This window comes from Panthera tigris, chromosome C2 (genome assembly GCF_018350195.1).
Source record: "Panthera tigris isolate Pti1 chromosome C2, P.tigris_Pti1_mat1.1, whole genome shotgun sequence".
In the NCBI taxonomy this organism is placed as follows: domain Eukaryota; kingdom Metazoa; phylum Chordata; class Mammalia; order Carnivora; family Felidae; genus Panthera; species Panthera tigris.
Window position 1 is genome coordinate 20,851,779 of NC_056668.1, and position 72,089 is coordinate 20,923,867.

At 36.4% G+C, this 72,089-nt stretch overlaps 1 pseudogene; it reads right to left on the bottom strand.

The window, feature by feature from the left end:
* Nucleotides 1–29,223: 29,223 nt before the first annotated feature.
* On the bottom strand, nucleotides 29,224–29,636 carry LOC102958412 (annotated as a pseudogene).
* Between the last annotated feature and the right edge of the window lie 42,453 nt (nucleotides 29,637–72,089).

Genomic DNA, 72,089 nt, shown 5'->3' on the forward strand with positions numbered 1-72,089 from the left:
CTGATAATCATTTTGCTTTCACTAGCTTCTTTATATATTCAGGGGCATAAACTAAATAAGTTTGGGGTATAATTGGATTATCAAAATCATCCAAAATAAAAACCCTGAGGTCCAATTTGCTAAGACCAATTCATTGAAAATCTGTACAGAGTGTTATTGCTGAAAGATGCACAAATGCTGCTCAGAAACAGTGCGGCTGAATTAGTCGCTAAATATTTGCTTAAACAATGTAGTGGCCTTATTGTATACATCTGGTATGCCAGTGGTTTTATAAATTATATTACAAGTTTATCTCCTCCAGGTCATTTTGGGTTATTTTCATTATCAGAAATAATCCCTTATGGCTCAAACCCAGCCCCAAATATCCACAAATCCCATTACAAGTAAAAGGGCAGTGTCTTCCTCAGTCTGTGACAATTGGCTTTACCTAAACAGTTTCATCAGCATATTCAGTGGAAATTTTTCTATTGGAAAATTAATTTTCATTTCACCAGTTTTTGTTTCGGGGAGCCCTATTGTCAAATTCAAGAATGTGGTCTGCCTTATAAAAACAAGGAAAAAAAATCAAGAAATACTTGAGAGTACAACAAACTTTGATTATATCTTTTTTTAATTTTGTTTAAGTTTTTTTTTTTTTTTTTTTAAGAAAGAGAGCACACAAGCAAGTGGGCAAAAGGCAAAGGGAGAGAGAGAGAAAGAGGGAGGGAGAGAGAGAGAGAGAGAGAGAGAGAGACAGAGAATCCCAAGCAGGCTCCACAGTGACATAATAGAGCACAATGTGGGGTTCGGATTCACAAATCCTAAGATCATAGCCTGAGCCAAACCAAGAGTCACACACAACCAACTGAGCCATCCAGGTGCCCCTTGTTTTGATTATTTCATTTCTTTATTAATAAATCCACATGTAGAATATCAACATTTTAGATGTAGTTGTGTTGAATATATTGAGCTTGATTTATTCCCTATTTTCCAATACTATTTTCTTATGCATATTTAAAAAAATTTAATGCTTATTTATCTTTGATAGAGAGAGAGAGAGAGAGAGAGAGAGAGAGAGAGAGGAGGGGCAGAAAGAGAAGGAGACACAGAATCCAAAGTGGGCTCCAGGCTGTGAGCTGTCAGTACAGAGCCCAGTGAACCGTGAGATCATGACCTGAGCCAAAGTCAGAAGCTTAACAAACTGAGCCAACCAGGCATCCCTCTTATGCATGTTGGTAGAGTTTGGGTTTTTGTTTGGTTATTGTTTTTTTCACTTGTCATATACCTATAGTTAATTTTATTGAATGCTTGCAATTTTGAAAATAGGATCTTAAAAACTTTGCCTCTAACTAGAAAAAGAAAGAAAAGCGCTTGATATTTTAAAAAGTGGCTGTAATTTACACCATTCATAGCATAATTTATCCTATTGTTTCAGTTTAAATGTGATATAATGAGATAGAATAGTGGCAACATACATTATCTATGTGATGAATCAGATGAAATCCTCTATTCTGAAGTCACTGAGAGTACATGTATCACAGTATATACCTAATTTAGAAAAAGTGGAAATTGTGGCCATAATATAAATTCAGAACCGAAACAGGAGAAATTGTTACACTTAGCATTTACCTCCAGTTTCTAGAAAATTTTAATGTCATTTCAGTTTCCTGGTACTTCATTTTCGAATCACTCCAATTTGTTAGCACATCAGAAGTCTACAGTGATTTAATGTTTAAATCCATGTGAACGAATAGATAAATAAAGATTCCATATTCTTATTGTTAGTGTTGGATCCTCTTGTTTCTTCCAAGTGTATAAGCAGGTATGTAAAAAGAACAAGATACTGGGATGGATAAAGAAAACTTAAGTATCCTTGTAGCTTTCCATATCACCATTGATATTTCTATAATCCGATACGGTTCTTGCGGCTTCTGTTAGCTAATGATTTCTAAGAAGTTTCTTATTACATTCTGCCAGTGGTTTAATCAGACATTAGATTCGTTCTTGGATTTCTTTGCCTTGAGTTAATCATCTTAATTTTTATTTGGATCATCTTCATTAAAAGGCACATTTTGCTTTCGATCAACCCGATTTTCTTAGCTGGAACCAATAAAAGTAATTGATTTCTAAGAATTTCCTATATAAAGGATACTATATAAATGCCCACCTCCCCCCCCCCCATTTGTAGGAGTGCTGACAATAGTGACTCCATTTTTGGTTCCTCTATCTGGTTCATGCCCATGAGATGACCTCCCTCTAGGCTACATGTTCTAGACCCGTTGGAGATTAACACGTGTCCTGGCCAGACGTGGGAAGGCTCGCTCTGATGTTCCTGAAAGTGCTGCACAGGGTGCTCCACTTGAGATAACCAGTAGAGGTGACCGGTGCACAGAAGGGGCCACTTGACGTAACTGATAGAAATCCTCTGGCATACAGATAGCACCACGCTAGGGAACTAACCTCTGACCTCACCACAAGGCTCACGCTATAAAAGCTGTGGGTTAAGGTCCAGATGGGGGGCAGAGAATGGCTGCATAGCACCGGGTTGATTGCTAGTTGTTCCCATCAGTCAGTTACCCTGAATAAAAATCTGCGTAAAGGGTAAGGAGTGGCTTGTTTGTTTGTTGTTGTTGTTGTTGTTGTTTTTGGTCTTAAAGTGCCTTCTCAGTCTGGAGGGTAGTTTACTGTCCCTACTGTCCCACCTCCATCTTCTAATGCCGTAGCCATAAGGAAATGAAATAATAGATAATCTGCTTGATCAATAAAACCCCTCCAGGTATTAGTTCTGAGACTATGCATATCTAATATTCTATTTGGATAAGGATGATAACCATAATGGTTATGATAGAATGCATAGGTTTAGAGTATTCGGTAATAATTCCAGGTGCTAATTCAAAGAACAAATGTGATTCTTCCAGTGGGAACTCTGATAAACTCTCTAGCCTGTATTTCTATCAGTCCAGGAAACGGGATTCTTGAAGAAAAAATTCTATGTTTGTTTTATTACCGGAGACACCAGGAAGGGGTTTAGATCTGAAATTAGAATTTCTAAGAGAAAAACAAACACTAGTGTCTTAATTTCTTACATATCTAGAGAAATCTTTGCAGATTAAGAATATGTATAACTAAGTGGCTACTCTGGAAAATACAAAACAAAACGCAAACAAAAATAAACAAAATTATCCTTAACCATAAATCACAAAGTGAATTTATTTTACATGAACTTCATACATGTAGACTTTGGAAAGAATGCCTCCCTGTGTTTTACTCAAACCTGAGTTCTTCATATTATAATAAAGTACTTTATATTCTCAACTGCATGTTTCCAAACATTTTTTAAAGCTGACAAATTCTTTCTTTATACATTTTTTTTTTAGCATATGTCCAATGTGTCAAATAGATAAAGGACAGATACTCTTCACAAGAGGGTAGGCAGAAGGCCCAGAATATTTCATGATCACAGCCTGTTACTTTTTCCCATCAACCATTGAGGACATTGCCTGATGAAATTACTTGGTTGTCAGGAAAAAAAAACCCAGAACAATTATTTAAAAGTCAGTTATTACGATGATTAAGAAGGACACTGAGAAATAAAAGTGGTTGAAGGAGTCATTCTATTTATTGTTTCCAGCTTTCTTTAAGTGTAATTAGTACACAAAAAACGGTACATAATTAATGTATACAATTTGGTGAGTTTGGACATATGTATATATCGTGTGACCACCACCACAATCAAGGTAATAAACATCCATCATTTCCACAGGTTTCATGTGTCCTCTTATTATTGTGTTTCCTTTGTTTTTGTTGTTATTGTTAGCAAGAACACTTAACCTGAGATACACCTTCTTAATGAAATTTTACTATCTTACTGTTCACTATAGGCACTATGTTGTACAGCCGTTTCTTACTCATTTGTCTAACTATAACTTTATACCCACTAAATAACTCCTCCTCTCTCCTCATACTTTTACCCCCTGGTCACCACCATTCTATTAGCTCTTTCTGTACATATGAGTATGTTAGATGCCTCATAAAAAAAAAATCGTGGGGCGCCTGGGTGGCTCAGTGGGTTGAGCGTCCGACTTCAGCTCAGGTCATGATCTCACGGTACGTGAGTTCAAGCCCCGCGTCGGGCTCTGTGCTGACAGCTCAGAGCCTGAAGCCTGCTTCCGATTCTGTGTCTCCCTCTCTCTCTGCCCCTCCCCTGCTCATGCTCTGTCTCTCTCTGTCTCGGAAATAAATAAAAACATTAAAAAAAATCGTTCATTGTTTGTCCTTCTGTAACTATCCTATTTCACCTAGCATAATGTCTCCCAAGTCCATTCATGCCATCACAAATTGTAGGATTTCACTTTTTTTTTTGTCTGAATAATATTACCTTGTATGCATATACCACATTTTCTTCATCCATTTTTGGTCGATGGACATTTGAATTGTTTCCTTATCTTGCTTACTGTGAACAACGCCATATTAAGCATGAGAGTATAGATATCTCTTCAAGATCCTGATTTAAATTCTTTTGGGTATACACTCAGAAGTGGAATTCATGAATAATATGGTCGTTCTATCTTTTTAATTTTTTAGGAACTGCCAAACCATTTTCCACAGTCGTGGTACCATTTTACGTTCCCACCAGTGGTCCACAAGGGTTCTAATGCACAACTTTGTCAACACTATCTTTCGGTTTTGCTTTTGCTTTTGTTTTGTTTTCTTTTGATAATGGCAACCTAAGGAGCATGAGATAGTATCTCATTACAATTTTGATTTGCATGTCCTGGTGATTGGTGAAGTTGAGCCTCTTCCCATACACCTGTTGGCCATTTCTATGTCTTTGATGGAGAAATGTCTACTCAGTTCCTTAGCCCATTTTTAATGGGGTTATTTGATTTTTCTGTTAGGCTTCAGAAGTTCCTTATATATTTTTGAAATTAACCCTTAGCATACATACAATCTGCAAATATTGTCTCCTATTATATGGACCGCTTTTTTAGGATTATGTGTCCTATGGTGTGCAGAAGGATTTTAGTTTTAGTTTGATGTGGTCCCAGATTGTCTATTTTTGCCTTTGTTGTCTAGACTTTTCATGTCATATCAGAGAAAACATTAATGAGACCAGGGCCAAGAGGCTTTTCCCCTATGTTTTCTTCTAGGATTTTTTGGTTTCAGATTTTACGCTTAAGTCCTGAATCCATTTTAATGCTTGTGTACGTAAGTGTCCAGTTTCATTATTTTAATTTTTTTTTTATTTACACAGAGTTGACACACAATGGTACAGTTTCAGGTGTACAACATAGTGATTCAACAGCCTTATACTTTATGCTGTGCTCACCAAGTGTAGCTACCATCTATCACCATACAAGCTATTACAATATTATTGACCATACTCCCTATGCTATACCTTTTGTTCTCATGACTTATTCATTCCATAAATGGAAGCCTGTCTCTCTCATTCCCCTTCACCCATTTTATCGTTTTAAATGTATATTTCCAGTTTTCCCAATACCACTTACTGAAGAGACTATCCTTTAACTCAGTGTTCTTGGCATCCTTTTCGAAGATCAGATAATCATGTAAGTGTGGGTTTATTTCCGGGCTGTTTATTCTGTTCCACTGGTCTATTGTTATGCCTATTGCTATGCCAGTCTATCACGCTACACTGTTACGCCATGTTTGTTGTTATGCCAGTACCATACCGTTTTGATTACTGTAGCTTTTCAATATATTTTGAAATCAGGAAGCATGTTTCCTAAAATAATACACTCTATAACTGTGGACCCATTAGGATAAAGATATTGATAAGAAATTAAAAATTATATTTTGATGAATTTTTCTATTTACTTTAATACCTTTTATACTGATTAAATCAGTAGTTCTTTATAAATTAACAACTAATTATTTGCCAGAGATTCATTGTTCTCAATAGTGGAAGGGTGTAGCACATTTCTTTATATGTGAAATTTTGAATGCCTTGACACAGTAATTGCTGTTTGTATGTATTGACTCTTCAAAATGGTTGAATATAGAAGTCAAATAAATAGTTTATATGTTTAAAAGAAATGCAATACACACACACACACACACACACACACATATACACAGTTTATTTTTTAGATAAAGTCCCAATTTATGAGTTTTTTCTTTTGCCACTTGTCCTTTTGCTATCTTACCTAAGTAAAAATTGCCTAGTCCAAGGTCATGTAGATGTACTGCTATATTTCTTCCAAAAAATGCAGTTTTCACTCTTAGATTTAAATCTATGATCCTTTTTGAGTGGAAGTTTATATATGTTTTGAGATAGGGTACCAACTTTATTCTTTTTCACGTGATATCCAGTTTCCCCAGTATAATACTTAACAGACTATTTTTTCTCATTGAATTGTTTTGACAGCTTTGCTGAAAATCAACTGATATGTCAGTAAAATAAAAGAGGTAAGAATATGTGAATATAACCAACAATATGATAAGGTCGATCCACATCCATGGAGTTAATTAACATGAATTATTCAAAGACACTGGTCTTTTTTTTTTAATACACACAATTAGTGGTGACGTCTTGATTTCCACATAAATTTGTACTAAGCCAAATATAAGGTGGAACTATGAGTAGTTCAACACTAAAATTTTATAGGCCTTACTTTTCCACAGAAGTAATTTAACACATTTTCTCAATCTAAAATTAAAGGGCAAAGAGATATATATGATAATTATTAATTATTACTAATTATTGTTTAGAATAATTACTATAAAACATTTAAGCTGCCAAAACTCTTCATAGTTTTAAATGCTGTTTTCATTTTATTTTTTATTTTTGTTTTAATTAAAACATTTTAATGTTTATTTATTTTTGAGAGAGAGAGACAGACAGACTGTGAGTAAGGGAGGGGCAGAGAGAGAAGGAGACACAGAACCCGAAGCAGGTTCCAGGCTCTGAGCTGTCAGCACAGAGCCCGACGTGGGGCTCAAACCCACGAACTGCGAGATCATGACCTGAGGGGAAGTCAGAAGCTTAACCTCCTGAGCCACCCAGGCACCCCTATTGTTTTCATTTTTAAAAGCCTGTCCTTTTAAATTCTAAATGAAAATTCTAAATTAACTTTAAATTAATTCTAAATTAAATGGTGTTAAATATTGTCTGAAGCATATATTTTTGATAAGATTTGTTCTTATATATCACATGGAGTCTGGAGGAATTCACCCATCCACTTAAATTCTGATTGTTATTAAAAGAACAAAGAATTTATGTCAGAGTATTTTTTGGATTCACTAGCTTCCAGAGAAGAACAAACCATTATCTGTAGGCGACAATCGAAAACTATTTATCTTGTTACCTGTATCCAAACTATATTTCACAGTTCATGAGACTCAAATGGGAGACAGTTTTCAATAGAAATGGTGCTGAGATTTCCTCACAGTTAAAAAATATAGGTGCACAGTGGACAGGAGTACTATAAAAGAGAAGGTCTATAAGGGCACCTGGGTGGCTCAGTCAGTTAAGTCCGACTATGGCTCAGGTCATGATCTCACAGTTGGTGAGTTTGAGCCCTTGGTCAGATTCTGTGCTGACAGCTCAGAGCCTGGGGCCTGCTTTGGATTCTGTGTCTCCCTCTCTCTCGGCCCCTCCCCTGCTCATGCTCTGTCTCTGTCTCTCTCTTAAAAAATAAATAAACATTAAAAAATAGAGAGGGGCTACAAAATCATCAATCATATAAGTAGAGACATAAAATTAATGACTAAATGCTAGCACTGCATCCTGAAATAATAATAGAAAGTCACTATCTTACCAAATGCCAGTTATTCATAATCTAATAAAAATAGACATTAGGGAAATCGTCATACTCAGACATTTTATGGAAATTTCTTTTTGCTAAGCTCCCATTTACTAATTATGAAAATGTATGTTTAAAATCAAATGAACATGTGAACTGCTGAATATATGTGCATATCGTCATGGACATAATTGAGTCACTTCAAAATTGTATGTTGAAACCCTAAACCTGGAATGCATTTGGAGGTAGGGCTTTTAAAGAGGTAGCAACCATTAAAGGATATCCTATGGGTGGGACCCTAATCCAATATGACTGTGTCCTCATTAGAGGAGGAAGAGATACAAACGATGAGTGTTCATGGAGAACAGGCCACGTGTAAGTACACACGGGGAAGACAGCCACACGGAAGCCAAGGAGATAAGTTTCAGGACCAACAAAACCTCTGACACCTTCATCTTGGACTTCTATTCTCCATAACTGTGAGATGATATATTTCTATTGGTTAAGTCATAGAGTCTGTGGTATCTTTTCAAGGGAGGCCTAGCATACAGACACACATACAAAAAGAAAGAAAAGTAATTATATGAAAGGGAAGAGAAACTTAGGGGATGTTACTATATTAGTTTCTTAGGGCTGCCATAAAAAAAAAAAACACACCACACCATATGGCTTAAACAAGGGAAATTCATTTTCTCACCATTCTGGAGGCTGAAAGTCTAAGATCAATCTGTTGGCAGGTTTGGGATCTCCGGAAGCCTCTCTTCTTGGCTGGCAAATGGTAACCTTCTCTCTAGGTCCTCACATGGTAGTGTCTCTACCCATGAATATGGTTGGTGTCTGTTTGTGTCCTACTATCCTCTTCTTATAAGGACATCAATTATACTGGATTAGTGTTCACCCTGACACCTTATTTTAGCTTAGTTGTCATTTTAAAGACACTATCTTCAAATACAGTCACATTTCTGAGGTACAGTAGGTTAGAATTTCAACACAGAAATCTGGGGGAGATGCAGTGCAGCCCGTAACTGTTACATCCATATAACTTTTTTCCAAAGGGAGTTAAAAAATGAAGTAAAAAGAATATTTTCATTTTGAATATATAATCTAATAGGAAAATGCATTTCAGATATCAAATTGCTAAATTGGAAACATATTACTTGCTCATATTCTTTGCTTAATATTCTCTAACAAGGGTGGGGTGCCTGGCAGGTTTAGTCAAGAGAGTATGTGACTCAATCTTGAGGTCATGAGCTCAAGTCCTATGGGGGAGGGGGCGTACAGATTGCTTTAAACAAACAAACAAACAAACAAACAAACAAACAAACAATATTCTGTAACAAGGTGTTTACTACTAATAAAATAACAAAGTGGATGTGTACAATTTCATTATTTGATACCAATATTTCTGAGGCATAGAACACTAGATGTGATAATGTTTCTATACTGGATGGTTGAGCCCTCAATATCATGTTTGTTTCACATTATTGTTTGAATTAGGAAACATTATAAAATCTATGTAAAATAAATAAAGCGTATGTGAACTTGATTACCTCTTCTGGCAATTAACTTTGACTTGATTTATATTATTTCAACTATCACTATCCACTCAACATTTTGAATCAAGTTTCAAATACTTTAAGGGTTCATCCATGCATGTCTATTTAAAATAAGGACTTATAAGAAATTCTATTTTTTCTCAAAATCAAAAAATCACAGTGTTATGATAGCACTGATCCATTTAGGATAAAAATTCTATTTAAATAAATGGAATATCAAAGTAATCATATGCTTTACTTGAACTCAAATTATGAAAAATGTGTTCACATTGCCTTATTAATACCTTTGAGAAATTGTTAAATGTATCACCTATATGTAAGATGAAAATCAGAAGAAATGTATAATATCTTGGCAAAAATTCAGGTAAGCTATTTAACTCTAGAATAAAGTGTATCAAGCCAGAATTCTGTGAGGTATCCCTAAGGGTTCTACAAGGCAAAATGATTGAAAATAAGTCAATGATTTACTTCCGTATTAATGCACATGACAGTGATTGACAAATCTCATTAGCAAGTTCAGTAAAGGTTTCCCTTTATGTAATGGTTGTTGTTGAGACATAACTCACTCCACTGAGTCAGTTCTAGATCAGATAGTGGTAGCCATTGATAATTGGTGAGTGTGATATTGAAAGAAGATGACATGAGACTTTGCTTCTGGAAGAAACTTCTTTAACCTCTCCTTGTAGGCTGCTGACTAACTTACTGAACTGAAAATGGTCTTTTCTGCAAAATGGCACAAATAGTAATGACTATTTCATAGGGTGCTAAATGGTGCAATTTTCAAAAGTACTTATAATGTTGGATGCATAAGATATTAAATGAGGGTTTTAAATGAATACAAATTTTACATTAAGGGGATGGATCCAGAAGTCAGGCTGTTTGTAGTCTGTTGTCTTAAGCAATGTAGTATGTTGATTTTTAATAAAATTATAATATTTACATATAATAAATTGTATATAATTTGTCCTTGCTATTCTTATTTTTCTAGGTAACATTATATTATTCATGTATTACGTTTACTTTTTAATAGCTGTATATAATAATAACAAGATTAAGATGCTTTCTTCTGAACTAAATTATTTACGGACAGCCAAAGTGCTACATTGAAGGTTACACAATATAGAAGTTCTGAATTGCATTGAAGCTTTCATAAGCCAGTGATTATAATGACCAACTGAGACTCCACAAAACCATTCACTCACAAGAGGAAAAATGGCACTGATTGGATTAGAAGTGGAAAGACTAATACATTTTCGTCCTTAAGGATTAGAAGAAAAATAGTTCTCTCAACTCTGCAAGTGAGCACAACAAGCAATCCAAAAGCATTATTTGTGTGAGGCAGTTTGTAGAATCTGTTTCATTTGTCACTAAAAGTAGTGGTTGGGGTTCAGGAAAATTTGAGTTATGGTTCAGCCTCAGGGTCAGTGGCCACATACTCAGAACAATACCCCAGGTTTAAAGGTGATTCACATCCTCAGAAACACTCAGCATTATCATCTAGCCCAAACTGTCAATCCTTAACTTGCATCCCATTTTTAAGAGGACGTAAGGTTAGATTACCTACCAAGTTTTTAAAAGAATTATATACACAATGTGTTTTTGAATATTATAGAAATATATATGTGTGAAATAAATATACATATATATGAACATTTTTTTACTGGAGAGTTGTTACAGCTTTTTAGTGAATGGTTAAATGATAACTATCTCAGTGGGTTTTTACATTTATATAAATTTACTTGTTAACTTTGAACTTGAGACTTGACTGCATGTAAAACCTTTTCATTTCCAGGTAAATGGTATCTCCGGAGCTGTTTGACACACCTTCAGAAGGAAAAAAAAAATGTCTCACCCCTAACCATAGAATTTAGGAGGTTGATGAAGCAGGACAAAAACTAGATCACAAGGCTACAGCTTATAGAAACACAGCAAGTTTCAGGATACCTACCATAAAATTTCAAAATGATTAAAAAATTAGTAGATGACTCTTTGGTTACCTTTGTAGCACCAGCATTTAAAATCTAATCTAGAACAAGGACTGCATCAACCTCAAAGTGGATAATGTTGACCTGTATCATCGATCATTAAAATAACTTCAAATATTTTAAATCTTTTCTTTTCTTTTCATTTTTTTAATGTTTATTTATTTTTGAGAGAGAGCAAGAGCAAGCGAGAGAGAGAACACAAGCAGGGGATTTTCAGAGAGAAAGGAAGACACAGAATCCAAAGCAGGTTCCAGGCTCTGAGCAGTCCAGCACAGAGCCCGGTGCGACGCTTGAAGTCACAAACCGTGAGATCGTGACCTGGGCCAAAGTCGGACGCTTAACCCACTAAGACATCCAGGCGCCCCTAATATTTTCAAGTAAAATAGTTTTGTGTGCATAAACAGTAAGCCAAGTGAAAAAAACTCACTGTCAAGAATCAAATCTATGCCAGTCTATTTATATGTGTCAAGCATTGTTTAAGACTATATGTTATGACTAGGCCTATAGCAACTCTGCTGTACTTGTAAGAATTCTAAGATGGCCTTGCTGCCTTCCCCTTATTAGACAAGTCCTTGCAGAATTCACTTCCCTTGCGTTGTGGACGGGACCTGACAATATGACAGAGTATTTACTTCTTTGATTAGGTTATGCTATATGGCAAAGGTGGTAAGATAGTGCTTGGTTTTTCTCTACAGCAACTGATTCTCCAATCAACATATAATATCAACTGGGTATGACAGGATTCAAGTCAATTCGGGCATTAAATACATGGAATTAGCTTAATAAGGGATCCATCACACAAGATTACCCCCACTGCATAGCTAGCTGCAAATTGGGTCCCCAGGTGACCTACACTTCTGCCTAGCTGACTACAGAGTCCGGGATTCCCACAAACCCACATTAGGTTCCATAATTTGTTACAGTAACTCATGAAACTGAGAAAGGCACCATATTTATGAATACAGTTTTATTATAAAGAGTAAAATTAACAGCCAGATGAATAGGGACACAGAGTAAGGTCCAGAAGGGTCCTGAACACAGGAGCTTCTATCCCAGTGGAGCCAAGGTACTTCATCCTCCCAACAAGTAGATATGTTCACCAACCCAAAACCTTCCCCAAGTCTTGTCATTCTGATTTTTTTAAATAAAATTTCATTATGTAGCAATGATTGCTTTGATCCCTGACTCAATCTCCAATCATTCTCCCTTTCCCAGAGTTTGGGGAGTGTAACTAAAAGTTCTATCCCTCTAATCATGTAGTTAATTTTTTTGGTGATCAGACCCCATTCTGAAGTTATCTAATCTCCATCCCCACCACACACACACACACACACACACACACACACAAACATACACACACACAATTGAATCATCTCATTAATATACAAAAGATACTTCTATCATTCAGGAAATCCCAAGGATTTTAGATTTTAGGAGTTCTGTATCAGAAACCAGGGACAAAACAAATATATATATATATATATATATATATATATATATATATATATATTATGCTACAGATAGTCCTCCTCCAATAATTAACTTATATGAGACTCTCTTAGGAGACTGAAAGAAGAGATTCTCCAGCTTGCTTTGAAATGGTGTGTGAGTTCTAGGAGCTGAGAAAGGACTCAGCTGACAGCCAATAAGAAAGCAGGGACCTTAGTCCTGTACCTCCAAGAAAGTGAATTAAGGTAACACCTAATGGACTTAGAAGAGAATTCTGGGACTTCCTGAGATCATAGCCCTGGTTGAATACCCTTGATTTGAGACGAATTGAGACCCTGAGCATAAGACTTAGGTAACCCCTGTGCAGAATCCTGACCTTAGGAAACTACGAAATAATTTTGTGCTCTTTTAAGCTACTCTATATGATAATTCTTTATATAGCATGAGAAAATAAATTTACCTCTCTTGATGGAATTCATATTTTACTGGGGGAGACAGATAATAGATATCTGAGCAAAAGCTAATAATGCATTTTCAGACAAGAAGTGCTTCGAAGTGCAGTATAGGTTAGCGTAAGACAAAGGGTATGGTGTCTCGGGGATGAAAGAGGACAGCAGATCACTGCAAGGAGCCTCAAGGTCCTGGAATGGAAGGAAATTCATTGAGCTGTAGGGAAAGCCATAGGGGCACATAGCGGAACCAAATGAAGAAAATGTGCTGGGGGAGGAGTCTGGACATGGAGGAAAGGATTAGATAATAAAAACTCATGACAGTCATTTATTTTTACTTTTTTTAGAATTCTTTCAACAGTGTAAGTAATCTCTTCTAAAGAGTGTTTAACATATTGATCATTTGAGAGAATTCCGGTAGCCTGTTTAATATTTTCAAACTCTACTGACAATATTTATTTTTCTAACTATCCTTCGGTCAGTGTTGATGATGTGTTTTGTTTTTACACAGTAGTCTGTTTAATTGTTATACCCAAATTCACATAGAATTGTAAAGAAAACTCTGATCTTCTGTGTGTACCTAGGAAGTCAACGACAATGGGTGACATTTTGTTTATCTGAATGAGGTCTGGAATTAGCAATGGTTCTGTGTTTCTGATTTCTCATGCATTAGGTCATTAGGGATTTATTCTATGCTTTTGTTGCTTATTATTCATTTCGCAATTTTATGAATATGATACCTATAATTATGTAGCTGAGGTGCAGGGGTGCAAGCGCACGACCTGACTCTGGGGTCCCAGACAGACTAGTTTGGCCACTGACTGCTGACAAATCCAAAGGCAGACAGACAGGTGGTGGTGAAACAAGAAAGGGATTTATTTCAGTGAGACAAACACTGTGAAGATAGCAAACTGGTGTCTCAAGGACCTTCTCCAAAGCTAGAAATACTGCTAGGTTTATGCAAGGAAAATGTGGGACAAAGGTCAGTGGGTACATGCAGGTGAGCAGTAAAGGTCGCGTTGATTATTCTCTTGGGCTCAGTCACTGGGGTCTTGCTGGCTCAAGACAGTCCGTATTGCTTGAGGAGGCAGTTTCCCTTCCCAGTCTGGAATGCTTTGCCCCCAGGGTCTTCCCCCTGAACTAAGGGACAAGCTAGAAAGGAGAATCCAACTAAAAAGTCTGAGGTCAAAATGGAAGCAGAACCCAAGTTCTCTTTCAACTTCATTAATGGTTATCATTTGATCATAACAAAGTAATCTTTCGTGACGGCTGGTTTGCACCAGCTCATGCGAGTCCATTGTGAGCATTTTTTCCCAACCCAATGTTCAGTTAAGTCATGTTGGTAGCCTAAATTTGTCTTTGGGGAAAAGAATCATGTCATCGAATCAATAAATATACTATTTTCTTCCTCAGAGAGCCAGTTGTTAAACTTCGCCAGCATACCAGCGATCCAATATATCAGTGACATGTTGATTCATGTAAATTTTAACAAGAGATTTCTCTGTAAATGATCAGCTTATTTTCATTCTATTACTCACAAAAATAATTTTTGAGAAAAATAACTTTGTTCCAATTGTAATTTATGCATGTGAAGTTATTTATGTGTATATCTTTGTTGGTCACATTTAATGTAATAGAATTTAATTTGTATGTATAGAAGTTAATTAAACAATAGTTTATTCCGGATGTAAAATTAATATAGATTTATCGTATTCAATTATATTTACTAATTAGAAAAACCTCTTCACACCGTCTTCCTATTTCCCAAAACAATTATCATTCAGGGACACTGTATAGCTTTCTGCTTGTAGGTAATTGTTGATGGAAAATAAAAAGTCTAAAATGTCCTAAAATTTTCCTGTCATATTAACTGCAAAGGAAAATATGCCTGGTTCCACAGCTAAACACAAGAGAAACACAGAGAATAACAATTATTTCATCCCCTGCAATATTTAATTTTCAAAGGAGAAAGCTGAATATATAAATATAAATATAAATATATATATATATATTTAAAATATTGAAAACAGAAAAAGAAACCTTGCATTTGTATCTCAGTGAAATACAGTGATAAAATAAAATGGTAATATGATAGTTCTTTCTGTATTTTAAATAAACTATGTATAGAGTATCAGGCTACAAAATAAAAAATATAGGGGCGCCTGGGTGGCTCGGTCGGTTAAGCATCTGACCTCGGCTCAGGTCATGATCTCGCGGTCCGTGAATTCGAGCCCTGCGTCGGGCTCTGTGCTGACAGCTCAGAGCCTGGATCCTGTTTCAGATTCTGTGTCTCCCTCTCTCTGACCCTCCCCCATTCATGCTCTGTCTCTTTCTGTCTCAAAAATAAAAATAAAAATATACATTAAAAAAAAGAAATAAAAAATATAAAATTATGATATATGATGTGGGTATATCTAAATACTATCTTGTTTATAGCAGTTTATTTTCCTCCTCAAATAACTGTGGATTATGCCATTTATATGTTTTCACTTCAAAAATTTTATGTCCAGTTCTTTCCATAAATTTAGATTTTGGATGCTTGCACCAATTTCTGCCTAGGAAAACAATGAAAAGAATCAGACTGCAACTTTTATTTTTCAGTGGATGCTATCATCAGGGGCCCTGTGTTTTTCCCTGGATATGCCAACTTCTCTTACTTTTGATATAAAAGAAAACTATTCAGTGCATTTGGAATGAGCAGTGCAAAATGGCTGGCTAGCATTAAATGTACATAATCAATTCATAGTCATTTTATACACACTCCATTCCTTTTCTCTGACTCTTAAAACACATTTGGTTATTTACTGTCCAGAAGATAAAACATTTTGTCAACTTCTTTGATTATCATGAAAATTCCTATAATAATATCACTGATTCTTATATGTGTTCCAAATAAGGATTACTTATTAGTTGCAAATATATGAATGTTTTTCAGTCTTTTATGAGTCAAATGTTTTTTTTTTTGTATTCATTTTAAAAATAGTTAACCATTTCATTTTTCAGGTGGAAGATATTCTTAGGACAATGCTAGTTATAATTTTTCCTTCCTGTTTTATGCCTAAGGAAAAAAAAAATAAAAGCAAAATGAGTTACTTATGAGGACTATTCTAAACATGATGTTTCATATTTTGTGTTTAGGGGGAAAATAGAGTAATGTGATGAGAGAAACAATAATTTCAAGATTATATGCCTTGGAAATTCAAGTCTATTTTTACTTAGTGTTTGTTGGAACATATCAACGATAAAAGTATAAACTAAAAATAAAACACTTAGGATAGGATGATCACATTCATAGTTGAGTTTAAAAGCAATATATTTTTTCCAAGTACACCTGTTATCTTTGATATTAATTGCTGATAACTGAGTAATTGCAGGACTAAACATTAAAATAGGTACTGTTGTGGGGAATAAGCTTAAGAATTCTCTGAATTTGTACCAATGGGCTAACAAGGCATGAAGAAATAGAAAGCCCCAGGATGAACTCAGAACAAAATTAGGTAAACAGGACAAAGGCCCCCAGTATAGGACAAAGGTATAGGAATAGGAAATCTCAGGATGTAAGTATCCAAGAGTAGGTAAACCAGATTAGGTACTCAGGGCAGAAGTGCACCATTCCCCCCCCCCCCCCACCAACTAGTACAATAGCAGAAAGCTGCTTTCACATGAAGGAAGGACCAAAATAGGTTAACAGGTAAAAAAGACTTTAGACCACAGCAGAGTGAAGTTGCCCAGATTGGAGCTAATTAGCAAAAGAAAGGTGCCTTGTTGACCCTGAGGTGGTAGTTGTCCCCTAGGCAAGTTTAGGTAAACAGAGGTGGGGGCTCACATCTGCTGTAAACAGCCTCCCCCTCCCCCCCCCACCCACCCCAGGGTTTTGTTTTGTATTGACCCAAACCCTAACACTGAATTTCTTCACAACCCCCTTTCCCTCATGCCCGTGAGTTAATGTTCACGATTTCATTGTCTTTTTGTGCGCATCCGTCACCATGTTTGTAACCCTTCTGATCCTAATAAAAACCAGAACAAGGACCCTTACTTGGGGCTCTTGTCTCCTCCCAGACATTAGACTCTTGCATTTTAATCCTGAGTCTGCTCCCTTGCTGGATGAGAAACAGCTCCAGACCCAGAGTCTATGACATGATGTTATAATTTATCATTAATCCTAGAGAAAAACTGAAAATGAAAGGGGATACTAAAACAAAAAATAGGGATACATTTGCCATATTAATTAATGGAATGTGGTTTTAACTTTTTAGTTCCTAGATCATTTGGAACTTTATACCTGATCTTCATTTTGTCAAAATTGTTCCCTTATACTGTTTTCCATTATTATTTGTGTATGATTTCGATCATTTGAGAATTATTTTTGGTATTTTCTGTATTATAGTGGATTACATAAATTTTAGGTACAGTGACTAATTGCTACCAAAACACTTAGTAAAATGTACATCTTTTGCACCATATTATGAAATGTTTCTTTAAACTTCAGATACACAAATGATAAGCTCCAAAGCAACCTTGAATATGAAAACCAAAGCTGGAGACATCACAATTCCAGACTTCAAGTTACATTGCAAACCTGTAGTGATCAAGGCAATATGGTACTGGCACAAAAGTAGGCACATAGAGTAGAAAACCCAGAAATGAACCCACAACTATATGGTCAGCTAATCTTCAACAAAGTAGGGATGAATATCCAATGTGAAAAAGACAGTCTCTTCAACAAATGGTGTTAGGAAAATTGGACAGCAACATGCAAAAGAATGCAACTGGAACACTTTCTTACACCATTCAGTAAAATAAATTCAAAATGAATTAAAGACCCAATGGGAGACCTCCAACCATAAAAATACTACAGGAGAACACAGGCAGTAACCTCTTTGACATTGGTTGTAGCAACTTTTTTCTAGATATGTCTCCTGAGGCAAGGGAAGTAAAAGCAAAGATATACTATGGGCACTTCATCAAAACAAAAAGTTTCTGCACAGTGAAGGAAACAATCAACAAAACTAAAAGGCAACCTATGGAATGGAACAAGATACTTGCAAATGACATATCTGATAAAGGGTTAGTATAAAAAATAAAGGACTTACAAAACTCAACATTCAAAAAATGAATAATCCAGTTTAAAAATTGGCAGAAGACATGAATAAGTGTTTTTCCAAAGAAGACATATGGATGATATGGATATTCAGACACATAAAAAGATGCTCAACATCGCGGATCATCAGGGAAATACAAATCAAAACTACAATGAAATACCACCTCATACCTGTCAGAATAGCTAAAATAAAAAACACAAGAAACAACAGGTGCTGGCAAGAATGTGGAGAAAATGGAAGCTTCTTGCACTGTTGGTGAGAATACAAACTGGCTCAGCCACTCTGGAGAACAGTATGGAGGTCCTTCAAAAAGTTAAAAATGGAGCTACCCTATGATCCAGAAACTGTAGTGCTCGGTATTTACCAAAAGAACATAAAAATACTAATTAGAAGGGATACATGTACTCCAGTGTTTATAGCAGCATTATTTATGATAGCCCAATTATGGAAAGAACCCAAATGTCCATCAACTGATGAATGGATAAAGAAGATATATACATATAATGGAATATTACTCAGCCATCAAAAAGAATGAAATCTTGCTGATTACAATTATATGGATAGAGCTAGAAAGTATTATTATGTTCAGTGAAATCAGTCAGTCAAAGACAAATACCACAGGATTACATTTATATGTGGAATTTAAGAAACGGAACAAATGAGCCAAGGGTAAAAAAGCAGAGAGAGAGAAGCAAACCAAGAAACAATCTCTTAAGTAAAGTAATCTCTTAAGTAAAGAGGGGAGGAGGATGGGGGATGAGTAAAATATGTGATGGAAATTAAGATATGCACTTGTGATGAGCACCAGATGTTGTATGGAAATGTCGATTTACTGTACTGTGCACCAGAAATTAATATTACACTGTATGCTACCTGATGGGAATTTAAATTGAAACTTTAAAAAATAACATTAAAAAAACAAAACAAGACAAGAGGCCTCACCAAATGGAGGCAGGAATGGAGACGCCTGGGCTACCAATGGAAATATGCAGACAGCAAGGTTGACCAAGAGGGCTGAGTGATTGACTGAAACTTTCTCAAGGGACAACGATGCATTAGCTTTACATCAAGTCCGGCGAGGGGAAATAGCTTCCCCCTGGGAGAACGTCCAGGTAAAGCCTTTGTAAGTGTCTAGGGTCAGGCCTGAAAAATCACACATAAGATTTGTTCCTGGAACCAAATTTCTTTTTTTTTTTTTTTAAGTTTTTATTTATTTTGAGAGACAGAGAAAGCAGAGGAAAGGCAGGGAGAGAGAGGAAGAGAGAAAATCCAGGCTGTCAGTGCGGAGCTGGATGCGGGGCTTGAACCCACAAATCATGAGGTCATGACCTGAGCTGAAACCAAGAGTCAGGTGCTTAACCAACTGAGCCACCCAGGTGCCCTCTGGAACCAAATTTCACAATGAGGATATTTTTAAAAATGCAATTTCTTAGCTCTCAAATTCAATAACTGCAGGTACACATACACACCATATTGTGTGTCTGTATACAAACACTTTTTATATATAAAAGAGAGAAACAGATGACCATATTAGTTTAAGACTAGTTATTACTCTACTTTTGTTGAATACTAGGTAAGACTATTGAAAAATATAAGTATCACACACATAAACATAAGTGAATATCTTTCATAAGTGTAGTTATATTGCTTATTCATTTCATTAATAATGATACAACTCAAAATAGTTTGGAAGGCAAGCTATAGTGATTGCCTTCAGTATTTGTGTCTCATTTTGGGGAAAATATCCTTCCTCAGTGATAGCCAACTTACTATTTTTTTTGATATTCAGAAAAAAAATGTATTATAAGCCAATTATAATCTGGGTTACTGAATCATTATATGAGCAGTTTTCAAATTTTATCCTACCTCAGATCCTTTCTTCCAAAATGTGAAAAAAAAATGAGTGAATGTTTTAAATATTGCTTGTATGTTTTTGTTTTTTGTTTGTTTGTGTTTTTTTTTTTTTTTTTTTTTTTTGGTCAGCCATGAGGGACTACTTAAACATGCAACATTCCTTTAAAATATAAATATTGTCCGAATTTTTAAAAGCACATTTATATTTATCCAGACTGCATTCCACAATAGATCATAGCCCATTGCATAGCAGGAGAGATACAGTTGCTTCAAAAGTGTTGTTTTCGATCAACTTCAGAATCCCGTTAGATTTTGTATCAAACTAGCTCTATGGACGTAAGTCATACACCTGTCTTCTTTTTGCCATTGACCTGTGATTAAGAACAGCCAAATATAAGTTTAGATAAATAGAATTAGGGGCGTCGTTTATGATCAGGGGACTGTGTAATTAAATGGAATAATATTACTCTTTCATGGGATTTTTTAAATTGAGATGAAATGCCTATACCCTGTAATACAGAAAGTATACACATGCACAAATACATACATGTTACTTGATTCCAAAAACATGGCGTATATATCTTTTACTGGATAATTGAGATTATGTTTAAATTGTCGAAGAGTTAAAAAAGAATAAACCAGAATATGTTTCTTATTACACATATGTGTGAGATGGTCCTCACAACATTTCGTTTTTAACTTTTCTTGGGGTGAAATTCTCACAACATAAAATGATCCATTGATGATCTTATTTTATTTTGTTTTATATTTTACTGTATTTTGTCTTATTTTATTTTACTATTAAGCTTATTTTGAGAAACAGAGAGGGCAAGTGGTGTAGGAGCAGAGAGAGAGGGGAGAGAGAGAGAATCCTAAGTACGCTCTGTACTGTCAAGGCAGATCCCGCGGTGGGGCTTGAACTCGCAAACTGGGAACCGTGAGATCGTGACCTGAGCAGACACCAAGAGTCAGATGCTTAACCAACTGAGCCACTCAGGTGCTCCATCCATTAACCATTTGAAAGTATACTATGTCACGACATTTAGTACATTCGCCATATTGCACAACCATCACCTCTACCTAGTTCTAAGACATTTTCATCATCCCAAAAGGAAACAAAGCAGTCATTACTCAGTTCCCCTCCCCTCTGCTCCTGCAAACCGTTGGTCTACCTTCTGTTTCTGGGGGTTTACCTCTTCCAAAAGTTTCATGTAAATGGAATCCTACAATATGTGACATTCTGTGGCTTCTCTCGTTAGGCGTGTTTTCAAGGCTCCTTCTCGTGGTAGCCCAGCAGCATTTTATTTCTTTGATGGCTGAATAATATTTAATTGCATGGTTTTACCACCATTGTTTATCCACTCAGCAGCTGATGGACATTTGACTTGATATCACCTCTTGCTGTTGTGATTACTGCTGCTATGAACGTTTTTGTAAAACGTTTCAACACCGGTCTTCAATTATTTTAGGCATATATCTAGGAGTAGAATTACAGGGTCATGTCGTAATTCTGTGTTTAACTCTTACAGGAACTGCCGAGAGGCTTTCTATAGTGACTGCACAATTTTACATTCCAACTAGCAACGTACAGGGGTCTGGTTTTTCACAGCCATGTCGACACTAGTTATTTTCTTTTTTTTTAATGTTTATTTATTTATTTTGAGAGAGAGAGAGAGAGCAAGAAGGGAAGGTGCAGAGAGAGGGAGAGAGAGAGAGAATCCCCAGCAAACTCTAAGCTGTCAGCGTGAAGCCGGAGGGGGGCTCCAACTCACGAACAGCAAGATCACGACTTGAGCTGAAACCAAGCGTTGGAGGCTTAACTGACGGGGCCACGTAGGTGTCCCTACACTAGTTATTTTCTGACTTTTATTTGCACTTTCTGAATGACTGATGATGTTGAACATCTTTTCTTCTGCTTGTTGGCTGTTAGTAAATCTTCCTCAGAAAAGTCTACTCTAACCTTTTTTTTTTTTTTTGGATCGTTTGCTTTTTTCTTGTTGAGTTGTCAGAATTCTTTATATATTTTACATATTAAACCCTTATCAGATATAGGATTTACAAATATTTTCTCCCATTCTGTAGATTGTTTCTTTCATTTTCTTGATAGTGTCCTTTAATATAAAAAAGTTTAAAAATTTTGATGAAGTCCAATTCATCTAATATTTCCCTTTGTTGCCATGCACTTAATGTTTTTTCTAACACTAAATATGAGTAAATATATATGAACTCTCATGTCTTCCATTCCCATGACACCCCTAGTGTCATGTTCATACCGTGTGACTGACTGGTCCAATTATGTACATGTTACTCAATCTGGTTCGATGAGTGCCTTCCATGGGACTCTTGATTTGAGTTTGAGTATGTCAGAAATTCTCAGTGATAGTGCTAGAGGTATACAATATAAAATTATTATCGTGTTGGTAGCCATATATCCTGCTCCATGGAGAAAAGCTATAGCTAGCGAGAATCACACGAATATGAGAAGAGAATCAGAGACAAGTCCCTGATTATTAAGGCCTTGGGCTACAGTGGTCTCTGTCCCTCAACTTTTTTTCAATGAAATTGCTTATTACTAAGGAAAATTCCTAAAGAAATTCTTAATCCTTTATTTTTTAAGCTAAGTGAATTTCAGGTTTCTTTCCATGCATGCAAATGAGTCCAACTAATACATGGCTAATTTGAGCTACATAGAGCATTAAAATGGAAAGTGATGCTTAATCAACTAAATTACCACAGCATTGATTTTATTTATCCTGTAAGTTAAATAATTAGACTCACTTCCTTGTCTCCTCAAGGAGTGCCACTCCCTCATCACTCTGAATTTTGCTTATTCAATATCATCTTCTTTTTTTCCCTTAAATTCTACTTCTGCTTCTGAACTTGCTCTGAAGTTATATCTTAACCCTTAAGAATCACTCATCCCAAATATTCATAGGTTCTCTCTTTTCCTTAATTACTTCAACATAGCCCATATTTTCCATTATATAAATATGTACATGGTCCTCATCAGTGTTAACTTTCAGTAAATAATACCGTATTGGAATTAGGTTACGAAAGCAAGAATTTCTGTAACAAAAGAACAAGAAAATGCTATTGGCTTCCAAAGCCAAGAAATACAATCAAATAACATAAAGGCATCAGAAGGAGAGATTACGCCATCTTTTCACACACAGTCAGCATTCACTCCCATTCCCCGTCTCTCTATGCACCTTCGCTGTTGTGCTTTTCTCTGCATTAGAGTGAGACTTGCTCCCTTCCAAATTCTCTGATGGTCAAAATCTATCTCCGTTATCTGTAACAGTATAATAATACCTCAAAACTTGAGTGCTAAAAACTGTGCACTTTTATCATCTCAGTTTCCACGAGTCGTGAATCCAGACATGGCTTAACCGAGTCTTCTGTTTCAAGTCTCTCACCAGCGGATAATCAACGGATGGGGTGGAGGTGGGGATTGCATCGGAAAGCCCGAATGGGGAATAAACAACTCTTAAATTCACCCATGTGTCTGTTGGCAGGTTTTATTTCTTCAAGAAGCATTAGACTGAAGGCATCAGCTGCTTCTTGGCTGCCAGATAGCGGCCACCTTCAGTTGCTGCTCCTACGGGCATCTTGTTTCAACAGGCTACTTGCTTCAACAGAATCAATAAAAGCAGTCCGTTAACACACTCATCTTCTTTTCTAAACATGGAAGTAGTCATATTCTATTAGTTAGAAGCAAGTCATTAGATTCAGCCCATAAGGGGAGTGGTAATTATGCAAAGGCATGAACAGGAGGCAGGAATCACTGGACTATCTCAGGAGACTATCTCCACAGTATCATTACTGTTGTGTATAGTCAATGTTTGTTCATTAAATCAACTCATATTCACGGAGTCCTTACACTATCGCAAATAATGTGTTAGGGCTTAGGGGATCAAGAGTGAATTTTACATATATATTCTCTAGCTCTCATTAAAAACAAAACAAAACAAAAACTTCTGAAAGTTAAAAATAAACTCTTCCCTTTTCTTATTGTTCCTGCAGATAAATAATGATTATTCTCTGAAACCCAGATCACTGACCCTGCGCTTTCCTTCCTAGAGATGTTTCTTATTCATATTACCTGAAAACTGATATCCCAAAGTGATGGTGGTGGGCTTTCTCACAACCCACAAACCCTGGTGGCAGAATTGAGGAACAGGGAGATGGTGTTGTGAAGTATTAAAGAAACTACTTTCACTGCTTCTCCCCAAGAAGTTTGCTTCTCTGTGCTCCCTCAATGACCTCTAAGTTTATCTCTCCTTCAGGAATATTCCTCTTGGCAACTATTCACTGTAATCTTGAAGCCTAGTTTATATGTGCAATGCTACCTTTTTTTTTTTAAATAAAAAAAAAGAAATAAAATTATTTACTATAAGAAATACACGTTTAGTGCTTGCCTTCATGTGTTTCTTGTCTGGAAATAACACTTCCCAAGATAGAAATGATGAAAAAAATTCAAATAAGATAAGCATAAAACATAAGCATTAAAGAAACTCACACAGAAATATGTAGGAAAGATGGAAGTTTCTTTAGGAATGTGGATAATAATTAGAGCCCTCAAGATTCTTCGAAGACTCAAGAGAGAAACTATCAAGGGAAGGAAATGAAAAAGTGTTCTTTACAAGTTCAACAGCATGTTCAAAAGCCAGGAAGCAAGACTTAGAATGACAAGATCTGTGTGGCTGAAGCAGGGTAGCAAGACAGGAACTGAGGCTGGAGACATTGACCAGCGGGGCTTATAAGGGCCCCGTAAGCTCTCGTAAGAAGTATAGACTTTTTCTAGGTAACTTTGAGTGGTATTAAACAGAAAAGTCACACATACCATTTTTTTGTTTTAAGAAGATTAATCTTTTATAGCTTAGCTTTTATAGCACAGCATGATTTATGTCAGGCTTTCTCAAAACTATACATCATCTCGCTTGAACTCAATCTGTACACTGCTTAACCCATTATCATGTGCAGAGAGTTTTTAAAGCTATTTTCAAACACTTTCCTTCCACCACTTCCAGTGCCACCGCATTGCATTCTAATATCTACAAGTTATATTCACAGATGTATTTAAAAGTATGAAAGCCGTTAATGTACTTAACACATGCTTATGTTCATCTCTTTTACATGGAGTTTACCTTCTGCAGAAAATGCGTGATTGTGATTTGGCTTAGAGATTTTTCTGTTTCATTACTGAACCACTTCAAAAATCTGCTCTTAAAATATGACTTGCCATCACTTTATGGACTAAATGGAATGAGTTGATCTCAGTACCCCTGTTTTAAGTGCTCTCATCACAACCAAGCGATGTGATTGAGGTAATTGACTCCCTAGAGAGGAGTGTCTCGCAATGAGTTATTTAGTCTACTGTCATACTCCCACAAAACTTGGATGGTGTCTTATTAACAGAGCAAAGTGCAGAACATGTTTCACTGCAATACAGTTGTTATATCTAATCTTAAATTGTAGGAGTCACTCTATGTTTAGCTTGAAATAAAGGATGTTTTGTTGTTGATTCTACAAGCTGTGAACCTTGAAATGCTAGGATCATTCAGACTTAGACACTTATTGTTCTGAAATAAGCATACCTCAGAAAAATAAAATATATCTTTGATTAGCTTTTTGTAGTGTTTTCTGACAAGTAGCTATCATTAACCATTAGAGTGTATGACTTATGAGAATACTGCTCGTATTTTATAAGCTTTGTTTCGACCTCATTTCAATTACCAATATCCCAAAAATGGTCCTCAGAGCAACATGAATCAGCTACCTCTTAACTTTTTTAAAGAAATATAGCTGACACACATGTTACATTAGTTTTAGGCGTACCACGTAGTAATTGAGCAAGTCTATATGTTATGTTGTGCTCACCACAAGTGTAGCTACTGTCTGTTACCATATAGCTTTATTACAGTATCACTCAATATATTCCCTATGCTGTACCTTTTATCTCCGTGACTTATTTATTTCATACCTGGTCCCCTGGACCTCTCACTCTCCTTCGACTATTTCACCTAACCCTCCTTATTAATTTTTTAGTATAATTATTCTTAACAGTTTTTCGTTCTGTTAGTGGGACTGATGAAAATATTCATGACTTATAAAGTAAACAGTGGCCATGAGGAGTGAGTTTATTTATTTATTTTTGAGAGAGACAGACAGAATGCAAGTGGTTAGGGGCAGAGAGAGAGGGAGACACAGGATCTGAAGCAGGCTCCAGGCTCCGAGCCTTCAGCACAGAGTCCGACGCGGGGCTTGAACTCACGAGCTGAGATCATGACCTGAGCGGAAGTCGGGAACTCAACCGACTGAGCCACCCAGGCGCCCCAGTGAGGACTGAGTTTAAAGGACCCTGGGCTGAATTCCAGTTTCCATGCCTGTTAATTATTATTTTTAAGTCCATTTATTTATTTTGAGAGGTGGAGAGGGACAGAGAGAGGGAGAAAGAATCCCAAGCAGGCTGCAGGCTGTCAGTGGAACTCAATGCAGGGCTCGACCCCGTAAACTGTGAGATCGTGGCCAGAGCCAAAAGCAAGAGGGCTCTCAACTCACTGAGCTACCCAGGTGCCCCATGCCTATTAATTATTTTGATAAGATGTTCAATATTGCATCACTTTATATTAAATAAAACCTTTAGTCAAAGTCACAATTCAACTAGATTGTGATTAAAATTAGTCATACTATTTGAACTGCCTACCATTAAGATAAACTCCAAGGCCCTGGGATAAAAACGAAACAAAACAAAACACAGCAGCTTGTATCAGTTACCCTTTTACAAGTTTCCTTACGTTTTCTAACTCTTCTCATGAAGCCACAAATGTTTTTTCATATCATATGTGTGCAGTTAGTATTTTAAGGAAAGTGACCAAGATGAATGGGCTGATGTTACCAATAGTAATGGGTGAGCCTATGATATTAATAATAATGATACAAATAGCCATTAAAATCATCAGAGAGTTTAATGCTATGTAAACTACAGTTAATCCTGGGATTACATATAACACATCATAACCTATTTCCTTTTCATGCAGCAAATCTGTCACTCAATTTTCATTAACAGTGAAAGGGAACCCTCTTACACTGTTGGTGGGGATGCAAACGGGTACAGCAATTCTGGGGAACAGTATGGTGATTCCTCAAAAAGTTAAAAATAGAACTACCCTATGATACAGCAATTGCACTATTAGGTGTTTACCCAAATGACATAAAAATATAGATTTCAAGGGGTACATTCACCTTCCTGATGTTTACAACAGCATTATCAAGCATCGTTAACAATGGCCAAACTATGGAGAGAGACCAAATGTCCACTGACTAATGAATGGAAAAAGATGTATATTATATATATATATATATATATATATATATATATATATTTATATACTTAATATAATATATATATTATATATATAAAGGAATATTACTCAGCCATAAGAAATAATAAAATCTTGTCATTTTCTACAAGGTGGATGGAGCTAGAGTGTATTATGCTAAGCAAAATACGTCAGAGAAAGACATATGCCATATCATTTCACTCATATGTGGGATTTAAGAAACAAAACAGATAAACATAGGGGGGTGTGGGGGAGAGAGAGGGAAATGCCTGTAGGAGACTCTTAGAGATTAGAGAACAAACAGGGTTGATGGAAGAAAGTGGGAGGGAGATGGGCTAGATGGGTGATGGGTATTAAGGAAGGCACTTGTTATGATGAGCATCAGTGTTGTGTGTAAGTGATACTATTCCTGAAACTAATATAGCACTGTATGTTAACTAACTAGAATTTAAACACAAATTTGAAAAGAAAAGAGTGATAGTAGATAAGTTGTAGAATCTTCCATTTTACTATAAATGTTTCTTTAAATAAATGGCATTTTTCTAGGGTCCAAGGATAGCTTTTACAATTCAACTTAGGGTATTATTGTGCTGAAAGAAAGAGAAGTATGTTAAGCCCGTGGGTGTATGTAATTTAAGCAGAAGTTCCCTTTAAATGCAACAGATTTATTTTATCTTCTTATAACCACACATAAACGGAACATTCATGTTGTAGCTCAAGATAACTGCATGGCAGGAAGTAAAGCACAAGAGCATGTATGGCCTGTGGTTAGTGGAGAACACAGACAAACAAACCAAAAATTAAGTTCAGCCCAGATACTTGTCAAACTTTAGAGAAGAAAACTTCCTGTCAGTAGGCCTCAATACTTTTATGCATTTAAAGAAAAAAAGGTGATCTTTTGGCCACGTTTCAAATCCATTTCTTTTGAACTGTAAAAGTAGCATCCCTTTGGTTTCCATGTATCTTGGCCACAAAAGATTCTATGCAGAAGATGTTTTTAAATATTGTTAGGATTATAAATATGTACAGATAAATACATTTATAACCTCTTTTAGATTTTTCAGAGAGGTCAAGCTCATTAATTATGTTAATTTTCTCTGTTATTACAGGTTTCTCCCATATTCTTGTTCTTTTCTCATTTTAATTCTTGTATATTTGCTTTTTTATACATTAGAAACTTGTATTTTCTTTGAATGCTAATTGTATTTCTTTTATTATTCTTTGTTTTTTATTATAACATATTTAAGATAAAAAAGGATGAGTAATAAAGTATTTCATGTGACATTGAAAGCTTTCATCAAACCCTCTTAAATTATATTCTCTCTCATTATCCTCAAAAATTAATCGAAATCGAGTGCTGAGGTTATATTATCTTTATGCATATCTTTGTTATTTTCTAATTACATATTACTATTAAATGTTAAATAACACCATTCTGTGCATTTTATTTCATTATTATTTTTTTTTAAGTTCATTTATTTTGAGAGAGAGTGAGCACACACGAGCAGGGGTGGGGCAGAAAGAAAGGGAGAGAGAGAGAATCCCAAGCAGGCTCCATGCTGTCAGCACAGAGCCCGACATGGGGCTTGATCTCACGAACTGTGAGATCATGACCTGAGCTGAAATCAAGGCTCTAATGCCCAACCAACTGAGCCACTCAGATGCCCCACCACTGTGTACATTTTATTTTATTTTATTTTATATATTTTATTTATTTTTTTTTCAGTGTTTAGTAAAATTTTATTTTTTCCCTTCAACCATAATAAGATGACATCCAAATTTTGTTTTCACCAGAGAGTCTGTAAACACAGGCTTTATCCAGCCCCATTACCAGCAATGCAAATGCTGTTTCTTGAAATGGTTCCACCATGGAACCTCTGGTCATCCGGTCCAAGTCACCCCCTTGCCTGGCTTTGTCTTCACGATACCATGCAACTACTTCACTGAATTGCATTCCAGACTTTAACTTTTCCATGGCTTCCATGATTTTCCCACAGTTTTCACACAGAATGTGTCTGACCTTTACTGCATTGCCACCACCTTCGTGACCCTGAGTCTTCTTGCCAGGACTGTCACCTGATGGTTGCTCCCCCTTTCCCCCTTTTCCCTGAGCCTCTTTTTCCCTTAGGTGGCATCTTCAAAACTTGAGGCTCAACTCTCAATTCTTTTGATTCTCATACCTACATTTTAAACTATAAATTCATAAGGCATTGTATATCTCATTCTGAAATTTACATTGCTTTATGCTTCTCCGGTCCTATTTAACAATTCTCCTGTGTTAACCTGTATTTGTTTTCCATCATTATTATGTAAAATGTTGAAGTGTTTGTTGGTGATGTTACTTTGTGCATATAGGCAAGTGGTTTTCAAGGTACATATCTAGGATTGCCTTACTTTGCTGCAAAGTCAGTGATACATTGAAGAGTATGTCTGTATTAATTTATCTGTTCTTTGGAATGTGCTTTTATTTGAATATTGTTCAGGGGTTATCCAGTAATGCAAATACCAAAATGTATTCCCTTTAATGTTTGATGACATATGGTCATAGATTTGTCTCTGATCATAGATTTCTTTATGCTAGTAGTTCCACAGGAAGTTTAAGTAATATTCTCAATTTTGTTTTCTCTGAATCATGGATAATTATTGTTATTTCATTTACTATTTTTCCATTATAGTTTTGCTTTAATTTAGGCTATTGTTATGACTTTCTGCTTTTGTTTCTGGGAAGATAGCTATTATTGCACTCAAACAAAAGTTTTTCTTAAAATACATTTTTGTGGGGTGCCTGGGTGGCTCAGCCGGTTCAGCATCCGACTTCAACTCCGGTCATGATCTCACAATTTGGGAGTTCGAGCCCCACATTTGGCTCTGTGCTGACAGCTCAGAGCCTGGAGCCTGCTTTGGGCTCTGTGTCTCCCTTCCTGTCTCTGCCCTTCCCCAGCTCGTGCTCTGTCTCTGTCTCTCTATCTCTTTCAGAAAAATAAATAAAGATTAAAAAATATTTTTGGTTCTTTGGCTCTTTAAGTGTATTATGCTACATGAAATAAGTCAGATGGACAAAGGAAACTACTGTGTGGTTTCATGCATATATGGAATCTAAAAAAAAAAAAAAGAACAAAAAAAATCAATACAAAAACAAACTCACTGATACAGAGAACGTATTGACGATTACCAGAGGAGAAGGTGGCTGGGGAGTGGACAAAATAGATGAGGGGGTCAATTGAATGATGATGAATGGCCACCATACTTTGGGTGGTGATCACTATTCAGTGTATACAGATGTTAAATTATAATGTTGTACACTTCAAGCATATATAATGTTATATACAATTTTACATCAATTAAAAAATAATACTTATGTTCTTTTAGTAGATTTTTAAAGAGTAATTTTTCCTAGTCTTCTAGACTTTCATTGTTCTGGTATAACTTTTCACATTTTTTATTTAAAGTGAATAAATTTGCAGGGTGCCTGCATGGCTCAGTCTGTTAAGCGTCCCACTTTGGCTCGAGTCATGATCTCACGTCCTTCCTGTGAGTTCGAGTCCCACGTAGTGCTCTGTGATGACAACTGGGAGCCTGCTTTGGATTCTGTGTCTCCCTCTTTCTGCCCCTCCCCTGCTCATGTTCTCTCTTTCTCTCTCAAAAATAAAAGCAAAACATTAAACAAATTAAGACAAATAAGTTTGTAATTATTAAAAATGCATTATATATGTATATCCCTCTCTTTGCTTTGCTACTTTTCTCCTTAATTGCCATTCTTTTGTCATTCTCCACTTTTTTCCATTAACTTGCTATGTTAATCATGTAAGATCCTTAATAGTTTTAAGAGCAAGTTAACTTGAATATGAATATTAGAAACAAGTACATATTTAAACATCTATGACTCTCCATACAATATTCCAGAACACTGTGTGAGCTACTCTCTATCTTGCTCTTATAGAACAATTTCAAAAAGAAACACTTCCATCATGAAGGATAACTATTTTTCTGATGGGTAATATCCCTAAGGTTTTTGTAAGGATGGTTACATTGGAGAAAGATGCATTAGTTTCCTTATTCTCCAACAAGGTTCTATTTAATGAGTGAAGCATGTGCATTCAAACCACATTCTTCAATATAATATTAGTTGTACCTTAGTTAATGATATATTTTCAACAGTTGACCCAACATATTTCCTGAGAAATTTGAGAATTTCACCATCTTCTGTGTCCTGATGAATATTTGTGTACAAGTTGGGGAACACTGTATTTGAGTCTATGGGTTAAAGGTCATTTTATAATCATTTGCCACCATAAAAAATATATTTGCTATCAAAAGAGATGTGTTTAAGAGTACATATTAGACAAAAATATATCTATAAACGAATAAAAGTCACAATTTCAGAGAAAGGGATAGATTTAAACTCGCTGTTTCATTTACGGGTTTATGAAATGAAAAAAATTATTATAACAAAATATAGGCAAGAGCTGAATAGAAAGTGTTGACAATGAAAAACTAACAGAATCCATATTATTATCTGGGAATCTGCACAAAAGTATTATCACCAGGTGAGGATGACATATTTTTGAGGGTGCTACCTGAAAACTGATTAGTAATTCTTCAGAAGATTTTGCAATGACCATCGTATAGGGCTCCCCAACACAATTAACCAGGTCCACTGGTTTAATTCTGTTGTAGGAGACTTCCTATAGTTTGAAGGGAAATGATCTTATTCTATGTGTATATTTGTTTTCCTTTCCTCCCTTTGGCCTCCCTCATGACCTTATTTCTTCTCTAGTTTGGATTCTACAAATAATGTATGGGAATGAATCCTATATTATCACGGACATAACTCAAATTAGACTTTATGCCTTGTGAAGAAAATTGCCTTTCGCTGAGGCATCGTTACATATAATGGTCTACCATGCAGGTTTATCCAGAAGAATGGGAAAAGTGGTCGGGTGGAAAGTATATTGTCGGTCCTCCTCCCCATGTAGAATTAGAAAGATTCAACTCTCTTGTTTTTATAAACACCCTAAATGGAATTGTTCTCTGAAGTTAATTTATTTACCCATTATAGTTTTCTGACTTGAGAAAATAATGCAGTGCTTTACTTACTTCCTGAAAAGGAAGGACAATAAATGATACACTGAATTTTGTAAAAGGATATTGTCACCTCTCAGACTTAGTTATGTTAAACAAAATATAAAATCTGGAATTTGCATAAAATAATACAAATTTATAAAATAAGCTTATTTCCATAGCAGCAATGATAGATTTAAACTGCCATTAACTTCATGGGAAATATTTAGAAACATTGGAGCTTCTTAAAATACTTTATAAATATCTATCCCAAAGATATCAAGAAATAGAAATGTTTATCATTTTATTTGGGGATTTTTGGAACCTTATGTTAAAATTGCAATTGGCTATGTTAATTTGATTGTTTACGGGTTATTTTAAAATAAAAGTTCAGGTGAGTTTTACTGACCCCTTGGGCATGTGTTCAGATTAGAACAAAGTGATGAAAAAATCAGTTTTGTCTACTGAGAAATGTCATTTTGTGTTCTGAAAGGCAGAGAAATACAATATGCTTGGAAAGATCTCCTGGGGAAGTTGTATATCTTCTGGGATCATAGCAGTGAGCTTACCTGGGAATGTAGACATTTCTATTTTCAACTGTATGTGACTTCTTAAAGAATAACAGTAAAAACTACATTCTCTCAAGAACTAGAATTATTCTTTTTATTTTATTTAGTTTTAGATTTTTATTTATTTATTTTGAGACAGAGAGTGTGAGCAAGGGAGGGGCAGAGAGAGAGGGAGAGAGAGAACCCCAAGTAGGGTCCCCGCTGTCAGTACAGAGTGCAACGTGGGGCTTGAACCCACGAACTGTGAGATCACGACCTGAGTCAAAACCAAGAGTCGGACAGTTAACCAGCTGGGTCACCCAGGGGTCCCTCTACTCTATTTTAAGCATAATTGTCTCTCTAGTTTTAAGATATTTTCAGATTACATCAGAGTGGCAGTTTCGCATCTGAATTCTCTGAAAAACTGATGTCTGATAATGGGGCAGTATCCTGTTGACTGAGTACAAGGAGTATCTTAGATTTTATTTTCTGTTTCTGTGAATTTCAGTCCTGCTGCCTTAATACAACAAACTATTTTTATTTTTCTTTTCCCTTTTTCACTCATACAAAGTCCACTGAAGGTATGGAAAACTCTCTAGGCAACTATCTGGTACAGGGCAACTTCGCAATCAAACTTAGAACGGTTGCATCATGCCATAGGTGCGTAATCACATGCAGACTTTCACCGACAGCACGCATGCACAAACACACACCCACATGCACACATGCTAGAGAATCTTATGTCAACAATTTAGTTCCTCAAACTGGAAGTAATACATGTTGCTCGCACTCACATTTGTGTGTCTAAAGCAATGTCTAAAGCAAATTACCTGACCCCTGGCGCACACGGGAAGGTCGGCATGTAAATCTTCCTTGAGCCTGGGAGAAGGGAAGGACTGACTGTAGGTGAGCTTTAGTGTGACTGCTACCCTGGGCATGCTGGGTAATCAGGCACATGGTTAAAAATAAAGGCCTGACACTCATTTGCGGTCCAGGTACCGTTCATCTAAGAGTATAACTGTAACACTCTGAAACATCATGGCCTTTTGTGGTTGTATCACAGCATAATTGTAAGAAGTTCAAATAGTAAAATACTGAAGAACTGATCTTGTTCCCTTTCCATAAATAAGAAACAGTAGCCTCAGAGTGAGTAGATAAATTTACGATGTTCATGTACTAATAATTTATCTTACTGAGATTAGTACCCACTTCAGTTTGGCTCCAAAGTCAATGGTTTTCCCATGATGCTGCAGTTTTCCAAGAGTGACAAGAGCTGACACAATGTCTTTCATGTTACTAGTGAGGAAATTGAAGACACAAGTCATTAAAGGAGGTGTCCCGGGACTTACTATTAGGTAGTACAAGAGTCACAAGGAGAATGCAGGTTTTCTGAAACACTGTCCTGAGGATAAAAAGAAAGAGGATAAATAATTTGCTTTTTGGCACAGAACTTTGGAGGAAATCAGCATTCCAAACACAGGATGTGATGATTAGGAGTCACAAATAATCTTTAGGGCCACAAACGTAGACATCTGCAAGGGCTTAAAGGAGGAATGAGAGTTTGACCTGTAACCTCCCGAGAGAGTGTGAGGCAGGGAGTGGGGGGTGTCTTGTTTTCGGATAGATCGATCCTGAGTGTGCTGACCCCAAAGTAAAAAAATAGTTGAGAAAATTATCCAATAGTTGAGAAAATTATGTGAGTGAAGAGTTAGAGATAATGAGGCCCCCGAGAAGGCAGGAAAGAGTGAGAATAAGAACATCCAAGGAGATTTTAATGCTCACTATTTTTTGTAAAATATTGGAGAGAATAATTAGCAATATCATACATTCTTCAGTGAAAAATACTTGGGAGTAATTTGATTTATATTTAGGGGTAACAGTTTGCCCATACTTTTACTATTGGTTTCAGTGATTCGTAACAGGGAAAGGAAGAACTCAAAACTATAATAATAATAATAATAATAATAATAAATAGTTGATGTCTGTATATATAAAGATGCAGTGGCTTATTTTCCATATATAATCCTTGGTGTGAAAAGCTTTTAAATTTTACCCACAAATACTTAAACAGCTTCTCAAATCTGAAACAAATATATTTACCATATTTGTCTTGTTGACACAAGTATATAATTTGCCTTGTTTTGTTTGTTTTATCGCTTTGTTTGCTCTTAAGATGAATATGAATGCCAGAATTTAAAAAGTAATGTAAATAATATGAACCATGTTGGACCCCAAGCTTATCAACAAAAACTGTAGTCTATATAAAAAAATAAGCTGTTAATTTATTCTTGGGTTGGCATTTATTAGTTACGTGAAGTTACTTAAAAAACATACTCTCCCACATGGATTTCATCATATAATTGAGCTAGATCACTAACAATTGGCCAATTTTTCAGCTTATGAGACATGTATCTGGGAATCTTTGCCTAGAAAAACTCATGCTAAGACTGACAAAAAACAACAGTTTTTATATCCCAGCAAATGTTTTGTCTTATGATAGAAACAAAGCAAATACAGCTAGTATTTTACCATGAAAAGTCTGTGAATTTTTGAGTATTTTCCTTATTTGCATTATTGAGGGATAAAAATGAAGTTTAAAAGTGACATTTAGTGACTCTGCACATTTAAATGCAGAAGTACGGTGAGGTGTTTTAGTCTCATTTGGCTGTCTTCAAATTACATGCGCCACGAAAAGCTGGGGTTGGTTTCTCAATTTCAGTAATTAGCCCACTGAAAGGTCCGATGGAAAAGCAAAAAGTGTAATGAAAATGTATTGACATCCAGGTGTAGGCATGATCCAATACAATGTTTCAAATCTGACGTTACTATGTAGACTCGAAAAATCATCTCACTCTCTACATGGATAATTTCTTTTTAAGAATGACAAAGGATACTTAACAGGCTATAACTGTTCATAATAATAACATAATACAAGTATTACATATATGCACAGCCTATTTCTGTTTCTAAACTACTGTCACATGTTTTTCTTGACTTATCTATGCTATGTAAAGATGTAAATCATTTGTAATCTGTCTCCCTGTTACTGCAGTATCGGTGACCCTCTACCTGCCTAAATTCTTTGGGCGCATGGCTTCTTTTCTCATAAGTTTCTCTCTCTTTTGATTCCCTCACCATTCTGCATTTGCACCTTTGCCCTAGCTAATTCCTCTTTTTCAGAAATGAAGCCTTGTTTCCCTTTTTGTTTTTTTTTTTCTTTAATCCCATCTTAAAAACTGGGCTTCTTATCCCCATGATGGGCACAGCATAACGTATAAAGCTAGCTGTCACATCACTATGCTGTACATCTGAAACTCATGTAACATTGGGTGACAACTCTTCTTCAATTTTTAAAATACGAGCTTCCTTAAAATCCTTGTCTTCTCCATTGGTGTCAAACTTCAGAATGTAGTCTCTATATTGCAGTCCTCAATCCCTCACTTCGCTTTGCCTTTTCCGCTGTGATAATTTGACATTTCCCCACTGCTTCTCTTAGCTTGCTATTAACCTCTTAACCTGGACTATGCTTACACCCTCCTTGTTTCATCTAAAGAACACTTATGGCTTCCGACTGCTGTGTGTTGAATTGTGCCCTCACCACTCAATTCATATGTTGAAGTCCTACCTCCCTAGTACCTTGGAATGTGACAATAGTTGCAAACAGAGTAACTGCAGATCAAAGTAGGTAAAGTGAGGCCATAGTCGAGTAGCCTGGGCCCCTGATCCAATATGACAGATGTCCGTATAAAAAGGGGAAATGTGGACACGGACACATGTAAAGGGGAGAAACTTAGAAGAGACAAGGGAGAAGATGGCCGTCTATAAGCCAAGGAGGCTTCCTCCTTCATGGCCTTCAGAAGGAACCAACCCCCTGAACAGGACGGGTTATCTTGATCTTGGACTTTGAGCCTCCAGAACTGCGTGATAATAAACTTCTGGTGTTTAAATCACTCAAATTTGTGGTACTTTTTTTTTTTTTAAAGTAGTTCTAGAAAACTAATACGCTGCGGTTACCTGATTTTTGCCACTAATACACTCTACCTGACTTTGTATGAAAATCTTACCACTTCTTGATTTCCTCCTTTCATTTCATTCTATGACAGTTTTCCTTCCACCTCTTCTTTCGCCAAATGCTGAAACATTCGAGTTTAGCAGGGACCTCACTCATTGCTATGATTCAAAAATATGAGCTCCAAACTCTATTTTCACCGTATCTGTCCCCTGAATTATAAATCTGTGTAGATAAGTGCCTAGTAGATATTCTCATGTAATAGTTCCCTAGGCATTTTACATTCCAAACCAGCTGAATGTCTTGTCTCTCTGGGTTCCTGACCCTTGGTCCTTACTGCGTTGATTGACCTCACCATGAAAGGAGCTGACCATATCAAATGCCTGGGTACCTCCTTTTACTCCCTTCCCCCTTTGCTATAGCCAGTTAATCACCAAGCTCTTTTTTTTTTAAGTTCATTTTTTGAAAGAGTGAGACCGAACATGAGCGGGCGAGGGGCAGAGAGAGAGACATACAGAATTCAAAGCAGGCTCCAGTTTCAGAGCTGTCAACACAAAGCGTGATGCGGGGCTCAAACTCAGGAACCATGAGATCATGACCTGAGCAGAAGTCAGACGCTTAACGGACTGAGCCACCCAGGCGCCCCATTAAACCGCCAGGTTCTTGATTCGGCTTCTTCCTATTACTGCTTCCAATACTTTATGGGAGGATATCATCACCATTTACCTGGAAAACTACTACAGCTTCCCAATTGATCAGTCCATAACCAGCAGGAGCTTTTCTGATTCATCCTCTTCACCGTACCCATATACCTTTTTCTCCAAATTGTTAACATTTTGTTAGATTCATTTAATCATTCTCCCTCCCCCACTCCTTGCTCTCTCCTCTCCCATTCTCCCTCTCCATCTACATCATTCGTATCATTTGTTATGAAATCATTTAGAGTAGGGGCGCCTGGGTAACTCAGTCGGTTAAGGGTCCGACTTCATCTCAGGTCATGCTCTCACAGCTCCTGAGTTCGAGCCCCACATCGGGCTCTGTGTGGCAGCTCCGAGCCTGGATCCTACTTTGGATTCTGTGTCTGCTTTTCTCTATCTCTCTGTCAAAAATAAATAAACATTAAAGAAAAAAAGAAAACTTTTTTTTTGCATATCATGAACAATGACCCTTAAGTGTTTCCATTTATATTTATGAAGAATAAAAGTATTTCTTATGTAACTATAATTTTAATATTCAAGAAAATATATTTGATTTAGCATTAACATTTCATTATCTACAGTCACATTATTTTTTTTAATATTTATTTATTTCTGAGAGAGAGAGAGAGAGAGAGAGAGAGAGAGAGACTGTGAGCAAGGGAGGGGCAGAGAGAGAGGGAGACACAGAATCCAAATCAGGCTCCAGGCTCTGAGCCTGACGCAGGGGCTCAAACTCAGAAACCACTAGATCATGACCTGACACGAAGTCGGATGCTTAACCGAGTGAGCCACCTAGGTGCCCCTACACTCACATTTTTAATATATCACTTGGCTCAGTAATATCCTTCAAAGTAATTATTTTTCCCAGTATGTGTTCATGTCTAGAATCTTTCATTGCATTTACTTGTCATTCCCTTTCATCTATTTTAATCTGGACTTTCCCAACAACTTTCCTTTGTCTCTCATATAGTTGACCAAAAAAGAAAAAAAATACAAACAGCTTATTTATTTTTTTCTTAATTTTTGGATTCTCTGATGATTAAGTTGAAGCTTTTAACTTCTAGATGAAACACCATGGAAGTGTTACTGTGCTGTATTCAGGGTAACATATCTAGAGGCACCTGATTCAGTTAATCTGATTTGTCAATGATTTTCATCTTGTAGTTAAAGTGTCGAGCAGTGACTGTAGTTACTGTGTTTTTATTTTCATTTTTTGCATTTAATAAATAATCTTAGAGGAGATATTTGAGATAATGTTAATATTCTATTATTCAATAAACTTTGACTTTCTAGAAGGAACATTCATCGATTGTCCTTACCTGAATCATATTTTACTCATATATCACTCTTATCATGAAGTTCAAGCATCTTAAATGGCATACAAGACCCTCAATGATTTGCGTCCTATTTAGTTTGTCTGTTCATTCTCTTGCCATCTTTCCTTTTTTGTATCTGCTCATGTTGTTTTGGAGACACGGGCTATATTTTGCTTACTACTGTAAGATATTTATTACTTTGGCTTACATATGTGTTTCTGTGTTTTTATGTGAAATACACCCGTCTACAGTTGCTATTCCTTCATCAAAAACCACAAGGGGCATTTATAAGACTTCTGAAACCTTTTTTAGTTTGTAGAGTCATTCAATATACTAACTGAGAAGAAATGGTTAGTAACACCATTGTCTCATTTACTCACGCACTGGTTATCTGTATTCTGGATTAAAACAATGGAATGTTAACGGCAGAGTATTTTCCACCTTCCATCAAAGAGTCTTTCACACACAGCTTTGCTTCCTCAATGCCTGGTGTGTGTTCAAAGAATGAACATTTAATTTAATAACATAATATTAAAATATAATTAAAACTATAAATATGCAGGAACAAAATAGGGTAATATATCACCAGGCCCATAAAAATGAACCATTAGATGGCATGCTATATTATCTGGGCCACTAACTTGTCCCATTAACAAAGATAATAGAGAGTTGATTACTAATTTGACTTCACAATATTTAGTGTTACCTGTTATTTCCCATCCATCCCTGATATAAGTTGCTGCAATCTTTACTTGTTTGTATTTGCTATTGAATCTCTATTTTAGTTAAAATTTTAATCCTTTAAAAACATTAGAAGAGAATTTTAAATGAAGTATTTTAATATATAAACAAACAATATTGAAGGAAAATAGAGCATTTAGTTAGGTGAACTTGCTGACTTTGTTCACACACAAACAAAAAATGGGAAAAAATATTTCTGGGCATAAAACATTTGCAGCTGTTTTCTCCGACAAAAAATTTGTACAAAAAAATCAGGACAGACCAGCTCAGTGCTTCCATTTCTTATCAGATGTTCAGATAGTTTGGGGTGCTGAGGGCACATAGAGAAAAAGCCAATATAGAGTTTGAAAAGCAATTTGAACTTGTTCTGAAGCCATAGCTTGCAATCTGAAGTGTTTTAGTTGATAACCATTTTATATTCCGTCTTGCTCATATCTTTCACTGTCAATATTGCTGACAGTTTTGAGTTTTTGAGGAAAAAATATTCTCTATCAAGATTCAGTTTCTCTACATTTAGCGAGAAACATTTTACATTTAGCATTTAATCAGAATTTATTACTCAAATAAGGTATCTCCTACTTAGGGGATAAATATACGTAGGCAGGTAGGTAGATAGAGATAAATAGATTGATAGAGAGATAAGAAGATAACTCTGCTTCTTATTGGGGAAGCTAAATTTATCATGCACACTGTGTTACTGAACTGAAACACTACTAAATGTCTCCACATCGAAAATCTCTTGAAGAATTCAGCGTGAGGTTATAAGATCCTGACTTATAGGTTCACAAAAGAGAGAGAGAAAAAAAAAAGCAACCTAAATATTTGTATCTTGATGAAACAATCCCTCAATACATTTACTGTGTCCCTTATATATGCAGAACATTGAGGAGGTATAAAAACTATTTTCTGTAATGGTTTTAGGGTAAAATTACATATGCCTTTCTGTTTTTAATGTGGATATCAGAAAGCATTTCTGGTACCCATTAAAAAATTGTTTGACGTTGTGTCCTAAATATGAGAAATATTTTCATTCTGTAAGAATTTGCTAAGATTTGGGGCGCCTGAGTGGCTCAGTCAGTTAAGCGTCTGACTTCAGCTCAGGTCATGATCTCACAGTTCGTGGGTTCGAGCCCCACGTCGGGCTATGTGCTGACAGCTCAGAGCCTGGAGCCTGTTTCGGATTCTGTGTCTCCCTCTCTCTTTGCTCCTCCCCCATTCATGCTCTGTCTCTGTCTCTCAAAAACAAATAAACGTTAAAAAAAATTTAAAAAAAGAATTTGCTAAGATTTTACTTAAAGAAATGCAGCTAATTAATGACCACTTTCCTCTCTCTCTCACTTTCCCCATGGTGGCCTGTGTGTGTGTGTGTGTGTGTGTGTGTGTGTGTGTATGCATGTGTTGTGTGCATGTCTCATTATGGAAAAAAACAGGAATAGGCATGTTTTCCACTCTTTGTTGAATGAAGCAGATTTAGAACCTAGTCTACCAGTCCAGGCTCCAGTAGGCAACGTTATAAAAGAAAAACAGTGATCAAAGAGCCAGACTCCCAGGAAGTCTTATTGGATGCTTCTGCTTCTATTTCAAGAGGTTTGCAGTTACAGCTGCTTGCAAGCCGCCTCCCTGCAAACAACCATCAACCCATGAGAAATCTCACAAAGAGGGAGCACGGTTCCAACCCAGAACAAATAATTTCTCTAGAATAAGTGAACATAACCTGACTTCCTGTTGCTGTTTATGTTCAGTTGGAAAACACAGAACTTTGTATTTCTATGCTTATAATTAGGAAATGGACCCTGTCTACACCCTGTTCTTTCCGTTTTCGGGAATATATCATCCACACTTAGATTTGCGTCCTATTGATCTTGTTTTTTCTACATTTAAGTCTCTCTCTTAATATTCTCAGGCTTCTAGCCAGGATTCCTACACTGTACTCTTTTGAAAATTGTTGGCCCATCATGTTTATTTCAAGTTCTCTTAATTGCTCATATTAAACTGTGATTAACATATTCTCATCATTTATTTGACTACTTGAGATGGGGTGCTGTGTCCTGTGAATTGATACTTCACCCCTTGATGTTTCCTTCTGTATGAAAACACAATATTTATTTGCCTACCTTAACCCTATGTTAACAAAACCATGCCATATAGAAGTTGGCCCCAACTATTTCTGACCAATAGTAGGATTTAGAGTAAGATAAATAATAAATAGGGGTGCCTGGGCAGCTCAGTCGGTTAAGCGTCCAATTTTGGCTCAGGTCATGATCTCAGAGTTTGTGAGTTCAAGCCCTTCTTGTTGGGTTCTGTGCTGACAGCTCAGAGCCTGAAGCCTGCTTTGGATTCCATGACTCCGTCTCTCTCTCTCTCTCTCTCTCTCTCTCTCTCTCTCTCTCTCTGCCCCTCCCCTGCTTGTGGTCTCTCTGTCTCTCAGAAATAAGTAAACATTAAAAAATATAAACAATACATGGATAACATTGGGTATCACCCCACATCAGATAAAAACTTGCAATATGTATAAATTATTTCATATTTAGTTAAATTTGCATTGTGTGCCTTGTGGGTAAACATAATCCTTACGAGAAGCTACAAAGAGCAAACATGAAAATTGCCAGGCCAAGGATGGACACTGACTTATTTCACACCATGTGGAATAGTACGAGTTTATGGTTTATCTTTGGCAAAGTAACACTAACTTGACAGTATTTGATCTCCGACGTGTCTGAAGAGCATATTTTTAAGTTTAAAATAATTCTAGATTATTTGTATTTTGTAAATTACTTAAGTAAAGGGGGTGCATTCTTGTTGAAATACATGTGAGCACATGCAGACGTGTTTTGAATAAAATGACATTTTCCTCAGAGCTAACTATGTTAACTATAACATTGGTAGTTTAATGGTTTCATTGAATTTATTTTTCTGTATAATTTTTCAATATGTATACTTATTTATAGAAACTTGCTTTGTATAACTTAGTGTGAATTTATATTTTATTAACTCTGGAGTGACCTGTTTTATGTCAGTTAATTATGTTTTGGAAGATTTCTTTTTTCATCTGTTTACATATGGCTGCAATCATTCCAATTGGCTATCAGTTTACAAATTTTAATGACCCTCCCTAATAACGGTCAACTGTAATTATGTATACTGTTTTCACTTTTTTTAATGTTGGAAACAGCTGGAATCATACTTACAGTACATATATGTGTAAGTATGTATGTTCACATTAGAGTCTTTTTGCTAATCTGACTAGTGAAAATCTCATCTCATGATTTAATTTACATTTATTTCTATATCTATTGTTTCAGTCCATCCATGCTGTTATAGAAAAAAAATACCATAGACTGGGCAGTTAATAAACATTTATTTCTCATAATTCTGGAGTCTGGGAAGTTTGGCAAATCAGATGTCTTGTGAAGGTCTTTTTCTGGGATGCAGACTGCCACATTCTGTGTCCTCAGGTGGTGGAAAGGACAAAACACCTGTCTGGGACCTTTTCAATAAGACCATTAATTGCATTCATGAGGGCTCCACACTCATGACCTAAGCAACTCCAGAAGTCTTCACCTCTCCATATCATCGCTTCGGGCACTAGGTTTTCAATATGTTAATTTTGGGGATACACAAACATTCAGACTTTAGCACTTATAATTCATATTTGAAACTTCTAGATATGGTTTTGCAATTTCCCCAAATAGATTACAAATATTTCTTATAAATTCCTCGTCAGAATTTTTTTTCATATCAAGTTATAAAAACTATTTTTATTTTATCCATGCTATAAACATTTTTTTCCTAGGGTGACTTGGGTTTGGGGATGTGTTTCTGCAGAGGACCAGCTCTGAAATATTTGCAAAACTGAACTTTGAGACAGATAGTTCTCACAGATGTCTCAGTTTACTAAAAACAAGCTCCAATAATACATCCTCCGTAGAACATGTTAGCAAATGTTAAACTGGAGAAGTAACTTCTCTGTATTTCCTGTGTCCACATAAAAATTTTGCTTGTTTGGTAATTACATCATATCCTGCTTGTCTGTGGTACGGATCTGCCTTCATACAAGAAACAAAGCAGCCAGGATACGTGAGTCACCACAGGGAAAGACATTTGCCCTCGAGGGATGTCTTATTCCCACCAGAATCTCTGAATTAGTATTCCACCTGTGTTGCATTTAGGCCCTGAAATTTGGAGTTATTCAATATCATCTAGACTTTTCTGATCATTAAACTTCCATTCCTCAGCTATTGAAATCTTTCCCACATAAATTATTGTTAATTTAGATGAAAAGAGACTTCTGGCATCTATAAGGATAAAGCATTTTATTGGCTGATCAATTATATTATTTGATTGCCTTAGGTGTGTTAAGTGCATTAGGTCTTAAACGGCTGCCTTATGTCATTTTTCTTTTCCTTTATTTTAATGTTCTCCTTGTATAGATTTATCATTAAGGTTCTGTGAGCTTCATATTAAAAGTTGGACAACTTTTCATTTTTAATCTGTGCTACTGGTTTTCTATTGCTGGGAGGCGTATTCTGACAAACTGAGTGGCTTAAAACAACAAAAATTTATTAGCTCAGTTTCCGTGGACCAGGGGTCTGCAAACAGGATGGCCAAGTCCTTCACTCAGCATCTCCTTAGGCTGAAGTCAAGATGTCCGCAAGTCTGCGATACCATCAGAGCCTCTGTGTCCTCTTTCAAGCTACGTTATTGTTGGCAGAAATTCTTTGCAGGGACAGGACTGAGGTACTGAACTGCTGGAGGTCACCTCCAGTTCCCTGCCATGTGACTTCTTCCAGAATATGGGCGTTTGCTTCTTTAAGATCAACAGAAGAAAGTCTGTCACTACTTAGATTCTCTCTGACTTCTTCTATCCTTGAAATACTCACTTGATTATGTCTGGTTAATCTAAAATAATCTTTCTTTGATGAACTGAAAGTCGCCTGTCCCTAGAACTTAACTACACTTGCAAAATTCCTTCACTGTTGCCGTGTAACACAATCATAATGCGCTGCATTCACTCTCAAGGGGAGGGCTTACGTAGGAGGTGTGTTTCCATGTTTTTCCTCTAGAAGCCATTTATTCAGACTTATCCTATGAATTACGTTACACATTTCAATACTCTATATTGTCTTAATGATTCTACTGCATCATTATATATTTGTAAATATTTTCTAATTGTTTAACATTTGCTTATATGGTTTATTCCTGCTCCTTTTTTTCTTAATTGTACCCTTGCTTCTATTCTTTGTACTCATCAGATTATCCTTGAATATCCAAGACATAACAGTAATTCACTGAATCAATCTGTGTCAACTACTTTGATGGATGTGCTGGCACATCTGTGGGTAACTGTGCAATTGTGTTTCCGTGTGTGTGTGTGTGTGTGTGTGTGTATGCGCACGCTCTTCCTTTCCAATGAGACATTGGATTAACTTGATCTTACCTTGAATGAAATTCCAGCATACCAACAAACATCCTCTTAGAATCTTACACTTAGCAGGGGTAATTCAGACTTTGATCAACAACTCTTAATGTATTCTGAGGAAGACTCAGTAAAAAATCTGGAAGCTTCTCCCTACCATTTTGTGTAGATCCATCTTCTTACATGTTTTGCCCTGCCAATTCCATCAGCTTTAGCAGCCTCATAAGCTCAGTGAGGTTGGGTGTTCCATTTGGGATTTATCTTTCTGCTTTCAGATTCAAAACGCCTTACAGAGAGAATGCCAAGTTTATTGAAGCGTGACCTTGGAGTTCATCTCATACAATTAACTTTTGCCAAAGAATACAGTCCAGCAAAGCTGTTGTTCAATTACTAAAAATAGTTGGCACATATGCTTTGTCCAATTTTGAGGTTCACTTTTTCTCGACCGTAAACATGGTGCCAGTTTTCTATCACGGCTGGAAGACGAATTCCCTACAATAATAAATAGTCAGAAAAAAATATTTTAAGGGAAACACTTGATGAATTCTCTGAAATTACATAATTTAATATCATAATTGAAATCAAATATATAAATATTGATAATTGACTTGCCATGACCCTGAAGATTCCTGAAACTTTGACCAGAGATTAAGAAAATCAATGTTTTTATAGAGTCCTCCAAATAGGTGGACATCAATGAGGATGATAATCCCCTACAGGAGACAGGAGTTTGTGTTTTAATGGATCTGAAAATAACAAGTGGATACATTTGAGTGAGGATTAAGTCATGGGGAGTAGATTATGCTTCCCATAGCTCATAGTGCTCTACTAGCTGCTTACTGAGGACAAAAACCTAGATGAAAACTTAGTAGGCTAGTCAGGGTTAAACTAGTTTTGCGCATGCAAAACTTCTCCTCAACGTATCACCCCTTAAACTATATTCACAAGTTCTTGTTCTCATTTGTTCAATACTTTTCTTCTTGCGTATTATTATTTTTAGCAATGCTTAGAGTGTGATTATTAGCCACTCTTTCCTTTCTATTAGGTATTCACCTGAAATGATTTTGTTTCGTACTTACCTGGGCTTTATCCACTTCTGAAGAGTCCTTTACTTTATTCTTTTTACTTTCTTTTTAATTTTTTAATGTTTATTTACTTTTGAAGAAAAGAGAGCCAGAGCATGATTGGCAAAGGGGCAGAGAGAGAGAGAGAGAGAGACAGAATCTGGAGTAGGCTCCAGGCTCTGAGCTGTCAGCACAGAGCCCGATGTGGGGCTTGAACTCATGAGCGACGAGACCATGACCTGAGCCAAAGTCAGATGCTTAACCAACTGAGCTACCCAGGTGCCCTAACTCTTTTTACTTTCTTGTGAAATATTCTCCAAATGATATAATCTAATGGTATGTTCCACTGGTCAAAGGCAAAATTTTAGAATTAAGTGGTCCTATAGCATCCCTGACAGCTTACAGGAAACATTTTTGCCATTATTTTTGAGGATATGTTTAGTTTCATATATGTGCTCATGTAAGGGGCGGTGATGGTTCCTGTCATAAAAAGAAGAATGTATATTAAATAGTATTACACTTAAGAGCTGTTGTTTAGCATGTAAGTTCTGAAGATTTTAGCAAAAGAAAGCTTTTTTTTTTAGCAAAATTTACCATAAAGACAATATGGAGTAGAATAAAAAAACACAATATCCAGTTGAACTAGTACCAGAATGCTCAGAAATTCCAGAATCCGTATCCTAATAATTTCTCTTTCTGGTAGTTTCAGAAAAGTTTGAAAACCATTACTGAGGCTGATAAGACACGGATCGAAATTTAGAAGACATATGTCTGTCATAATCCTCACAAAGCCCCCTCAACTGTTCAGACTTTGTTAAATCATTTGACCTCTGTAGAACTTGGTCTTCATTGGTCAAATCAATTGGTGAGAATAAGAAGGATGTAGGTGATTTACATATTCTTCTTCAGCTATGGAATTGTACCAGGATGATCTATGTGTAATTCGTTACAAAAAATAGAAATATTTAAGACTTTGGCAATTAATGCATTTTTAGAATCAGTAATGATAAAATACCTAGAAAAGGTCCATAACTCATTGTCAAGACAGAGTGAAACAGTAAGTAAGGCCATTCTCTTTGTATTGCAGAACAAATCAAAAGTGCAGACATAACCCGATGACATTCTGTTATCATAAAAATAAATGATTAAATTTATATAGATGAATCGTCAATGGTTATAATACATAGTAACTGAATGATTTCCTAAAAAATGTCCAGTGTAAATTCATAATGCCTATTATAGAAAGAATATTTGAATCTTCATCTAATCTAGAACTTGACATTTCAAGTATGGGTTGTCCCAGGTTTGTTTTATGCAGAGTGAAAATGATCTCAAAAGAATCTGGAGTTTTCGTCCATCACTCTTAATGTAACATCACTTTATTTTTTTCTTAATAAGAAACTGTGGATATGACTTGAGTTTAATATGATTTGAGGTTAACTAGAAGGCCATGTCTTTTTTTTTTTTAAGTTTATTCCGTTTATGATACAGAAAGCACGAGTGGGGTAGGTGCAGAGAGAAAAAGGGAAAGAGAATTCCAAGAAGGCTCCACACTGTCAGTGTGGAGCCCGATGCAGAATTTGAACCACAAACCATGAGATCGTTACCTAAGCCAAAGTCAGACCCTTAACTTAATGAGCCACCTAGGGGCCCCAAAGACCACCTCTTAATATAATTCATAAACAACCTCCTAGAACACCAGACATGTCTGTACCACTCATTTTGATTTATTAAAGACCTCCAAATATCTGAAGCTACCTATATATCTATGTTTGCCAGCTCTCTAGGTATGTGTGTATCTGTGTACCTATCTATTAATCTATCGATCACATAATCCATCTATCAGCTAGCCAGCTGGTGTATCTACACACACACACACACACACACACACACACACACACCAGGGAGAGCTAGCCAAGTATATGTGTTCAGTGTCAGTGATAGCAATATAGTGATAATGGGTTTATCTAACTGGCTAGAAAGTTAACTCCTCTTTAGTGGCTGGAATACACAACAGGATTTAAGAGGAAAATGAAATTGTGAACTTTTAGGTGTTGTCCAAAAGAGACAGGTGGCTGCAACGGGATGCACTAAGGCAGGTAAATGTGTCCAGGGAAATTGTGAACTGTGTCTGCGTCAAGGAAGAGGATCCTGGGGGTTTAAAGGTACCTCAAACACCTATGAGGTGTCTTGTCTAATGTCTCCTCGGACTCAGCTTGGTATTTATTTTTTTTCATTTTTTTTTCTTTTTCATGTTTATTTATTTTTGAGAGACACAAAGAGAATGCGAGTGGGTTAGGGGCAGAGAGAGAGGGAGACACAGAATCGGAAACAGGCTCCAAACTCTGAGCTATCAGCACAGAGCCCGACGCGGGGCTCCAACCCACCAGCCTGAGATCCTGACCTGAACCGAAGTCGGACCCTCAACCGACTGAGCCACCCAGGCGCCCCATCAACTTGCTATTTATTTTTAATTCATTTTCGAGGGGGTGTGGCTTTTCACGTTGTTATAAACTGTTTCTTTTCTACTTTTTTAACCTTTATTTATTTTTGAGACAGAGAGAGACAGAGCATGAACGGAGGAGGGGCAGAGAGAGAGGGAGACACAGAATTGGAAGCAGGCTCCAGGCTCTGAGCCATCAGCCCAGAGCCCAACCGGGGGCTCGAACTCACGGACCGCGAGATCGTGACCTGAGCTGAAGTCGGACGCTTAACCGACTGAGCCACCCAGGCGCCCTCTTTTCTACTTTTTACGTGTTTTTATTTTGTTTTATCTTGTTTTGGCTTCCAGAAAAGTCTCATATCCCCAGCTTCACTCATTCATTCAAGCCTATAAATAGGTACTGAGCACCAGGTAGGCCACACCCCCTTTTGGGTACTGCTGATGGAGCAAAGACCGCATCCTATAAAGTTCGCTGCCCACATGGAATTTATATTCTGACACCTTCTTAAGTGTCGGCGCCTCAGTATGACCGCTGAATGGGACACTCCTCGTAGGTGGAGGAAAGCCTACAGACCTCGTTGTATCTTCTGCGCTTCTTTCCTATCGCCTGCCATTGAATCTTGATGGACTCATTTCCGCCCTACCGTGTGAAACCTCTGCCCGTTTTGCATTGTATTTATTTTCCCGGCTGGACACATGAAAACTGTTTCCAACTCCATTGGAAACCGTCCGTGGTGTTCTTCAGACGTGTAACTTCTTGCTCTGCAAACACCTTTAAAGTCAATGGGGTTCTGTGTTTTCTAAACATCTTTAGAGAGGTTTCTCCTAGTTTTGAATATGTCACAATTCAACTGAACTGAACTATGATATATTTAAACAGAAATATCTGACCTTTCCTGACACATGAAAAGAGGTTTCTGATAAACATGGAGGTTCCTAGTATACTCGAAGCAACATGACTTAATAGGCTTAGAATACTACTCCCCCCCCCCCCCCCCCCCCCCCGAAATCTCCTTTATTCCTCCCAAACATCTTTGCAGTAAAAGTTTGGTTTCTTAAACCCAAATTTACAATGAATTAAATCAAAAGATGTCCTCTTTTAGCCAGGTCCTATCTGAATCTCTGAAATACTCTCAGGGATGTGAAGATTCTCCCCGGTATTGGAGCCATAAACCATGATGCAGTTGCAGGGTGTATAAATATCCTGGAGTCACCCAGCTTTGTGGTGAGCAGGGAACTTATGGCAGCCAGAAATGTCTGTTTTCCCGCACTGAGTTCCTCTGTGTATGCGGCCACCTCCTGATTTCTTGCCATATAGCCAGTTTCCGGTTGCTGTGTAATCACCAAGCACAATACAAGATCAAAACAAATATGTCCTTAGGTTGATATTTTTCAATTTTTCCACCCAGCAGGTAAACAAGCATTTGTCAATTTTCTCAGAGTGAGCTCACTTCCAATTTTGAGGAACCGATTATAGAGATTTCTTTGAACCCACTAGAAAGGGAAGATGTAGGTCCAGCTTACACAGTGGTTACGACTTTGTCGAGGCCCCTTTGGGATTTCTCCCAGCAGGAAAACTGCAGATGAACCCCACTGTGCTAGTCCGTCACTGGTGGTAGGTACACACATTACCGCTCTGTGGAGTTATAGTAGCGCCTTTGCCCCTGGCCTTGACCTTAGGACCCAAAATAAAGCATTACCCATGTGTTCAACTGATGGCTCAATGCTTTTAGTCGTTTCTCTCAAGTAACACTCCAATATAAAGCATATGAGTAATAGGAATAAAATTACTTCAGCGTATTCACACATCTTTGAGCAGGGACACGATTTTCTCCTTTTTCGTGTATACCTAATGTGAGCAGTTCCAATATATAAAATATTTTATTTATAGTCACATAGACCCTTAACTATTCTTATCGTTATATTCAGGGTACGGACATTGTTAGTTCTTTATGAACTGGAGGTCTTTTAAAGGCAGAAAATGTGCCTCAGACATCTGTGATCCAAAAGAAAAAAAAAATCACCAACGATATTTGCAACAGCTTGTAGTAAGTATTCAATAAATATTTCTTTGTGTCTTTAACAATTAGGAAAGTTGGTAACCAGATATACTTCGGATGTAGGATAATCTATATACATTTTTATTTATTCATTTGCGTGTATAGCAATCTTTGCATATTACCATGCACATGTGTTTCTCACATCTATTTTCTGTATCATGGCTTTATGTTTTAAAACTCATGGTGACTTACGCTATTTTTTCTTGCTAATATTGTTAAGGCCCAAAAGAGTTCTAAGAAAATATATTAAATGTATGTCTAATAATGTAAGTGCTTAGGATGAGCTGGAAGCTTTAGTTCAGCTGGGATATCCTGCTCACACGTTGACCATGGCTGTGGGTATAAGATCAACTGAACAAAATAATAGCGTGAGGCACACCTGGGAATGGATGTGTTAATTTGTGTTTTGGAAGGTCTGCTCTAATATCTACTGGGTGAAATATTCGTTATCATTTCATATCTACTCCTCTGTTCACTCGAAAGAGAAAAAGTGTTTTTTTTTTTAATTTGCAAATGACAGCTAAATATACTGTTCTTGAAAAATATTTAAAACAAGTTTGAATTTCCTTCAATCAGTACATCCTTTCTTATTCCCCAGAAAAGCCACTGGCGTCCTGGGAACACTTCTCATTTCTTGGGTCTATTTCTCATCACACATACTTTGTGATCTCATTTACCCTTTTTTCTTTATTTTTATAACTTTTTTCATGTTTATTTATTTTTGAGAGAGAGAGACAGAGCATGAGCAGAGGAGGGGCAGAGAGAGAGGGAGACACAGAATCGGAAGCAGCCTCCAGGCTCCGAGCTGTCAGCACAGAGCTGGACGCAGGGCTCGAACTCACGAGCTGCAAGATCATGACCCAAGTGGAAGTTGTTTGCTTAACTAACTGAGCCACCCAGGTGCCCCTACCCTTTTGCTTTAAATAACATCAATATGTGAGTGATATCCAAAATTATGTTTTCTGTTGTAAATCCTTGCCTCAATCACATATGTCTAAAAACAACGGACTCATTGTCACTAATTATGTATCTAGAAGATAGTTTAACTTAAATTGTCCAGAAACAAACTACTATTCTTTCCTTAAACCGTCCCACATTCTTTCCTGTTATATCAAGGGAAACTTCATTTTGCATTGCTCATTCCAAAACATTATCATTTTCCTCGGATACTCACTTGTTCTTGGTGGACATATTCAATCACTCAGCAAATTCCACCCATTCTACTTGCAGATACATCATTGTTGACCGTTAACCACAAAATCTAATGCTACTGTTCAAGTTACAACCAACATCATTTCTCCATTTGATTTCTGCCTTGGGTTCTTAACTGAACTCAGTGCTTCTACCCTTCACTTCCTAAGTATAATTTCAAAACAGGAGACAGATTATTTTAAGAAAGATGGTGTCAGTCATCCTATCAAAACTCTAGAATCACTTTATACCTCATGTAATATAAAATTAAAGTTCTTAGCATTGCTCTTGATCTCCCTCAAGGTATATTCCTGTGTGTGTGTGTGTGTGTGTGTGTGTGTGTGTGTGTGTATGTAAATATACACATATATATGAAATATACATATGAAATGTATATTCACATATATACATTTCATATGTAAACATATACATGCACAAACATGTGTATTTTACATATTATATATGTGTGTGTATAATCTATATATCTTAAATATAACAAGCACACTTTTCACCAGTTTAGTCTAAAGGGTAATCTTATATGACATTCTCTAGGTATTGTGTACTCAGTGATTTTCCAAACACAAAATGTAGGTTTAACATGAGGTGTTATTATTACTCATTTGCAAGTTCAAGTCCCACATTGGGTCTCTGCTGTCAGCACAGAGCCCACTTTGGATCTTCTGACTGCCTCTTTCACTGTCCCTCCCCCACTCTCTGTGTCCTTCAAAATAAATAAATAAGCGTTAAAAAAATTAAAGCTCAATGTTGGCTGTCCTTTGGAGGCCACAACGATTGGAGACACTATTACATAACTGGAATCCCTGAGAGAAAAGAGATGTTAAATCCTGAAACAATAGAGGTTACATATTGATAGTTAAGTATGAATGAAAAGGTAGACACATTATTACCATAGGAGGGTACAACAAGTGGCAAACAGGAGGGTGGGCACAACCACAGAGAGCAATGGGGATGGTTATTAATCAGTAATCTGAGGATCAAGACAAGTTGGTAACCAACAGCATATTGCCCAATCTATGCAAACAAAAGAAATTAAGAACAAATCATCAGGAGCCTGCGGAAGCAACTCTGATAAAATGTCATGACCCCTTGCTCAGGTGCTCAGGTTGAATCAATGTCCAACTTCTAAATGAAAGGCCAAATCCTCATGAGAAATGATCTTAACAACACAAAGGCGAACGTATCCTGCAATAATTTTGTCAGGTTTCCTCCAAAGTATTCCTCCAGAGTATTCTGAGTCATTTAATCCACTTGAAAACAAAATCTTTCAATGACTGTTAGGATGTAAATAGTCCCTGATACTGACATGCTTGTACTGTTATCACAGCAGCATTTAAAGGTGGGGCATACGGTGTGAGGTTTTACATGAATCCAGTATTCATCACACGCACATACACACACACACACACACACACACACACACACACACACATAGACATATACACACACTCAAATACACATAGACATACATAAAATTTCTGAGTTCAATGAACAGGCTTGAAAATTGACAGATACCCACGTAATTTTGAAGTCCATTGAGAGATATTTTAGTAGAGATGGTGAAGGGCAGGCAGTGAAACTACCTCTCCCCTACCTGGCCAAAAGAGTAAGTAGAAAGCTATTACATGAGCCAGGAGAATGCCAGAGATAAGTGTAACTAATCTAAACATGCAAGAATGATTGTCCCCACAATATTGCCATTTAACTTAGCAGTGGCAAACTTGAACCCTGTTGCAGCTGTAGAGTCAATGTGTCATCTTTGCTAGTCCAGATTAAATAGCCTCAGAACATAGTATATGGTCCTCAATCTACCAAAAGCATTTTTTCTTATTCCTATCAAGGAGGATGAGTACACGTGTCCCATTCACATGTGATGGACAAAAATACATGTTAACGGCTTTACCCAAAGGCTATGATAATTTTCCTGGCTTCGTTCATAAAATACTCCAAGGGAATCTGAACCATCTGGATATTCCACAACACATCATATTGGTACATTCTATTTTTGACATCATTATAATTGGACCAGAAAAGCAAGATATGGCAAACACCTCAGAGGCCTTGGTAAGACGCATGTTCCCTTAAAGCCTGGAGATAACCTTATAAATATTCAGATGCCCAATACATCGCTTAAGTTTTTAAGAATTCAATTATCAAGGAGATGCTGGTTTATTTCTTGCAGAGTAAAAAGAAAATACTTGCATTGCAGAACTTCTGTCCTAAGAAGAGACTCACGGCATCTCATAGGCCTTATTAGGTTCTGGAGATAGCATATTCCACACTTCAGAGTGCTCCTTTTTTTTTTTTTTTTTAATTTTTTTTTTCTACGTTTTTTTTTTTTTATTTATTTTTGGGACAGAGAGAGACAGAGCATGAACGGGGGAGGGGCAGAGAGAGAGGGAGACACAGAATCGGAAACAGGCTCGAGGCTCCGAGCCATCAGCCCAGAGCCTGACGCTGGGCTCAAACTCACGGACCGCGAGATCGTGACCTGGCTGAAGTCGGACGCTTAACCGACTGCGCCACCCAGGCGCCCCTCAGAGTACTCTTTAGATGTATTTATTGAGTCACGAAGAAGGTTATCAGATTTGTTGGGACCCAGAGCAAGAAACCGTCTGCAGAGGGTCCATGGTATGATGCACATGGCTCTGTATTTCAGGCCATGGAAATCATATGGTCCAGGGAATCACATGATCTTTGAGTTAGTTATCTGTGGTGAGAAAATATCCTGTGCAAGGTTTATAGAAAACCTTAATGTCATCTTTATAATGTAGATCCTTAGTTCTGAAAGAAGGTCATGTCATCTGCAACAGAGATTTATGTATAGTTTCAGTAGTGCTACAGTGTGCTGGTAGAGATAGATCATCTGACAATGGCATATAAGTGACCATTAGCAGGGACTTCTCCTCACTTGGGTATGGTCAGTCCCACCAAGTCACATATTGGGCTGGCCCAGTGATAACCCATGTTAACATGGCATCAGTAGGCTAGATTTTACAATTAAGCTGTTCAAGCAGATTGTTCAGACCACGATATCATCTACAGTCCTGCCCACTATGTCTCCTTTAGCTCATATCTAAAGCTGCCGTGGTGATAGTTAATGGGGTTCAGAGAGATTTGTTGAGTTTTATAACCAAGAGAGAAGGATAAAAGTCAAACTTGCTCATGGATATGTTGATTCAATATGTGGGCGCAAGCCCAGGTGGCCTTATAAGGTAACACTGGGGGCAAACACCTCCAATGGACAGAGCTTCTGAGATTAAAAAAAGTGGGCCAAGCTTAACATATATACAAACTTGGGCAATCTTGAATGCAATTGTTGGATTATTAAAGGCATGGAAGCACAAAGATAAAAAACCACCAGAGACAAGAATATCTGTATAAAGAGGCTTGTGGATGGACCTATCTTTCATTGCCTTTTAACAAAAACTTAGCTTCCTAAATGGAAGAGTCACTAAATAATAAAATATGCAAATGGGTGTCAGCTGGACATTGACTGATACAGTAAGGCACCCAGGACTTACCTTTAAAGAAAATAGATGTTAATAATGGAGGTTCTGCATGAGGACAACAGCCTGGGTTTTACTTAGCAAGGTTGCTCTAGCTACTACCACTGATGGATGTCAAACTGGCCATTGATAGTCACTATTCCTGAGATCCTTATAGGACACCATTCCTCAAAGAGATTAACCAGCCACTTTGGATCACCGAAATATTCAACTAGAATAGCATTCGGCAAGAAATGGCCGTGATTCTTCATGCTTAAAATTGACATATATTCAGGAATAGATTTGCCTTTCCTGACCCGAGACTTAAGCCCGTACCACTCTCCATGGGTATACAGTGTTTATTTATTGACACAATATCCTGCATAATACTGCATTGGATGAGAGACACAACTGACAGAAAAAGGAGTATAAAAGTGGGCACATACTGTTGGGGTCCATTCAATGGTATGTGAAACTGGCCCAGGCTCCCTCATTACAGAGCCAATACTTGAAAGTTAAGGAAAATTGCAAGCTAATTGATGTTACTTTGGTAGCTTGAAATTGCCATGGTGGGAGGATGTATAATGTGGAAACTGACAAATGCTACAAACCAGGACTTTCTCCCACAACAAAGTATCAATGGATATACATTTATTAGAACAGAACTGGATCTCCCAATTTTATCACATACCATGCTACTAAGAGATTGCTGGTCTGTAATGGAGATGAAAATGCCTGTTAAGAGCATATGTGAGGAACCATCATAAAAGTAATACGCTACATGATGAGGTGCCCTCCTCCAGAAAGAATCTCACAGCCTAAATCAATAAGCAAGGTGCTCTTTACTCAATAGACTGAGTAAATGGGTCAGAAAAACAAGGAGTATATGTATGAATGAGTCAATTTATCACTATCCCTGGTGATGCTCTTGGAAATTAATATACCCCAAATCTAAAATTTTAGGTTTTCGTATCTTAGATACCTTGGTTTCCAATAGTGGATCACTTCCATTAAGGACATTCCCATTAAACTATGTGGTACATTTACTGACTGGTAACTTACACCTTCTTATGCCAAGGTGGGAAGTGATCAAGAAAATAAATCACAGAACCCTTGAAGGGGCAATTTGCCTTATTAAGAAGAAGTTAACTTTTTTGTTATATCATGGAGGCATAGAATAACACAGTTAGTACTGAGGTGATCTGATGATGTATCTCCTTAGTCACCTGTTGAATCTTGATAGCCAATGGAGTGGTACAGCAGCATATAGCTTGAGAAGCACATGGTGCCCAGGTGCTCACAATACTCAAGGATGATAATCTAGATTATCTCTCCTGTTCAGCATTTAATAACAACAGTGATACTAGCAAAGGAGGAAGGTAACTTCAGAGAGGAAGTAGCAGTCATGAGCGTAAGACAAAATTCAGCAGCAGAAGTGTTATTCCATTCATTTTTCTCTTGTGACATTCTCCAATAGACATTGACCAGACATTGAAATAAGCAATTCCACAAAATGTTGACTTCAACACACGCAGCTAGAATTTCTGAGCAGCACATGTGGTGGCCTACAATACTGTGCTGTCTTCATACCTCTGTATAACAGAGGCTCTCATTCTACTTGTTGAGAATGTTGCCTGCTGATGAGCCGAACCCTTCTATAATTTCTATCAGCTGCATGAACCTTCCTCATACAAGGTTGCTACACAAGGATTGAATGTCTAATGATTGCCTTCATCCAAGGATTGGACAAAGCATGGGGATTCAAAGTCCCAATCTCTTTGCATCAGTTGGACTAGCTTTGAATGTCCTTCCCAGCCCCATAGAATCTTCCCATAGAATTTTAATAATTTAAATTCTTCCTCTGCCTGATGTTTGTGGTGGTTATTCCTGAGACCACCTCCCAACAAATTTTCTCCTTTCACATTTCAGAAGAGGAGAATATGTTTTCTGGGGAATTAGAGATATGTCAGATCTTAATATACTTCTCAATGTTTGTATTTATTTGAAAACTTATGAAATGTTGTATATTGAAATTATTCAATTTGATTTTTTTCAAATTTTGTTAATTCCACAAATAAATGTGTAAAAAATATAAAATGATTTTCAACATAAAATCTATTGAACTGACAAATCATGGGAAGGAAGTAATCAAAGTTGGTGTAAATGTAAATGCTAACACCATGGGACAAAATAACTAGATATCTCATTGTAAACCCTCTATTCATATATATTTGTCAAATATGGGCATATAATATATCTGACTAAATTGTCTGCTCATATAGACATAAATTGAATTTAATCCATAAATTGAATTTTTAATCCATAAATTGAAAAGAATTTTTTTAAAGAACTTAGCATATTGCTGGGGAGCTTTCATTTTAATTGTCAGCATTTTTTAAAAAAGAATGTATGTCTACAAGAAAATAATACACAAAATTTATTTTTTATGTTTCAAAATTAAAGAAGTTTTAGAGTGTGAAAAATGTATAGGACATACATTTATGTCCTATAAATATTTTGCATGACACTCATTACCAATTTTCTATTAGGTTTGAAGCACCCAGTACATGATTATAAACACAAACCTGGTAGGTAGACTAAATGCAGATTCTTTTTTCAGTGTAAGAATAATTGTACGGCTGAATAATACAGATTAAAATCAGGTTAATCTTTGGGTTATTGGTGTTTCCTAAATTTTCCCAAATGAATGAATAAATGCGTAACAATATAAAAATAATTATCCTTGAATTTTAAGACAAAATTCTTAATTCTAACAAATAATTCTATTATTTGTTAAATAATAGAAAATATATTTTAATCTGAGAGATTATGTGGTTATAGTTTAACTTTTCTGTGAAAACAGATTTCTTTTTTTTTCCAGAAACTTCAATGTTTGTTTCACATGATTGCTGTTGCCTTAAGTGTTTACCACTTATAACACTAGGAGACTTAAGATTTAAACAATGTTCCTAAAAAATACAGGTATGTAGTTTATGAGGATTCTCAGTGTCCAAAAATAGTTTATAACCCTTTAGAATACAAATAACTTTCATTTCAAATATGTATACCAAACAAATGTATTTTCATACTTTGTAAAAATGTTAATCCTTTATCAACTAATCATTATGGTCATAGTTTTTCCCCCTGAGTTAAGATTATGGGATGGGACTTGATAATTGCTAAGGAATTCATTTCAGACCAATAGTTCTAATAAGCTCTACTATTTTCCTGTGTTTGCTTTCAGCCAAAGACATCTACTACTGAGATCCAGGCATACCTTGATTTTAGATGAAATTCTAGGCTGTCTTCCAGAGATAGAATGAAGAGTTCAATTAAACTTGGTCCACACTTAGAAAATATACTCTGCAATGAGCCCTGAATAACTTAGAGTCTAATTGCTAGAGTCAAAGTCTGTTCATCCTTTACCTGATGCACAACCTTTAGCAAATTATTTAATCTCTGTATTTTTTGATTTCTTCACCTGTAAAATAGGGAAAATGAAAATAACATTTATGTAACAAAACTACTGTGAGATTAAAGTGAGATTATATACAAAAAAATTGAATTGTCTAGCATTTTATTAATGCTAAAGAAACATTGGCAGTGGCGTTTACAGTATAATTCTTTTAGACTTGGATGAACTCAAACTTCCACTTTAGCATCAATTTCCTGGTTCTTAACAACCAGGGTGCTCTCCTAGTTTTTTTCTTCCTCATTTTCTCTATCTTAATGCAAACTGCAGTAGATTCTATATTCCCTTACAACCAGACAAAATGCAGTTGGATTATTAGACAAATAAGAGGACAGTTGGTAAGGATTTAAGATATGCTTGAACTTGGTATTGGTTCATTTAAAGAGAGGAAGAGATGGGCTATTCTAGAAGGATTTGTATGAATCAATTACCTAGCAGTTATATAATCCAGAATTTCATCCCTGTCAAGTGCTCTCACAGAATTCACAAATAAGTGACTTGGTAGTTTATTAACTTTGTAAAATTGCTTCACCCAAGTTCTCATGCAGTTCCTATGGGTCCTGATTGTATCAGGCAGTTGTATTTTCTACACATATTTCTTCATAGAAGAGAAATAATCTATTTTGCTTTCTATATGATCTTCCATGCCCAATGTGTCTTTTCTTTACCCTCTTTATGTCTGATGTGTGACATTTTATTTTTTTCATACCTCTTTGATTTGACTATTGTCTCCTATAAGACAATACAAAAACTTAATCACCTGTTTTCCCTAGCACAGTGATTGGCCACTCTAAAAATGTTTACATAACTGATTTTGATTCAGAGTATCTTATCCTTATAGAATATTTTTTTGACATACTCTACATTTACATACAAATACTAATATTTCCTTTATTTTTATTTTGTTATACAGAAAAAAGCAATATTTGTTAAGGTTTATGAGAATAAAAGACCACTGTCTTTTCCATTAGGGTAAACAGTTTATCATATATTAACATGTAATTGACCTTTCACCGTGACACATTTCAAAGCATATCAGAGTTTATAAAATCCTTAGTTTATGCATCAACTGCTCCAGCAAACTCACTGGTATAATTTCTCCTCATTGTTCATGTCCTTAGATTAAAAAAAAATGCATGGAAAACATCATATGACATTACAGTGTAATGTCTTAACATTATCTATTCCTCAAACGTATTCCTACTAGCACGTGTTCAAATGGCATTTGTACAAACAGGAATACGGCATGGTGGAAGCTCCTTAAAGTGACCCCCAATGAGTCAAAACCTTCAGTGTAGGTGAAACTTGGGACTTGTTTCTAATCTATATAAAAACTAATACAGATATTGATACAGGAGAGTGGGGTGCTGCTGAACAGATGTCTGAAATGTGGAGGCAGTTTTGGAACTAGGAAGTGGGCTGAGGTTGTAATAATTTTGAGGAGCGTGATAAAGTGTAAATCACATGAACAGAGTGTTGAAATTCAGATATTAAAGTGCTGCTGGTGAGAGCTTAGAAGGAAGTGAGGAGTATGTTATCAGAATCTGTATGAAAAGATATTCTTATGATGTAATGGCAGAGCCTTTAACCAAATGTTGCCTACATGTGGAAAGCAGAACTTGGAAGTAAGGAATTTGGTCGTGCAACGAAGAGATTTCCAAACAAAGCACTGAAGGTTGGGCTTGATTTTTTCTTGCTGCTTACAGTGAAATTCCAGAAATGAGAAATAAATGGAAGGAAGGATTGCTAAACAAAAAGTAATAATAACCAGAACTCGATGATTTTGAGAATTATCAGCCCTTCTAGAACAGACACCAAAAGACATTAGAATTAAGATTCACTGGAAAACAGCTCTAGAGTCAAGACTGACAGTAAGATTATATGACTATTCCACCTTTTACCAAAGCTTCAGAAGGATAAAAAGGAAATAGAATGCTGTTACACAAATGTCTTTTCAAGAGATTAGGAGTGTGGCTTGCAGGTCTCAATCAAGTCAGTCTCCAGGAAGCTTAAGGGCATTGTTCCTCATTCATCTCAGCAAGAGGCCAAGATACAGAAAGCATTATCTCAGAAGGATCTGTGATCATGTGGGGTTTTGTGTGTGTGTGTGTGTGTGTGTGTGTGTGTGTGTTTTCTGTGTAATGTAGGGAAAACCAGTGAAATCTACAGAAGGCCCACACACTTCCTTAAAAATCATTTCAGCAGAAACATCACCAACATGGACCAAAATGGACAGAAAACACACAATTAAAAAAAAAAGTAAATTGCAAGATCTCCAACAATCTAATGGTAGGAGATCAGCTAATACAACTAAGATACCCACGTGTGTTAACTTCCATATTGATAGGAAGAATTACTCAACAGATGGAACTAAAACCACTGAGAGCACAGCAGAGAGCCATGGAAGATTTTTCAGGTACTGAAACCTGGTCAAGAAATTCCAACTACAGTCAGTCCAGCTGTATTTCAAAACTGCCAGGATCAGGGACTCTCACCTTTTCCTTCCTTTTGGAACTGGAATGTCTCTAGCTGGAGTCCTACTCTTGTGCCACCATTGTATGTTGGGTGTGTTTGCGGTAGATAAATTTGTTTAGTTTTACATGTCCAGCGATACAGTGAGGTTGGGCCTCGGAAGCTGTGTTTAAGGTTACACACAAGAGCCTCATCTGTACCTGGACCCCGAGTTAGATGACCGAATGTTGAACTTTGTACTAATGCTAAATAGGATGAGCCTTTGGAGACTTTGACGTGAGGTGAATGTATTTTGCATTTGATTATGAAACATTGGGGGCCAGAAGGCAGAATGCGACTTAAGGTGAACTAAGGGGACTACTAACAAGTCACATCTTTATTTCTGACCCTTCTGACTCACTGGCTGTCACCTTAGTAGAGTCCCTCTCCTTGAGTGCAGCCAGAACCTGTGGCTGGCTTCCAACCAAGAGAAAACTAATGTAGTGACTTTCTTCCCATCTTTACAATTCACTGAAATTATTATACTGTGCAGAATCCACTGTCTGGCTCCTGGTCCTTTGTGAATGAAGGGGAAACATTCCAAGCAGACAAAATGGCATGTAGATTATCGAGTACAGAAAAGTGTATAGTGTATTCAGGAAACAACGTTAAGTCTGACTGGAACTTCATTGTGTGGAATGAGGGGAAAAAGTAGATATTAGGGGAATATATAACCAAAGGTCATGATTGATATTGTATTGTATTCATGTTGAATAATTTGAATTCACAGTTTATTAGCATGTAAGGAATCACATTTTTGCTCTAGAATTGTGCTATTTAATATGTTAGCTAGTTTAAATTGATTAACATTTAAAATTAGGTTCTCCGTTGTAATAGCAGCACTGTATGTGTTCCAGAACATATACACATATGGTGGCTACCATATTGGGCAGTGCAGATATAAAACATTTATATCATCACATAATTTCTGTTAGAAATCACTCTTTTGAAAAGGTAACTCCAGGGGTGCCTGAATGGCTCAGTTGGTTAAGCATCGAACTCTTGATTTCCACACAGGTCATCATCTCTCAGCTGGTGTTATCAAGCCCTACGTCAGGTTCTGCATTGTCAGCATGGAGCCTGCTTGGGATTCTCTCTCCTTCTCTCTCTGCCCATCCCCTGCTCACATATTCTCTCTTTCAAAATAAATGAAAATAGAACATTTTTTTAAAGCAAGGCAACTCCATTTGTAAAGTTGAGTAGAAATTGGACAGAGCAAAAAGCACCTAAAAGGAATGTAGAAAAATCACTGAAATAAATACAGTTGAGAGACTGAGGTGACAAAAATACGAGTGGAAAAAGGAAATATTAGCAAGGCTACGAGGGATTTAATTTTTATACCCCCCGCAAAATTCATATGTGAAATCCTACTCCAAAAGGTGATAGTATTAGGAGGTAGAACCTTGGGAGGTGATTAGATCATGAGGATATAGCCCTCCTTGGTGGGATTTGGGACCTTATTAAAGAGACCCCAGGGAACTCTCTTTCCCCTTCTGCTCTGTGAGGACATAGCAAGCGGACCATTGTCTCTGAACCAACCTGCTCGTACCTTCATCTTGGATTTCCCAGCTGTTGCAATTGTGAAAAATAAATTTTCATTAAATGTAAACCACCCAGCTCTATGCAATGTTGTATTGTTGTCAAACAAACAAAGACAAATGCTTGAAGGATTTAATAAATATTTTGATGTTGACTACTGGGAAAGAGTAGTTAAAAAAGTATCCAACTTCTGATCAATAAACCTGAGATCTGCCTGTGCTTTACTTATTATATATATATTTAAATGATAATATAAAAAGCAAAACTAAGGGCACCTGGGTGGCTCAGTCGATTCAGCGTCCAACTCGTAATTTTGGCTCAGGTCAGGATCTCACGGTTCCTGAGATCAAGCCCTGTATCAGGCTCTGCGCTGACAGAGTAGAGCCTGCTTGGGATTCTCCCTCTCTCTCAGCCCCTTCCCCCCATTCTCAAAATAAATAAATAAACATTTAAAAAAAACAAAACTAACATCACTACGTTGGTACAGTGTTGCCACTACACCAAAATACTTTACTGTGTTCGTTATTTTACTTTCTAGGCAGTGAGACTTCAGAGATTGTGTATCTTTGACTTTTCTGAGCCTATTAATTCCTATCTCATGAAGGGATTTCCCATAAATAATGGCTGAACGAATGGATAACTAAATAAAAGAAGAATGAAATCTTAGTAAATTAGGCATATATGCAATACTATTATGCTGTGTGTTTTTAGATTTTGTAACCATCTTTGCTACGTATTTTTAGATTTTTTAGCCATCTTTAAGATGATAAATTAAAAGGTAATCACCTAAAAAAAAAAAGAAACTTAGCATTTGCTCTGATGTGCTATGTATCAAACATAGTCTATTCTAGCCTGTTTATAGGAGAGAAGAGAATTGGAAAGCAAGATCCTCCAAGGTGCATGATTACGGATTTTATTATGTGAATGAGGAGGTGTATCTTTGCAGCCTTACTTGTTGAGAAACATCACCATATGAAGAATATAAAGGGGTCAGTGCTTCTTACAGAATTGTCTCTAATGCCTGAAGAAATATGTGAGTCTAAAGTTTGAATATTTTAATCAAATGAAAGGATAGGAAAATAAAATGTCTTTGCCATCACTATTATGATATTTGCAGCTTAATTGTGCCCCAAGGTGTTTTTTTTTCAAAAAAATTTTAAATGTGAAGTGTCTCTGCAAATACATTTATTTGCATGAGATTTTTGTTGTTCTTGGCTGTTGCTCTTTTTTTTTTCCCCCTTGGAGAAATTATGTCCCCCAAAATATGCTTATTACAAAATATTATCTCATGCCTGCCAAAGGTTTCCAACACAGAGAGTTCAAAGGAGCTTTTTAAACCCAATTTCTGAATCCATTCTTATTACTGACACCTTTAATAAACTATTTTAAAAATGCAATTTAATTAAATTCTCATGTAATCATTAAAAACAGCTGCTAATATTGATTCCAGGGGTATATTTAGGAGGCAATAAAACCCTAGTATCATTTGAAATTAAGACGTTTTAGTGGATTTCAGATTATCCATGAATAACTTAAAAAACTGTACCAAAGAAATGCATTGGTTTTCTCAGGCAGACATGAGTTGATTTTCCTGCATAGATTTCTCCCAAGTTTGGTGACCAGTGTATTATGTCTTCATTACTCACAGAAAACAAAGTTTTCTCGTGAATACAGATATATGTAGACTATATGAATCTTTGCTTCCCTGGAAACTGTTTTTAAAACATTATTTTCAAATATTTCAGCCACGCTCTTTCTTTTTTTCTCTAAAATATACTTAAACCTAGGGTCCTATTAAAACTTTCAGCCTATGAAAGAATTTGTAAACTCTATCAACATATGTAGGATAAATAAATTATCTTTCAGAAGGATTTATTGTAATTATAATCAAACTATTTTCATGAGAGAGGGGCTAATAATGGCTAGGATTAATACTAGAGATTAAAAATGGAAACATGATATAGATCTGCTGTTAAACTGGAAGAACTCTAGCCATAATTTCTCCTGTGTCTAATCCCTGGGTTCATGTAGTCACTATGTGAGAGTAGCAGACAAAAGCAGAGGTAATAACATCTATCTAAAATGCAGAGTCAGTATTTCTTGGCTCTCCTCCTTTCTTTTCTTTTCTTGCAACCTTTGTTCTTTCCACATTTTACTACTTGTCTTTTGTTTCTATGTAACTGACTTCGAGAATAGCAGTAATTCAAGAATAACAGCGTTTGTATTCATCACTCAAAAGATTACTGTGGGCATAAAATGTTTGGATATTAAAAGGTTTTACAAATGAGAAAGCTGCAGTTATATCACAATTTGTTTCTCTTCTGCAGGTCAGTAATCGTTCAATGAAAAGGCTTCCTAATTTCATCATCCATATGGGTACAAATGCTCTCTCCTCCAATGCAAAACATTTTTATTCCATCCCCCTTCCTCTCTTACACCTTTCAAACCACACTGCCCAACCTGCTCCCCATACTGCTGGATGGTCCGCTCAATTACTGAAACAAGTAGGATGTGGAGATATTGTGTGTATAATAGAAAAATGACTAAAAATGCCAATGATGATTTTTAAAAAAAAGTTATACAGGAAAATAATTGATAAAACCTATAGCATATTCAGTGTGAATATGCTCAAAGGCGTTAACATTCCTATTAACACTCAGTTCACACACACCAAATTTAAAAATGGCACGAGTCTTCAGGAACGTAGAAAGGTAGTAATAGCAATATAAATTATTTTCTTGTTTTTGCTAATTTTCATTAAAAAGCAATATTTAAGTTACATTCATTGCTTCACTCTTTGAAACAATGTGACTACAGAGTATATAAATGTCATTATACTTGAATGTCACATTAACAGAATTCATCAACATCGTATTAACAAATAAAATTTGGGGGCACTTGGGTGGCTCAGTTGGTTAAGCATCCAACTTTGGCTCAGGTCATGATCTCGCAGTTCGTGGGTTCGAGCCTCACGTCAGGCTCTGTGCTGACAGCTCCGAGCCTGGAGCCTATTTCTGATTCTGTGTATCCTTTTCTCTCTGCCCCTCCCCTGCTCGCCCTCTCTCTCTCTCAAAAATAAATAAACATTAAATTTTTTTTTAAAACAAATAAAATATTTATAATTTGAAGATTTAAGCTCTCAATAAATGTTACTTTTTATTTGCTAGTTATCGTATGCTTATTAGTACTATTTTAAGCACGAAGGATGTAGCAGTAAGAATAACAGAACTTATTTTTTTCATACACACAAAAAATGGTATACAATAGGATTTATACATTACTTAGATAATTGCAATCCAGAAATCTGTGATAGCTGTACCAGCTGCTCTATGCACACATAGTCTTGCTAGAGGAACTGACAGATTATTTAATAGAAATAAAAATAAAGAAGGAGTACAATTTTAAGATAAAAATCTTTAGTGCAAAAGGTGTGATAAAATTCAGATTTGTTTTAAATGTTGGAAGTCTGATATGATCCATATCACCTTTGCCTAAGCTCATTTGTGATATTATTCATTCTGCTGTTGCTACCTACACAGCCACTGGGATCCTGCAACCAGCCCTTCACTATTATAATCTTCTCTTCCAGTGAGGCACCAATAAGCCATCTCTTTCAATCAAGCCTCCTTAATATCAATCTCAGGTCTCCAGACCATTTTTACTCGTGGCGTAAAACCACTATTCAAGATCATGGCTGGTCTTCTCCATTTCATGGTGTTCTTTCTTTTCTTATTAGTTATGCCCAAACCTCTGTTATGTTATAAAGAAAAACTCGTAAGTATCTTTATGAAGGTATCTCTCTTATTTAGACTACCTTCAGCACTTACCTATGCCTTTTTATTGCCTTTGAGGTATACATATTCATTGTAATCCCAATCATATCACAAGAAAGATGGTGTCGAAATTGACAGGCTGATACTATAATTTGTATGAAAATATAACAAACAAATACCCAGAGAAGAATAGTCTACAGGAGTTGAGAAGAATAGTCTACAGGACTTGGACTACCTGTTGCTGAGACCTACTCTAAAGCTATACTAATTAATACAATGAGTGTTGCCACAATGACAGAAAACTAGACCCTGGGAGATAGTCTAGAAATAATCTTACATTCACCGTGTCCTTATATTTGACATTTGAGACACTGACACGCAATGCATAAAGGATAGTCTTTCTGATAAGTTGTGTTAGGTCAATAGCATATTCACGTGGAAAAATAAATAAAACTTATTCCTAACTCGCCATATGCACAAAAAACAGGTTCGGATAGATTGTGATTTAAATATGAAAAATCAATAAAGTTTTTAGATTAAAATGTGGGAAACTATGATATTTATATAAACAATTATTTTTAAATTATACTCAAAAAGTGCTGATCACAGGAGAAATTGATAAATCAGACACATTTAAATTAAGAATATTTGTTCAAAAATGTTTAAAATATTTTTAAAAAGTAGTATCTGTCGTAAGGTCAAAAGCAACTTACAGAACAGGAAAAACAATGTAATTCATATATCTGAAAAGAAACTGATTTCCAAAATACGTAAATCCAACAGAGTCAGGCAAATTTTTGTAATAGGTAGTTCATAACAGTCTACCTAAATTGTTCATGAACATTAAAATGCGATCAATTATATTAGTCATAAAAGAAATTCAAATTAAACATTTATATAAAACAGCTAAATATCCACCAGAATAAACTTTTTAAAAACTGTATTATTTAAAAATATGGGAAATAACCAGCATTGGCAAGAATATCAACCATCTGGAATACATACTCTGTGGAATTCTAATTTGGTATACAATGGTATAATTATTTTGTAAAACACTTGGTTGTGTGTATAAAGCTGCCCATACCTATACTTCTGATAAAGGAATTCGACCCTTGACTTTTACACAAAAGGAATATACATATTCCAACAAAATATACACAAGGGATTTACAGCATCACTATAGTCCTAATGACACAAAACAGGAAACAACTCATCAACAGTACGAATGGAAAACTATACATCGTGATGCAGTCTAGGCAAGGGGTACTTAACCAGTAACAATAATGAATGGCTACATTCAGAAATACAAATGAATCTCCCAAAATAACAATGAGCGAAATAAAGTAGAATAAAAATGGAAATAAGGTAGAATCATAGTTTTTTTTTTTCTCTTTTTGAATGTTTTTACTTTTCACTTAACTTCAGAGTGATGAGACACCAACTATTCTGCCTCAGATTTGCCTTTCTAATATGAGAGAGATAGCAATGACTGGCATGGGTGAACATGCTGGATAGGGTGCCACAGATTATTTACTGTAACATCCAGTCAAAAACTCACGTAGCAACGGAAATAATTATTTTTGTCATTTATTTCAGTTAAACGCATTGAAATATCATCTGTTCTTACTTTTGTTCACTAACACCAAACACGATTTGGTACCATGGATTTGCTTTAAAAATCTCCTCCAAAAGGATTTTTACAACACAACTGTGATGACATGAATATCTGTCTAAATGGTACCATTATTTTGATTTTAGCAACCAGAGACATTTCCTAGACAGGAGAAATTAGCAGACTTCTAGTCTTCCTCTGTAACAATAATTTTATTTAAAAAAAAATTTTTTTAACGTTCATTCATTTTTGAGACAGAGAGAGACAGAGCATGAATGGGGGAAGATCAGAGAGAGAGGGAGACACAGAATCTGAAACAGGTTCCAGGCTCTGAGCTGTCAGCACAGAGCCCGACGTGGGGCTTGAACTCACGGGGCTTGACCTCCCGGACTGCGAGACCATGACCTGAGCAGAACTCAGATGCCCAACCGACTGAGCCACCCAGGCGCCCCTGTAAAAATAATTGTAACATGACCGAAAGTATTATGTCGATGGTTTTGTTTTGCACAAACTGTCAAAACTTCTTAGTGAAATGAAAATCAAGGCAGACAATTGCTTTCATTACTTATTGAAATTTAATTTTTCCATTTTTTCAGGAAAGAGAGGGAAGGCACATTGTGAAAAATTTCAAATTCCATGGGGTTTTCTATCTAACATTTCCAAAAATTGTGTGGACTTCTCTTCATCAATCTCATTGTTCATATTATTTTCAAATTTTTAGGCATAAACAATTTTACAAAATAAGGTTTTCATTTTTTGACAAATAAGATTTTTGTAATGTGCATTTAGGTTTTAGTTTATATCTCTTAGCTTGTGCAAATTTAAGTATCTGATATACATTTATCTAGTAACAATGATTTTATTTAGAACATCATCTTTGTCTATAAGTTTGAAAAGTAGTTCCATATAATCTAAGTAGGAGAGTTTTGTTTATAAGTTTGAAAAGTGGTTTCGTATATATGTAAAACCATTAGAAGAGTCATCACCAGGGAGGATATGCACTTTTGGAATGGTGGAGGGAACGCTCTACAAACATATTCCGTAGTGATATAACCATAATGAGCAAAAAGTATTTTTGAAAAGTATCTGAAGTGTCTGGGGACACGTGTATTCACGTATATTTACATAATTTCATGAAGATCAAGACAAGTCTGTAGCTTTGGAGCCATAATCCGCTCCTTCCCCACTAACCCTAGCTCAGTGAGAAAAGGGTCCCATTCCAAGTATTTATGGCTAAGAAGGTAGGGCTCCCACTCTGCCCAGCTCTGAATGAAGGGCCATGGTTTCCCCACGGGACAGACAGCCAGCCAGCATACTCATCATCCCCAGCTACACACTGCAGAGACTAAACTTCAAGCAAGAGTGGCTAAGACTTTACATCTCCGTTTCTCCATGAAACCCCCTTGGGCCAAGCAAAGGCCCTAGGTGAGGTTCCAAAAGCAAGAAACCTAGAATTCCAACTGCCTTTGCCTAAGCTCATTCACAGAATGAGGTTCCATGCTAGGAAAAGCAAGCTGACAATACTATGGGCTACCACAGTTGTCTTAGTCCATTCAGGCGACGACAATGAAATGCCACTGACTGGGTGGCTTCTAAACAGCGAGCATATTTTTCACAGTTCTGGAAGCTGGAAGTCCAAATTCAGGGTGCCAGAATGCTCAGTTTCTGGAGAAAGTCTTCCTCTGGGGTACAGACTTCCTACTTCTTGCTGCATCCTCACATTGTAGAAGCAGCTAGAGAGCTCTACAGAGTCTCTTATAAGAACAATAATATCACTAAAAAAAAAAAAGACAATAATCTCACTCATGAGGTCTCCACCCTTGTGACCTAAGCATGTCCCACAGACCCCACTTCCTACTACTGTCTCACTGGGGATTGGAATTTCGACATATGAATTTTGGAAAGACCATAAGCATTCAGATCATAACAGCACCTGCTCAGTATCCTGATTATAGAATAGAATGTCACTTTGAGAGAAGAGACCCAACTGTATCCACTGCCAGCTCTGGAGCGTCATCTCCAGACATTTTGGAAAGGTGATCAACAGAACATAAGGAAAAGCTTTTAAGCTCCCCACCCCCAAATAAAACTTTACTTATTGTATTGTGTGTGCCACTTCAGTCTAAGGGAACTCTCAAGAACAGTGGAGATTTCTGTTCTGAGCAACTAAGAGGAGGCTGGTAGCTCCAAGAGAGCAACCAGGTAACCATAGACCCATTTGACATTCGCAGAGAACGCCAAGGAAGGAGGACATTGTTGAAAAAACAAGCAGAGCAGTCATCAGGAAGCCCTTGGAGCCCAACTGCTGCGTGTGGGTTAACAACAGAAGCAGCAGGCTTAAAAGAGAGAAAGAGATGCCCAAAGGGAGCCTTGTTCTCTCTCTCTCACTGCTCTCCCACGATGACTGTTTGCAGGCTCAAAGGTGAGCTTTCTGAGGAGCAGGTCAGGGGCCTCATAAAGCAGGGGAAGTAGATTTTGTTAGTTAATACAGCCAAGACATTAAACAAATATATAAGCAAACGACAGAAACAATAGAACTGCAAGAAAGAGCTGGAAGAAAGCTGCCAGAGTTACTATAATATTCTCTATAAAATATCCAGGTTTGAAAAGAAATGACGAGATACATATATAAACAAAAGAGTGTGAGCCATGTATGGGTGAGGGAGAGAAGGCGACAAAAATTGTGAGAGGGCCCAGGTGTGACACTTAACAAAAAGGACTGATTAGCCATTATGGATATGTGAAGAAAAATAATAAAAAATAAAAAAATAAAACTGAAGGAAGCCATGTTTAACAATATACAGTATCGTGTGGTGATGATAGTGATGATGATCACATACAGAGTATCAATAAATTGGTAGAAATTACCCAAGAGAACCAATTGGTAATTCTGGTGTTGAAATGAAAAAATCCAGCAGAGAGGGTCAAACAGTAAATTTCAACTGGTGAAAAGCGTCAATCATCTCCATAGACACAGAAAAATCACTGGATAAAACTAAACGCTCGTTCATGGTTCAAACACACACACATGCTCCAAAACTAAGAACAGAGGAAGCTTCCTGAATGTGATAATAAACATCTACAAAAACTACACAGTTAATATCATACGTAATGATAAAAGACTGACCGTGTTTCCCCTCCAATCAGCAGTAATACAGGATGTCCATTCTTGCCACTTATATTCCGCATGGAGATCCTATTCAGGGACATTATGCAAGAAAATAAAACGAAAGACATCAAGACCGTAAAAGAAGAAGTAAACCTCTTCGTTTGCAGAAGACATGATCTTGAAATAAAAAATCCTAAAGAATCCACACAAAAAATACAAGAATGGTATACGTAGAGTAATTGTATTATTACACATTAACAATAAGCCATCCAAAAATAAAATAAATAAAACAGTTCCGTTTGTCATGGAAACAAAAAGAATAAATTACATAAGTAAGAACATATATGCTGACAGCTACAAAATATTTTTAAACAAATTAAAACAGCCATGGATAAATGGGAGAATACCCCATGTTCATGAGTTATGGGACTTAATATTGTTAAAATGGCAATATTCCTCAAATCGTTCTATTGCTTCAAAGTAATCTCTATCAAAATGTCAACTAGTTTTTGCAGAAAAATTGACAAGTTGATCCTA